The 67,554-nt window shown below is 38.0% G+C and overlaps 13 protein-coding genes, 2 non-coding genes and 2 pseudogenes across 20 annotated transcripts in view; 7 read left to right on the top strand and 10 right to left on the bottom strand.

Annotated features, from left to right (window-relative positions):
* The window catches only part of LOC137730323 (GDSL esterase/lipase At5g45910-like), a 2,060-nt gene extending 1,626 nt beyond the window's left edge, over positions 1-434 (top strand). Inside the window, exon 5 of the mRNA XM_068469392.1 lies at positions 5-434. Coding sequence (XP_068325493.1) covers positions 5-210 — 206 coding nt within the window. The 3' untranslated portion in view covers positions 211-434. The remainder of the gene's footprint in view (positions 1-4) is intronic.
* Positions 435-1,475: 1,041 nt separating this feature from the next.
* Positions 1,476-1,548, bottom strand: TRNAA-AGC (transfer RNA alanine (anticodon AGC)). Its single transcript has one exon. It is a non-coding gene; the product is annotated as a tRNA-Ala (tRNA).
* A 1,502-nt stretch (positions 1,549-3,050) lies between these two features.
* On the bottom strand, positions 3,051-4,868 carry LOC137730134 (phospholipase A1-IIgamma-like). The gene is made up of 2 exons (XM_068469196.1): positions 4,176-4,868; positions 3,051-4,040 (listed from the first exon to the last, which is right to left on the bottom strand). The coding sequence occupies exons 1-2, from the start codon at positions 4,851-4,853 to the stop codon at positions 3,426-3,428; spliced, it is 1,293 nt and encodes a 430-aa protein (XP_068325297.1). The 5' UTR covers positions 4,854-4,868; the 3' UTR covers positions 3,051-3,425.
* An 8,451-nt stretch (positions 4,869-13,319) lies between these two features.
* LOC137729210 (protein INCREASED PETAL GROWTH ANISOTROPY 1-like) lies at positions 13,320-17,408 on the top strand. Its single transcript, XM_068468072.1, has 6 exons — positions 13,320-14,585; positions 14,829-14,960; positions 15,124-15,305; positions 15,398-15,509; positions 16,801-16,935; positions 17,029-17,408. Exons 1-6 carry the CDS (start codon positions 13,455-13,457, stop codon positions 17,155-17,157), a joined length of 1,821 nt encoding a protein of 606 aa, XP_068324173.1. The 5' UTR covers positions 13,320-13,454; the 3' UTR covers positions 17,158-17,408.
* An 867-nt stretch (positions 17,409-18,275) lies between these two features.
* Positions 18,276-20,660, top strand: LOC137729494 (uncharacterized). 2 transcript variants are annotated; one of them, XM_068468456.1, is made up of 5 exons: positions 18,276-18,596; positions 18,864-18,940; positions 19,191-19,302; positions 19,948-20,118; positions 20,266-20,660. In XM_068468456.1, exons 1-4 carry the CDS (start codon positions 18,277-18,279, stop codon positions 20,075-20,077), a joined length of 639 nt encoding a protein of 212 aa, XP_068324557.1. In that variant the 5' UTR covers position 18,276; the 3' UTR covers positions 20,078-20,118; positions 20,266-20,660. The 2 variants fall into 2 exon arrangements, with proteins under 2 accessions (XP_068324557.1, XP_068324556.1); XM_068468455.1 differs by having other exon boundaries at positions 20,218-20,660.
* A 34-nt stretch (positions 20,661-20,694) lies between these two features.
* On the bottom strand, positions 20,695-25,213 carry LOC137729493 (protein trichome birefringence-like 38). Its single transcript, XM_068468454.1, has 5 exons — positions 24,740-25,213; positions 24,280-24,442; positions 22,043-22,218; positions 21,369-21,527; positions 20,695-21,276 (listed from the first exon to the last, which is right to left on the bottom strand). Exons 1-5 carry the CDS (start codon positions 25,033-25,035, stop codon positions 20,985-20,987), a joined length of 1,086 nt encoding a protein of 361 aa, XP_068324555.1. The 5' UTR covers positions 25,036-25,213; the 3' UTR covers positions 20,695-20,984.
* Positions 25,214-31,107: 5,894 nt separating this feature from the next.
* Positions 31,108-31,180, bottom strand: TRNAA-UGC (transfer RNA alanine (anticodon UGC)). Its single transcript has one exon. It is a non-coding gene; the product is annotated as a tRNA-Ala (tRNA).
* A 160-nt stretch (positions 31,181-31,340) lies between these two features.
* On the top strand, positions 31,341-32,730 carry LOC137729105 (large ribosomal subunit protein bL34c). Its single transcript, XM_068467933.1, has 2 exons — positions 31,341-31,663; positions 32,224-32,730. Exons 1-2 carry the CDS (start codon positions 31,462-31,464, stop codon positions 32,478-32,480), a joined length of 459 nt encoding a protein of 152 aa, XP_068324034.1. The 5' UTR covers positions 31,341-31,461; the 3' UTR covers positions 32,481-32,730.
* Positions 32,731-33,035: 305 nt separating this feature from the next.
* Positions 33,036-35,306, bottom strand: LOC137728536 (senescence-specific cysteine protease SAG12-like; annotated as a pseudogene).
* A 279-nt stretch (positions 35,307-35,585) lies between these two features.
* LOC137728535 (uncharacterized) lies at positions 35,586-35,915 on the top strand. The gene has a single exon (XM_068467295.1). The coding sequence runs from the start codon at positions 35,586-35,588 to the stop codon at positions 35,913-35,915; it is 330 nt and encodes a 109-aa protein (XP_068323396.1).
* Positions 35,916-40,755: 4,840 nt separating this feature from the next.
* LOC137727765 (uncharacterized) lies at positions 40,756-43,057 on the top strand. The gene is made up of 3 exons (XM_068466582.1): positions 40,756-40,824; positions 40,917-41,132; positions 42,929-43,057. Exons 1-3 carry the CDS (start codon positions 40,756-40,758, stop codon positions 43,055-43,057), a joined length of 414 nt encoding a protein of 137 aa, XP_068322683.1.
* A 569-nt stretch (positions 43,058-43,626) lies between these two features.
* LOC137729107 (nuclear pore complex protein NUP43) lies at positions 43,627-45,925 on the top strand. Its single transcript, XM_068467936.1, has 5 exons — positions 43,627-44,342; positions 44,639-44,708; positions 44,946-45,177; positions 45,326-45,399; positions 45,560-45,925. Exons 1-5 carry the CDS (start codon positions 43,720-43,722, stop codon positions 45,611-45,613), a joined length of 1,053 nt encoding a protein of 350 aa, XP_068324037.1. The 5' UTR covers positions 43,627-43,719; the 3' UTR covers positions 45,614-45,925.
* Positions 45,926-46,594: 669 nt separating this feature from the next.
* On the bottom strand, positions 46,595-48,162 carry LOC137730332 (senescence-specific cysteine protease SAG12-like). The gene is made up of 2 exons (XM_068469400.1): positions 47,451-48,162; positions 46,595-47,317 (listed from the first exon to the last, which is right to left on the bottom strand). Exons 1-2 carry the CDS (start codon positions 47,887-47,889, stop codon positions 46,722-46,724), a joined length of 1,035 nt encoding a protein of 344 aa, XP_068325501.1. The 5' UTR covers positions 47,890-48,162; the 3' UTR covers positions 46,595-46,721.
* A 3,275-nt stretch (positions 48,163-51,437) lies between these two features.
* LOC137727238 (senescence-specific cysteine protease SAG12-like) lies at positions 51,438-52,829 on the bottom strand. Its single transcript, XM_068466098.1, has 2 exons — positions 52,339-52,829; positions 51,438-52,205 (listed from the first exon to the last, which is right to left on the bottom strand). The coding sequence occupies exons 1-2, from the start codon at positions 52,775-52,777 to the stop codon at positions 51,610-51,612; spliced, it is 1,035 nt and encodes a 344-aa protein (XP_068322199.1). The 5' UTR covers positions 52,778-52,829; the 3' UTR covers positions 51,438-51,609.
* Positions 52,830-53,726: 897 nt separating this feature from the next.
* LOC137728534 (senescence-specific cysteine protease SAG39-like) lies at positions 53,727-64,316 on the bottom strand (annotated as a pseudogene).
* A 93-nt stretch (positions 64,317-64,409) lies between these two features.
* Positions 64,410-65,753, bottom strand: LOC137730214 (senescence-specific cysteine protease SAG12-like). Its single transcript, XM_068469282.1, has 2 exons — positions 65,263-65,753; positions 64,410-65,129 (listed from the first exon to the last, which is right to left on the bottom strand). Exons 1-2 carry the CDS (start codon positions 65,699-65,701, stop codon positions 64,534-64,536), a joined length of 1,035 nt encoding a protein of 344 aa, XP_068325383.1. The 5' UTR covers positions 65,702-65,753; the 3' UTR covers positions 64,410-64,533.
* A 1,497-nt stretch (positions 65,754-67,250) lies between these two features.
* LOC137729521 (uncharacterized protein YNL011C) overlaps positions 67,251-67,554 on the bottom strand; it is a 3,839-nt gene continuing 3,535 nt past the window's right edge. For all 5 annotated transcript variants that reach the window (XM_068468492.1, XM_068468490.1, XM_068468491.1 and 2 more), the window contains one exon: positions 67,251-67,527. The gene's annotated coding sequence lies outside the window, so the exon portion shown is untranslated. The remainder of the gene's footprint in view (positions 67,528-67,554) is intronic.

The following is a 67,554-nucleotide window of genomic DNA, read 5'->3' as shown; positions in this document are numbered from 1 at the left end:
GCAGGATTCAAAAGTGGGACTCTGAGGGCATGCTGTGGAGGAGGAGGACCATACAATTTCAATAATTCAGCAAGGTGTGGACACATAGGATCAACTGCCTGTAAAGATCCATCTTCCTATGTAAACTGGGATGGAATTCACTTAACAGAAGCTGCTTATCGCTACATTGCCAAGGGCTTGATCCATGGCCAGTTTACAACACCCATTTAGCTTATATATGATTAGTTACTTCGTCTTGATCGTGTACTTTGATAAATAAAAAACGAGACCCTTTTGTTTTTTTTTTTTTTTTTTTTTGGGAAACTCGAAATGTATTAACCAGGGCAAGTGATGTCAAAGAGGACAACGAAAGCCAGACAACAGGCAAACAACCAAATAACAGACAGGAAGTACAAGGGGGCAGAAAACCCAACACTCAAAGCCAAGCTCTAAGTGTCCCCCTTGCACCCCCCAACACAAAATTAAGACGAACAAGGTAAATCATCATTATTCAATGTACATAATTGGTCGTTGCTTAATTACCTTTATCGTATAATTATTTATATTTTGGGAGACAAGGGTTTTGAAGTTGATTCTCTTCTAACATCAAACACAAGACTATATCCATGGCCATTTACCGCGCACCCCTAGGCTCTATGCGTCCAGTAGATGTGATCACTTCCCCGAATCACCATGCTTATAGATATGATCATTTACTTCATTTTCATCATATGATTATTATTATTTTAATGAACTGAAAAGAAATGCGAGGTTCGAACTTGAAATCTCTTTTAACGTTAAAACATCCATACTAACAAAAATAAAATAAGCTTGATCCATGGCCGTTTACCAGCCCCTCTAACTTATACAATGGTTAATTATTGCGTTAGACAAATTACAAATGGTACATTGATTGATTTGTCTATAATACAATTGGCCTAATATAAAATCAAAGTCAATAAGTATCAACCATATGTCATGCTTTTGCTTTGAGTCGTCAAATCACCAATTTAAATGGTTAACCCCTCCCTTTGGTGATGGTCTTGGGTGTAGGTGGCAGAGGTGGTGAGTTATAGGTTGGTTTGAGGAGGGTGGGGTTATTACATGGTTTTATGTCTAGAGTCTGCATGAACACGTGGTCCGAAAGTCAGATTCTAAAATTTCTCCTCACTTTGTAATAAGAATCAAATAACATTATTGTGACGAGCGTTGTCGACACGAGACAATTCAATGACAGCCTATGTTCTCGTGTTAGTAGCAGTAAACAAAGCAACATTAGTCTAGCTAATTACTAGAGTACAACTAGTTCAATATTCTGTAAAATCCATTTCTTTCAGAGACTGAACCACAAAGACATGTTTCTCGTGATGGTCCGATTTTCGTTTCCGGGTTTGCTTACCACAAAAACTATGGTTGACTTTGAAACTTTCTTGTTTTGGTGGTGAGAAAAAAAAAAAAAAAAAAAAAAAAAAAAAAAGGAGAAAAACAGAGTTAAATGGAGATGCGGGGTATCGATCCCCATACCTCTCGCATGCTAAGCGAGCGCTCTACCATCTGAGCTACATCCCCGTTGAATTCCAATTCCTCCAGTTGTTTAAAAACTAAAAAAAAGGAAAGAACTATATTACCCAAGACGAATGCTGAAGAGAAGTAGATTTTGAAGGAATTATCTGTTCAATCTAATTTGATCATGCTAAAAGTTTTGAAATTTCCATTCCAATTTCGTCTTTTAATTTTTTTTTGTTGTTTTTACAGACTGACAATTAAATAAAGGTAAATTACATTTTACCCCCTCAGGTTTGTATTTAATTACAACTTCATACAACATCTTATTTTAATATTATACATTCTATTAAAATATCTGTTAGTTTAACTGTTAAGTGATGATGTGGCATATATAGAGAAGATTAGGGTTTTTAGCTTGAATCACAGATATAGAGGGGGAAGCTTTGGGTTGGGGAAGTTGAAATTAGGGTTTTTACGAGCTTGAATTGCAGAGAGAGAAGATTGAATTGTAGAGAATTGGGTGTGATTTCGAGGGTTTTGGATTAGAGGACAAAGGTGCATATGTGGTTTTGGGGGTGAAGGCGGGGGGACGGATGGAAAGGGAAGGAATTAGGGTGCATATGTGGTTTTGGTGGTGAAGGGAGGGGGACGGACTGAGGGAGAACAGACAGAGGGGGAAGTTGAGGTTTTGGTGGTGAAGACATGGGACGAACGAAGGGGACGAACGGAGGGGAATGATTTAAGGTGTGGATGGATGGGTGGTGGGGCCCAATGTGCTATTTTTATTATTATTTTTTTTTTTTTTTGATCCACATAAGCAGTGATGTGAATCCATGTGTGTGCTATGTCATCACTTAACGATTGAGTTAACGGATTTTCTAACGGAACGTATGATATTAAAATTAAATGATAGTAAATGTATGAAATTGAAATGTTTTAAAGATGTTATATGAGGTTGTAATTTTGTCCATAATTGAAGGGGTAAAATGTAATTTACCCTTGAATAAATTAACATAAATAGTGAGATGCAAGCAGTGTATTAAAATACTTGTCTCGGGGCGCGCCTAGGAGGCCTCAGAGGCTGGGCAGGTGGGTTGCCGCCTTAGTTTTGCAAGAATGGGCGGAATGTGTCGCTGGAGTGCCCTTTAGGGTGTTAGAGGCGTTTTTTTACCTTATTTTTGGCCTTTTTTCGAAAAAAAAAAGAAAAAAAAAAAGTACCCAAACTAACTCCCTTGTACCTCTTCCTTCCGTCATCGTCTCTTTGTGTTTTTTCCCGATTTCACAAACCCTCTCAATTTCTCAATTTCTCAATTTCGAACCTAGCACACTGAGCCGTCGTCTTGGTTCCACTAGTGCCAGACTTTTCTTCAACATCATCACCACTGGTAGAATTTCCAGTCTTTGTTATTGCTTGATAGTCACAACCCACGTAAGAAGCTAAGCTCTTGATACCACTTGTTGTAAACTAAACCAAAAAACAATCGAGCAATAAAACAAAATACAACGATTTCAGAGTTTCTCAAATATATGAGTATCTCTCTAACAACAGAAGCTTTATTGATTACCAACAAATATAAGAGAACTCACAAACACAAAGTGTTCTTAAGTATACAAACTTATGCCTCTCACAACTTTCATACAAAACTCTATCCCACATCCATCTATTTATACTAATAGATGTCATAGGTTTACACAAAGTCCCTAGAATATAGGAAACCAAATCCTATACTAAAACCAAATCTCAAACCAACTAGGAAACGCAAATCCAAATATCTTGCATCCAAGATATCTTAATCCTTGTTTGATTCTTATTTTAGTTTAGGCATGTTGATTTAATGCCAAATCCAACATATATATCATGTGACAGTGCAACCGAGACACACACAGAACTGATATCTTCTAAATATAAATCCACTCAAGAAATCAAGAATCTAAAGTAATCAGAATTGATCATCATCATCCTCATGGTCCTTGAGCACCCAAGAACCATCTTCCAGTTGAGTCATACACTTGTTCTCCTCACAACGCCACGACGCCGGTATAAGATACTCCTCCTTCAAAGCATCAACACTTTTATTTATCAGTGCTATGTCACGCTTGACTTCCAACTTGAACCCTCCTTTACTCCCTTGGGTTCCCGCAACTCCATGCAAGTACCCTTCCATGTTATGCCAACTCGCTACTCCTCCAGGACTCTTCAAGTACTTGGATTTTTGCGTGTCGATTTTCAACTCTTCTCCCACGTCGGAGTACCCCAATAAAATTGGGTAGTTAGGGACAACATCTAAAGCGTTACGAATGCGCAAGGCTCGAAGATCTTTGTAGCCAGAGAAGACCTTCTCAAAGTTCGAGTTTCCAACTCGAGGGCTGGCGAACACAATGGCTGTAACTGGGCAGGCTTTGTTTGGCATGTCCTTTGGCCTGTTTAGTCCATTGGCAACAATGTCAATTGCACTTAGTGTGGCAACTGCTGCACCCAAACTATGCCCTGTTATGGTGATACTAATTTCCTCATCCTTGTATTGCTCTATTAGTCTCATAACTTCTTCAATGACCTAGATACATAAAACCCAGTAGTCATAATAACATTAAAAATTAAAAATTATCTCATTTACGTGTAATATTCTCTTACCAAGCTTGGCATTCATGTTATGTTACGGACTGTTAATTCAAATTGAATGTGATCTTACCTGGTGTCTAGCACTAGTTTTGTTGAAGGGCGAGCGTGAATCATCTGAAGTATATACGGAGTACCAACCTTGGTGCACCTTTGGATCACCTTCCTCACCAAGTATGTTTGACGCAGAAACCAAATTAAATTGCAAGTCATTAACCCACTCCAAGGACTGCACAGTGCCTCTCCAAGCAATCACAATGTCTCTCCTGCCCAACACAGCCTTCCCTTCATCTGTAGCCACAGCAATATACGCCATCCAGTTTGATTCCTTGCACCAAGACTCCCTTGACAAAGACTTAATGAGGAAGGCCTCAGGGATTGGAATCTGCGACGTCGCGTACAGAAACTTAGTCACATTATACTTAAAAGGGTTGCCTTTCTCTAAACCAACTTTGGAGAAGAAGTTTTTTCTGGCATATCTGCTGCTTCCGGCATACTTTGATGTCTTCTCTGAGTTGAAGGCATCATAAGTAGCTTGAGCCATTTCTCCGTAGTGGATTATGTATCGACGGAGATCAATGTTTAGAGGATCCAATAGCCCATCCCATTTGTTTTCGCCGCTTAGGTGCTTCCATTTTTTGGCTATGCTATGATTGCTATCCATCTTTTTCTTCACACCAAGCATCCTTGTGGGGAGGATGAGCCTTATTGCCTTCTTTATATAAACTCCTCGAAAAAATCTAGAAAGCATTTAGAAGGATATATGTTCGATGCATCACGTTGATGACTTTTCGTACTTAGTACAGACACTGTAAAACACATGGGTTGACTAGAAGAAAGCTAACATTTGTGATTGATGCCTGCAAATAGAAGTTTTGAAATGTTGGAAAAGTTGAAATGTTAGGGTTTGATCGGTGTTCGCTCGAGATTGGTGGTGGTTTCATAGCAGTCCAAACAAAAGTGATATTAAATTCAAGCCAAGAATAGGAAATTTTGAAGTAAATGTTATTCTGTTGTTGGAAGCAATGTCATTGCAACCCTTAGACATTAGGTATATGCCAAATCTGATAAAATTTTAATATTCTTGGATTGGAAGTCAGTAGAATCACTTCAGAGATTGGTGGTTGGAAAACTTTTAAGTTCAAATTTTGGTTTTCCTAGTTTTCCAACCATCTTTTGTCAATGTCTGGGATTTAATAGATTTAGATTTTGGTTTACTTGACAAGAAAGAGATTGTCAATTTTTTTATTTTTTTTTATTTTTGTTACAAAAGAGTGCTTATCCTTTATTGGGTTACATAAACATAAAGAAATTAGATGATGACTTTTTCTTTTGCTCAAAGGAAAGCATGCATATTTGTGAAGAGTATGACGCCGGCAAGTTGAAGAAGGCAAAATCTTGTACATTTGTACATACATTTTTGGATGATATGAACTAAAGAAATAACCAACTGTCCACTTGCCTTGACTCTTCCCACTCAACAAAATGTCCCCGCACTAGTACAAAAACATATTTGCACGATAAAAACTTGCGCGATGGAGCAAATTACGTTGCGCAAGGACATTTTGCGCAACGTTGATAACTAAGCGTTACGCAAGGACATTTTGTGCGACGGAACTTTGCGTGACGAAGCATTGTAACATCCCACATCGCCCAGGGGAGTGGATCATGTAAGCCTTATATGTATATTCTCATCTCTACCTAGCACGAGGCATTTTGGGAGCTCACTAGCTTCGGGTTTTGTAGGAACTTTGAAGTTATGCGAGTACGGGGCGAGAGCATTCCCAAGATGGGTGACCTACTAGGAAGTTCTCGTGTGAGTTCCCAGAAACAAAACCGTGAAGGCGTGGTCGGTGCCCAAAGCGGACAATATCGTGCTACAGTGGAGTTGAGCCCAGAATGTGGTAAGGGCCCGGGCCGGGATGTGACAAGCATTCCGTTGCGCAAAATTGTTTAGCCAACAAAAGTGTACCTTCATCGCGCAATATTGGGACAAAAGCGGTAAAAACCTTGGTTTGGCCCCAGAAAATTGCGCGACAGACTAAATGCGTGTCACGCAAAGGGTTTTTGCGCAACGGACAAATGTGTCATGCAAACACCCTTTGCGCAACGTGGTTGGTCCGTCGCATAATTTTCTAAAAAAAAATCATTGCAATTGGAGTTAAAATAACGATTGAATTAGTTCATTGTATTCATATAGAGTCAAGGAGTATAGTTGTAAAAAAATCATCAAAATCGGAGTTAAAATAACCGTTAAATCATGATTTTTTGTTTATATTCATCGAAAAGTTTTGTCCCCTTACTTGATCTCTGAATGTTTGTTTTTTACGAATTTTGGCCTATGCAATCTCGAAGTATATACAAACAAGTTTGACTATTGGATCGTTGAAACTAGTTTCATAGAATGCGTAACGCATTAAAACAATAGATTCACTAACATTTAGAGTTTATCTATACTTTCATTAAGTATAACATAAGATTTTGTGGTATCCACTAGTGTAAATATTTTAAATTGAAGATCGAGTTCATTCATTGTATTCATATTTTATGTTGATAATCTAACTGAGGAATATGTGACTGGCTATGAGGATGTGACACAAATTCTGCTTAAGGTGGGTTATATACGTGCAATTTTCTATTTACTATTGAGGTTGAATGTCTTTTTCGACAACATTTGACCCTTGCTAACGATAGTTTGTTTTGTAATGTGAGACGGGTGCCTCCTCTTCCAGATCGACCACATGATAAGTCATCGCCCTGAAGAAGGAAGTGGAAACCCTAAATGATAAGATTGCGTCCCAGGAAGCGGCCCGGGATGCTCGGGAAGCCCAGATTGCAACCTAATTTTCAGCCTAGGACTAGAAGATGAGCATGATCTTATGGGCCTTACAGATGTCCGGCCTCCAAATCTCGATGCCAACACCTGATCTTACTCCACCTTTGACCTCCCAACCACTTCACCCAGCTGATACCCTGTAGCCTGATGCATCAAACCCAGACGACTACTTGTTGTAGTTTTTTTCTTTTATGTTTGGACAGCCTGTATGTACATTTTCATATATTTTATAATTAAATACTTTTTCTTGGTTTATTAATTATTGTTTATAATTTAATTAAAATTAAATAAAAAATATTTTGTCAAAAAAAAAAAAAGAAAAAAAAGGTTTTGCGCAATGACGAAAATACTTATGTCACACAAAAACTTTTGCGCAACGTAGGTATGTCATTGTGCAAAGGTCTTTCTGCGACGCAATATTGTCGTGGCGCAAAAGGTCTTTGCGCGACGCAGGTATTGTCGTCGCTCAAAGACCTTTTGCCCAACGCAGGTATTGTTGTTGCTCAAAGACCTTTTGCCCGATGCAGGTATTGTCGTCGTGCAAAGACCTTGCACGACCCATGTGTTGTCGTCGCGCAAAGATCTTTTGAGCGATGCAGGTTATGCCTTTGTCGCTTAAACCCTGTCTTCATGACCTTTGTGCAACGGTTTGCGAGTGACAAAATTTTCGTTGGGCTAATTTTCTTGCAACATTTTTGGACTTTGCATGACGAACCATGTTTCGTCACGCAAACTGTTATTTGTACTATTGCCGTAGAAAAGATAGTGAAATCAGCAAGGGTAACAGTTATGAACTATTATTGAGGCTTGGAGCAAAATTATGTACTAGGCCCATCGGACCTTTTATATGCACACAAGGTTGAAATTCCAAGCACCATAGTTGGCTCATTTATTTCCTTTTGATCATGTTTTTCTCAACGTTCAGGGATTAATCAATCATGGGTTTTTATTATTTTTATCTGAATGATATCCTAATCCAATCACAAGGAAAGGGAGTTGAATTTAGGTGAGAAAAGCAACACGCTAGTCCAGCCAACTTAAATGAACTCATGTCTATAATCATGGCTTGTCAATTTCATCACTTAAAGTAAGTTTTTTTTCACATTAGGCATATTGTACAACATGAGAAAATATTCTACAGCACGGATACATCATCATAGTACATCATTATGTGTCAATGATATACTATCATGTGTAAGTTTTCTCCACATAAAATTATATCATTAGCATAGGACATCACAATAACGATATATCTGTGCAAGTTGTTCTCCGATCTTCTGTTTTTTAAGAGTGAAATAACCTAACTTTCAAACCATCTACAAAGTATAGGTCACTGAAATCCAATTTTACCAATTTCCTTCAAGATAGAAATAGCGGTAATATTCTCTCTTTCAGCTGTCACTTGTTTTGCTGCACACCCCATGGCACTCTACTGCAATGCACTTCGGACTAAGTTCGGACAACACAGTAGTCCTTTTAACTTTTTTCATATTTTTTGGGAGGTGATACCAATAAACTCAAATCTTACAGGGGATATTATTCTCCAACATATATACAGACATACATGCATGTTCCCTGAGAAATGGTCAAGCCCCACCACCATGGTCCTATCCCGTCAGATTCCGTGACTAGCCTCTCCAGCTTCACGAGACTTGTTCCCCTCTGGACAAATTAGTGATCAGAAAATAATCCCGTACATATTCACCTGAATCATCACCTCCCTCTTTCACAAATGCGTGATTCCTCCTTGGCATTTAGGGTTTCATTAGGGTTTTATCTCATCTCTTACAGAAGACTTGGCGTAGTTGTTGTAAGGTTCTCATGTTTCAAAAAATTCGAAGTTTCTCTCTCTTCTGATTTACTTGGTTTTTGACATTGAACTCAAAATCTGATGGTGGTCACTCACCAACTCTTGCTTAATGCATTCAATTGAACCAGAGACAAAGCATGAAGCAAGCAACTATGTGCGTCATTTTACAACGGCTCCAAATGTGTATGTCTGTATATAGGTGCTTCTATATACATTTGCTTCACTGTACCAGATAACACACCGATTAAATGTCACATGGAGGTCATGTCAATGCATGCCATGTAAATGGTCATGGGCACCAACTTCTTTTACTGAGTTTATATCTTAAATGATAGATGCGTTTCTACTAGGTCTGATTATCGCTCGGATTGAAAATACATGTGTCAAATTTTAATGCAAAAAGTTTTAAAAATGCATGTCATTTTCAATTTTGGAATCAAAGTTTTAAAAACTCATGCCGAATTCGGTCTTTTCGGCATCGGATTATTTCAAAATTTCAAATTATGGGGTTGTATGACTTCATAATGTAAAGTACTATAGTTTTTAAATTCTCATTTTTCATATGTAATATATTCAACAAAGTTGTAATTGAAATAAAGAGTTACATATTTGAGTACATTGTATTACAAATTCAAAGTCAATAAGTTCATTTTTTTCGTAATAAAATAAATACATAATTAAGTATATGTAATAGAGATATTCAAGTCTTTGAATTTCGGTTTTGATTCAAAATACTAAATACACTCCAATTCCTGTATAATATTCTTTTTGGGTTATTTTGGATTTCGGAATTTCAGTTTCAAATTTGAATCGAATTGAATATTTGAAATATTTCTACTCAAAATCGATCAGAAACGGATATTCCTATCCAACTTGCATCCATAATCTCTGCACACATTAGCTACAGTCTTACTTATTAAAATTAAATGAGGTACAAAGTAAGCTTATATTTGTGTTATTACCTAATTTTCTTTTTATTTAATTTTGATTCAGTGTTACTTAGTATTACGGTCTAGTTGTATTATTCTTCACTTGTAAGTGAGAGGTCTATGGTTTAATTCTCGCCATAGGCGAATTTGAACCACATTATTGTTAACTCATTGTAAGTTTAATTTATTTCCCTACTTTATTAGTGTATATAATATCGTTTATTAAAAAAAAAATTAATTCAAAAATTAAAAATAAACACAGTTACAAGAATGAGGAGAAATCTTTTTCTTTTTTTTTCTTCTCATTAAATAAGAGAATGACATGACATGTACTTGGTGAACAATATTGGACGTAAGATTAAGAAGTGGTGGCGTAATGGATATTGTAGTTGTACTAAATAATACATTCAGGCAATGGTCCTGGCTAATTATTAGGTTTAGACTGTTTAGTGGACTGATGAAGGCCCAAAAAGATGTATATATCGTGCTTCGTTGGCCTTGGGGTTACACGTTCTGTGGTATGCAGGACACTGCTGCATATTAACCTTTGATATATATATATATATATATATATATATATATATATATATATATATAGGGAGCCTTAAGAAGGGATTCCTAGTTTTTTATAAATAAAAAAAGGATTAGTTGTGGGGTTCACATCACTTCGAATTTTAATGATTCGAACTGTTTATGTTTTAGGTTGTACCTCATAGATCATTCTTACAAAATATTAGCCAAATTGAAAATATTTAAGACATCTAATTGTGTTCAAAGAAATGAGTGAATACTTTGTTATACAAGAAACAATGAAATTTGATCTTGATAATTAAATAAGCAAATGGTTTCGGATTGAATTGAATTTTTGTAAGGATGATCTATAAATCGAGACTTACAAAATAGACAATTCGGATCATTGAAATTCGATATAGAGTGAGCTCCATACCTAATTTTTTTTTCTTTTTTCTTTTTTTTTTTCAAAAAATGAATTCCTTTGCATAAATGACCTGTATATATCTATCTATATATGCATGCATGACGTTGGAGAGGACCACTTTCGATCACGTTGGTATTTACTCCTGCTGGGGCTAGGGTTTGCTTGTTACATTACTTTCATTTCGTTTTCATTTCTGATTTCCTGCAAAAAAAAAAAAAAAAAAAACAGCTCCTCACAGTTACTTTTTGCTAATTCGTGGTACAATAGTTTTGTAAATTCAAATTGTTCTATGATATCTAACAATCTGTTGGTGTGCCACCCCATTATATAAATACTTAGAGAAACTTTGGTATAATTGTTTGATTAGAGATCAAGTTTGAGTGTGACTATTGAAGTTGGATCGATGCAACCACCAAATTGCTAGAGGTTTTGTTTTGCGAGCATAATCTGACTGTCTTGAACAAGTTTTTCTCTACATTGTCTTCAAGAAAAGACATGGGAGACTTAAAGTTAACAGAAGACTTGACACAAGTGAAGTAACGTTCTATTGTTCATACAGCGCCGACCCACTTAGTTAAATAAGGTTTTGTTGTATTTCTTAAAGACTAGATACACTTTGTTGTGTTAAAATTTCAGATTGCTGTTATTTTCTTAACAATGTACATTATTATGAGTATTCCAATCTAAATTCTGAATAATTATCCCCCAATATATTTATATTTGAAGTCCCTTAATAAGCTGATTATGAAAAGTCTCGCTCACAATGTAAATTGAACGGAAAAAAAATGCTAGAGAGATAAAATTTGTAAATGAAATTTTGTAAACCAAATGACATAAAAGTTAATGATTAGATTAGTACTTAAGCGTTGATAAACGTGTTCATTCCTATTGATAACACATCGATCATTAGTTTACAAATCTGTATATAAATTAAGTCACCTTAGTATTTTCCGAACGAAAATGGCTAAGCAAGGAGATTGAGAGGGGTACTGAGAACCTTATGTACATTCTAAACTTCTAATGCCAACCTCACAGCAGCTGTAACAGCCTCAAACCCACTCCCCTCTCCCTCTCAAACGTAATCACTGTTGAAATCTAAGCAAGAAATTACAGTGACTTTACCTTATCCAGGAGGATCCTCTCCGGAACCTGGAATCCTCAAATCATGTCCGTTCATCGTATATCGTACGGTTAGTTTTTGTCAAGTACTATTCATATTTAATTTAAAATAATTTATAATCTCACGATGTACGATAAACGAATACGATTTGAGAACTCACAAAGAGGATTCTGATTCTTACATTATATGGTCTACTCCTATGCAGTTGCAGTCAATTTTTTTGCCCCAAAGCTCAAGTCACTATTGCAACACAAGCAAATTTAAAAGTGCCAAAAAAAAAAAAACGATTCCCCAGATTTGTTTTCCCCCACTCCACTCACGTTCCCTCACTGCAATGCAACATTCTGAGCCTTAGATTTTTTATTTTGAGCCCTTGGTTTACCAAAATATAAAGTATATATAAAAGGATTTGTATATAATTGGGAATTCATGTTTAATTTACACAGTAGCTTTGATAATAATATACTTGCATATAGATTAGCGAAGTTAAACCCTTGTCTGATGAACCTCCAAATTTTATCTGTGATCTTCTTTTTGTCAAACTGTGTACACATTCATTTGATGGCTGGTGAATTATTTTGTATTGAACTAAAATCTTATATTTTGTTTGGTGGAGTTGTATGCATTGAACTACAACAACAATAACAACAATTTCGTTTGAGATTCATATCTTAGGGATTTGACGTGAAGATCAAAGTGCTGGTTATCGACTATCTGATGCACTCCCTCTCTTTCTTTATCCGAAGTTGAGAAGGGCATTGTAAGATAAACTTACACAAATATAGTTTATCTAAAGACAAATATTGTACAATATATTATGACGTATAAGTTCTCTCGAAAAAAAATTAAATTCTTTAAATTACATTTGAACTCAATTACAATTTCGTAAGTCCCAAGCATCACACAACTGTATAAATTTTGCCAAAGAACCAAAAAAAACTTACAAAAAACCGAGATAACAAAGTAGTGGTATCTTATACCAACTATAAATTTTACAATGTTTTAAGAACATAATCCGATACACTGAAAAATCAATCCATATTCCATACCAACCTAGCAAAGCTAAAACATGTATCCACAGTAACAAGTAAGTTAGACCTTCTCCAAATGCCTGCATTGACTTCTCGTGGAAAACAAAGCAGTTGAGTCAAGACACAAAACTCAAACGCAAGGGAAATACCGCGAGATTATGGCGAGAAACACCGTACAAAGCCGACCGTTAGAAGCACCTTTCTACTCTAGTTTCCAAAATCTTCCCACCCTTTCCATCTCACCGTCTCTGAACTAAAACACCAACCCCAGTCCCACGCGCCATTTCCCCAAACGCCCTCGCAAACTCATACGATGTTTTAGAATTTCCCCACCAAATCCCTCCCCGCGCGTGGGCTCCCTTTTTTTAACTTAATTATTTTTTACTTTCGTCAAAAATAATTTGGATCCGAGAAAAGAAGACCGTTCCTCGTTAACGGCGCCTTCTGCTTTCCCTCTTTTTAATTAATTTTTACTTTAACCCTTTTTCCTTTTTATTTAAAATATAAATTTTGGGTCGCGAACTTCAAGTTGGAGGGAGAGACAAGGACGTCCGTGTAAGTAACTCCTTCACTGTATACAGGATTTTGCAAGGCTAATCACAGACCCCAAATCCCAGAGAGAGAAACACCGCACTCTTAGAGAGGGAGGAGAGAAATCGGAGTGTTGAGTGAGAGAGGTGGGTTTTGCAATGGTGGCTGGGAAGGTGAGGGTGGCAATGGGGCTACAAAAATCACCTGCGAATCCAAAACCGGAAACTCCATCGAAGTCGCCGTCGCCGTCGCTGAGCTCCGGGAAGACAGCGCAGAAGGGGGCGGTATTCTCGCGCTCCTTCGGCGCCTACTTCCCGCGCTCGTCTGCGCAGGTGCAGCCTAAGCCGCCGGACGTGACGGAGCTTCTCCGCCTGGTGGAGGAGCTCCGGGAGCGCGAGTCGAGGCTGAAAACGGAGCTCCTCGAGCACAAGCTCCTGAGAGAGTCGGTCGCCATCCTCCCTGTCTTGGAGAACGAGATCATCAGCAAGGACGAAGAGATTGACAGAGCGTCGAAGCGGGTGGAGGAGCTGGCGGCGGAGAACGAGCGGCTGAGAAATCAGGTGGCCGAAGTGACGTCAGCGTTGGAAGAAGAGAGGCGGGAGAAAGAAGAGAAATTGAAGCTATTGGAGGGTGAAATTTCGGAGCTGAAGAAAACGGCGTCGGATCGTGTGATTGGTTTTGAAAACGACGAGCTTTCGTCGTCGCAGAGATTTCAGGGACTGATGGAGGTCACCGGAAGGTCGAATCTGATCAGAAATCTGAAGAGGGGAGTGAAATGCGCCGACATTCCGACAAATCCGGAGAATCAGAAGCTCGACGGCTCCGAGTCGAAGAGGGAAGAGCCGGAATCGGAGAGGCCGAGGCTGTCGAGGTGTAACTCGGAGGAGTTAGCCGAGTCGGCTCTGGCTACCATCAGATCTCGCATCCCAAGGGTTCCTAAACCGCCGCCGAGGCCGTCCACATCCAACGGTCAAAACAAGGCCTCAACAGAACAGGGGAATGCAGTTCCACCACCGCCTCCGCCGCCGCCAAGTCAGACAAAATCCACACTCCCACCGCCACCGCCTCCGTCTAAGGCGGCTCCACCTCCGCCTCCTCCGCCACCGAGAGGTTTAAGGCCAGCGACGGCGAAGGTGAAGCGAGTGCCGGAGGTTGTGGAGTTCTACCACTCTCTGATGCGAAGAGACTCACGGAGGGAGTCCGGCAGCGGAGTCTCGGACGCAACGGGTACCGCCAATGCCCGCGACATGATCGGCGAGATCGAGAACCGGTCAGCTCACCTGCTTGCTGTAAGTTCCGGTAGCTTGTGTTTTTATCTAAATTACGACTTTGCCACTGGCCTTTTGGCAGTGTCAGTGATAGGTGGCCCTACTATTTGCCCTTTCCTTTGGATTTTGTTGTTTGCTTGATAGATAAGACAATTCGTAAATTCCAATTGCTTTGGTTTAAATGCCAAAAAAGGTGTAATTTTTGTGATGTTTAGGGGCAAATCTTTATCGCTTGTGAAATTGATGTGTTTTTTGTATTTGCAGATAAAAACGGACGTAGAAACTCAGGGAGATTTCATAAGGTTTTTGATAAAAGAAATCGAAAACGCAGCGTTTACAGACATCAACGATGTGGTGCCTTTTGTGAAGTGGCTGGATGATGAGCTCTCGTACTTGGTAACATTTTATTTTCCATTTCGTAAATCTGTTATTACTTGAATTAACCGAGTATCGGGGTTGCAGACGTGAGTTAGACCAGTTTGTAAAGGCAATATCTGCCGCATTCCCGTGCATTAGAGTAGTTAAGAATACCGTATTGACATTGATTTTGTTTATTTAGGTGGATGAAAGAGCGGTGCTGAAGCACTTTGACTGGCCGGAGCAGAAGGCGGATGCTCTGCGCGAAGCGGCATTCGGGTTTTGCGATCTCAAGAAGCTTGAATCCGAGGCCTCGTCGTTCCCTGATCATTCTCGCCAGCCCTGCGGTCCAACCCTCAAGAAGATGCAGGCTTTGCTGGAAAAGTAAGTAGATTTCTTCATCTTTTAGTATTGTCCTTGGAAATTATAGGCAATTTTAGTGTAATGTGCTTAAAGTGTTGGAATAATTTGAACAGATTGGAGCATGGGGTTTACAATCTCTCGCGGGTGAGAGAATCCGCCACTAAAAGATACAAAGTTTTCCAAATTCCTACAAATTGGATGCTCGATTCTGAATTTGTAAGCCAGGTAATTCATTGTTCCAATATTTCATACCGTATGCCAATTTTGTGAGAACTTACATGCATCAGGATGACACTTTAGCGATATCCCAAGTTAATTACGCATTATCACATGAACAATTTAAAATACGTAACGACGCATGATTGATATGAGATACCGTTACAATACTATTTCTAGTTTCTAGTAGGCTTTTTTTGTCGTGTTTTTTGTTCGATTCGAAAATAGCATCCCGACTCCGTCGAAGTTTCTCTCCAGTCTCATCTACACTCTTTAGTGACTCACATACTTGTAGATCTTGGAGATAATTGACTAACTGAAGAATCTTTTGACACGGTCTACGATGCAATCTAAGCTCAGGGCTTAGGGGTGACAAGATGTACCCAGTTTTTAGTGTACTGAGTACACGATATGATACATTAAATGTTATAATATAAGTAGTTGAGTATTTGGGAAAAAAAAAATTCAATTATTTGTATTATAACATTTGGAGTACCGGACCGTATTCTCTCCACACTAAATTAAATAAGACCTAAATTTTTCAATATTTTGTATCCCATGCCTGCATGCATGTGAACATGTGAACTCCCCACCATATGTTTGTCTTCTTCACTTTTTATTTCGCAGTGTTTGGTAGGAGTAAAGAACTCCCCACCATATGTTTGTCTTCTTCACTTTTTATTCCGGAGTGTTTGGTAGGAGTAAAGAAGTCAAGTGTTGACTTCATAGGAGTAAACAAGGAAATGAATTATTAAGACTCCCACATTTTCAACATTATAATATGTTTTGTCTCGATACTGCCCCTCAACGTGCTTGGATTCTCGCCATTGAATAGAATTGGAGAGAGATGCTACAGGGATTCTCTTTAAAGTGGGACTTTTTGTGGATTATTTGCTATCTAACGTTAATTTTCGTGCTAACATTATAAAACATTGGCATAGAAATTGACGTTAAACTGTGATGTGAGAGATAATCCATGGAGAGTCCCTGTAGCAGCTTATGCGTTTTCTGCTTTTGCATACTATTGTTAATTTTTGTCCCTTGATTCTCCATTGGTTTTATTCAATTCAAAAAGCTAGAAATAGAGAGGGATACGCAGAAGGAGAAAGCATGAGTGCGAAAATCATTTCTCTTCCAAGAATACGCCACATAAGTGTTATGTTAGCAGAAAAGAATACAAACATATGGAACTGAATTATTGTTTGATTGCATTGCAACCCGAAAAAAGAATGTGATTGATAGTACCAGCAAATGTTTGTTAGTTTTGTATAATGCTGACTATGGTGGTACATGATCGCAGATCAAGTTGGCATCGGTAAAATTGGCAATGAAGTACATGAAGAGAGTCTCTGCCGAGCTCGAAATAGTCGGCGGTGGTCCCGAAGAAGAAGAGCTGATAGTTCAAGGCGTTCGATTTGCCTTCCGCGTACATCAGGTAACTAAAAAAACACTCACTTCAACAGCATCGATCCTTTTACTGTGTTCTGTATTTCGCATTCTTACAATGTGTTGTGATTTTTTGCTGCAGTTTGCCGGAGGATTCGATGCAGAAACGATGAGAGCGTTTCAGGTGTTGAGAGACAAGGTGAGATCGTGCCATGTACAATGCCAGAACCAGCAGCAGCAGAAAATCGTATGCCGGTCTACACCGTGCTAAATCTGTAGCAAGCTCAGCTTCAGAAATTGCTCCGAGAGTTTTTTGTTGTAAAGATGAACTTCTATATGGTATTATTATTGCATTTATGTATTTATATTATTATTAGTATTATTACTCATGACCTGCTCGGCTAGATTGGGTATCGGTTTAATATGTTCCAGAAAGTTCACTAACATGTATAATAGCTTGTAATACAAGGTAGTCATGCTACAACTTCGTCATCCTCAAATAAGATCGACTTATTCTTTTCATTTCAATTCTTTGAGATCTTGTCGTATTAATTCATTATGGTTTGGTTCGGTTTAGTTTAAATAGTATTTTAGACGGATCTTACTCGTGTTGAACTGAGTCTGGTATGATGGGTTGTACACATGCAGCTACAATTTGGTAAACAATACAAATTTGGGTTTATAGACAAGTTGACTGGTTATTACAAAATATGTAGTTGAAAACCTTTAATCTAGACATGCTTAATATCGATAAATAAAACATTTCTGAAATAAAAATTCACTTTGATTTTTATGTTTTGCATCTTTCAGGACTCAGTAGCCGTAGCAGTGACCACATTTAATGTCATGGCATATATTTCAATAGCTCTGACTCGTTCATACCAAGTCGGATGTCTACTCCGTGTAAAATTCCTTTTAAATGAAAGTTAATCTCTATAATTACAGTTATCAGCTGACAACGTTAGTTATGTCTTCATGCGTTGTCAGATAACTAGATAATAGTCCGCATGTCTCGAGTTCGGTGTCCACTGAACACAGAGTTCGGAGTGTTTTAATTTGGTATGGAGTAGGATTCTCTCTTCTCTTTTTTTTCTCTTTCCTCATCTCCTCTCATATTCATTTTTTATAAAGAATGAAAAGAGGAGAAGAAAGAGATGAAAATAGAAGGAAAGATAATCCTAATTCAGAGCGTCTATATAAATTTAACGTTGAGTATCCTCGGAACAGAAATGAAAAAAAAGAGGAAAAAAAAGTGTACTTACGATCCTTCCATTATTGGATAACCCGTCCAGATTATAAAAAAAATATAAAAAAATATAAAAACTCAAAAAATTAAAATTAAATTAAAAAAAAAAGGCCGGCTTTTACCCATTGAGAGGTGGTGCGAATCATGTCGGGGCAACAAATACAAAATTCAATTTTTTTCTGGGCTGAAAAAATGACGGCCTGCTTCTTCCTAAATCTGCCACTCTCTTCTTCTTCATCTACTGCGTTTGCTTCTCACAGTAACTACCAATCACCATCTTCCTTCCCTCCACTTCTCACTCTAATCCCAACCCAATTCTCCCATCTTCGAACCCCTCGATTCTCTCGCCAAATCAGAGCCGCATCAGCTGCCATGGAAGCCACCCAGCAGGGCGAGACCACCGCCTCGGCGTCGCCCATGAAGCTCTTGTTCGTGGAGATGGGCGTCGGCTACGACCAACACGGGTCAGCTTCCTTTTGATCATTTGACTCTCTCATCTCTCTTTGCCTTGATTGATGATTGCCCATTTGACACTTTTATGCGTTCAAGTATCAAAATTTGAGCTTTTTCTGATTTGGTAATTTTGAAGTGTAAAAATTCGAGCTTTTGTCAGTTTGGAAAGGTAAATTTGGAGCTGGTTTGGTAAACTTGAAGTATCAAAATTTGATTTTTTTTGTTAAAGAAAGTGGTCTGGTGATTTGAAGCTTGATGAAATTGTGTTGGTGTAACAGGCAGGACGTTACGTCTGCGGCAATGCGGGCTTGCAGAGATGCCATCACTTCCAATTCAATCCCTGCGTTTCGAAGAGGTATCATCATATGTCTTTCTGAAAATTAGGAAGAAGAAAACTAAGTTGTTAGCCTACTCCACCGTGAATTTCGGTTACTACATGCGTTGCTGTTTAATTTTCTGTTTTGATAAATTGGATTTGTTGTAGTAGGACTCCTTATGTGATGATGTGCTTGATGACACTATCTCATGGTGGATGATTATAGTCGTATTTGGAGGATTGTAATGGAGTTTGTTTCATTAGTAGTCATGAAGTTCAATTGCTGCAGGGTCAATTCCTGGTGTGACATTTGAGCAGATGAAGCTAGAGATCAAGCTGGGGGTGCCTCGTGTACTCCAACCATCGCTGGATGTCGAGAAGGTCAAATCAGTCTTTCCTTAGTGAGTATCTGCACTTTTTGAGTCTAAATCAATGAATTTTCATTACCTGAAACATATAAAATTCAACTTAACCAAGTTGTACTACTAATTTGTGCACTTCGAAGTTTGAGTGATAGCTTTCATGGGTAATCAAAGAGCATTTCCTGTCTTTACAATTGTGCCTGTTTGTGCAATATAATGACGGATTCTCTTAGTGGTTATAATCATATTGCATTAAGACCATTGCTGGTACTAATCCATGTTCGAAAGCTTTTCAGTCTATCTGAAATCTTTCTAGCGGGATTATTCCCCTACAATGGAGGAAAGATTCTCTATGTTATCCAACTTCTGTTTCCAGTTTGAATTGTGCTTAGCTTACATACTGAAGATTAAGGGATATATCCAACTATTTGCTCGTTGATTGTAATCTTGACTTGGTTTAGTCAAGGCATGTACATTGATGCTTAAGAAAAAATATTGAATTAGCAGTAACTAGTAAGTGACTTTAGTCTTCGCTGAGCTTGAAAACCAATTTATTCGGTTTATCCTCTCTAGATTTTCAAATCTTATCTTATACAGTGTAATGCAATCACATTGAAACCACAATCCACAAGTTCGAATCTGACATTACTTTTGCCTTGTATCCGGCTTAAAACTTGATTGCAGTGGAGAAATTGTGAAAGTTGAAGTTGTGGATGGTGGACTGATATGCTCAAGTGGCGTGTTGGTGGAAGAAATGGGAGATAAGACTGACGACTGTTACATAGTGAATGCAGCAGTTTACATTGGTTACTAGCTTCTTTTTTCCTCCAAATCCCCCACCGGAGTGTTCTTAAGGTTTGTTCACTTTTGCTTTCTTGCCCGTACTGGTATTTTGTTTATCCCATAGTTGAAGTTAACATAAGAATTGTTATCAAATGATTTGTCCTTTTGAAGTGGACTTGCTCAAGTTCGTTATCTTGAACCGATACCGAACCCTTCTAGGAGAGTCATGGCTGGTGCATCAGTGTCTTCGCCTGTGAGAGGAAGAGCAATATCCGTCAACATATCTTTGATTTTTCTGTACCAAGAGCTCTCTTCCTGTCATTTTTGTGGCTGATGATTATATAGCGAATCCCCGAATGCTTGGTCTTGTATGCTTATTAATAATTGGAATTGAAGATATATGATGCTACCGACGATTTCTTCACAAAATCCTAAGTTTGTGTTCATATTTGCTTGTCATCTAGTTTATTTGTTTATCTCTGATCTCCATTGGAACATAGTGAACGTTCTTGAAATCACTTTAGCTTTCGGGTTGAATTGCAAACCGAAATAATGTGTTTCTGTTGTTGTTGTTTCAGTATAGTACCTTCACAAATTCAAGAGCTTTTAAGAAATTATATTGAGCACAATGCTGGAAAATTCCACATGTACATTTCTTCAATTTGACCACACTTACACTCTCATTCGGATTTGAATCTATTCTTTGTCTATCTATGAACTCGAAACCATTCTTCTGGTTCAGTAAAACAATCAATTTACAACTGATTCTGCCACTTATTGTCGTTTACCAATCGATGTGAATTTGAAATAAAGGAAACTAGAAGAAAATGATTTCCGCACCGTCTTTTTCTCCCTCTTGAAGGAGAAAACGTGAGTGCAGGAATCATCTCCCAAACTAAAATTGGTTGCTACTGTAGCTCAGTGTTGATCTTCACAATTCACATGATGAGAGTTGCGTATAGGAGTTGGTTCCAGGTATCAGGCAACCCTGGCAAGCACCAATGGCTGCAGTCGTTGCCTGAATGATCGCCGCTGTAAGTCGAGGGATGAGCATCCTTCCTCAACTGCGAGAGCATTGTAATGTCGAGCAAGTAAACCGGGTTCTTAATCGTGCTCAGCACCTTATAGACAACAGCAGTGGATGGAGGTGCCCCTGCTGGGTAGGTTGATCCCGATAGCGGTTCAAGTTCTCCTAAGCAATTCTTCTTCGGCGAATTCCATTCTTGTCCCCTGGTAATTCAACACAATAACGACGTTGTTAATTACGATTAAAGTGACATAATCACTGTTAATTATATCTGCAAGTCTCAGTTTTTCCTTACTGGTAATGTGTCGGAGAAATGCCCTGAAAGAAGACTTTGGTTCTTGAAGTATCAACATTTGAGTCAACCCATTTAGCCCATGTGGAAAGCCCCTTATAAAATGCTGTCAAACGATCCATATCTTTGTACAGTTCTGTCCCATCCCGAAAATAATCAAATCTGCACAATACAAGCATCAAATGCAATACTCAGAAAAACAAAAGTTCTGCTAATCTTAGTTGCTCATCCGTAGGGAGCTGTGAGCTGTTGATGCATTGTGGGGCTTGCTTACAATGTATATACGGCTCACATCCATTCACAATGCATTACCCACTCGTGTGGGTGTGATGAGTCATTGATGCATTTTGCTTATAGTGCATAAGCGGCTCATGGTCATAGACGATGCTTAACTCACTTGAGTATTTCCTGTGAGTCTGTGAGGTGTTTAATGCATTGTAGGGCTCAAAATGCATGAACAACTCACATTCAGCAACAATGCATTGCCCACATGCTCGGATTCAGTGAGTTGTTATTGCATTGTGGGAAAATCAGAGTTCATCAATCAATAATAGTCACTCAGAATCCATTCATTGATTCCCACTATGTATAAACGACCCACAGTCACTCAATATTCATTAATGATTAACAGTCACTCGCGTGAGTGAGGGAAAAAAAAGTAATGAGTTGAAACGTACGGTTGAGAATTGCCGGTGTGGGTCCACCAATGCCAAGAGTTGAAGATCAGGACGTCCATCCCTTTCCATGCATCTCCGGCGTTGATGGAGTTTAGGTTTAGCACACGGCCAACTTCTTCTCTGACTATATCTACAAGGTACGGTGTCCGGAACATAAACAAAGTCACTCCATAGTCCTGCACAAAATAACACAATTATAAAACCATTCATTTAACTAATTAAGAGCTCGTTTGGAATGACTTTAAAAATGGTTGAATGCAATTATGTTGAAAATGTTTTTGAAACAACTCCTTAATAAAGATGTAAGTGAATCCTGAAAAAAAAAAAAACAAAGTGCTTTTTGGAAGAAGCACCAAGAAGCACTTTAAATACTTTTTAGAACCCAAAAACATTTTCGCTGAATCGCTTTCAATCATTTTAAAAACACTTCTAAAAAAGTCATATTACTACAAGAAGCCACCCACATGCATAATTTTGATAATGGATAGTATTTCAACAAGGGACAATTATAATTTGACCGAAAAAAAAGAGGAACAATTATAAATTGATTTATTGAAACCCCATTGCAGAAAGATCATTGAAGAAAGCGGTCCATTACAGGTTGGCTGGTTGCTCATCACAGCATGGAAAGCTCATGGCTTTTAAAGATCTACGTGGAAAATAAATAATAATGTAGAAGAACATGAAAAAAAAATACAGATAATATGATGCAAATTGAAGTCCTCCTACAATTTTTTTTTTGGGTAGAGAAGCCTCCTATTGAAAGGGTATGAAACTATGTTAAGTACTTAGTGAGCTATCAAATTCAAACAAAACGTGCCCGGAGTTATATCCTTAGTTAGGTTCTACGGTTTTCTATATGCTTTTTCATTGAGGTAGTTATCTTCAAACTTTTGTTTTCTTCCTTTACACTTACTCCCTTTGATTCTCGTTTAAATTGCTTGATTCAAATATTAAAAAGAAAAAAAAAAGCGTGCGTGAAGAGAAAATGGCTGTACGAAAACTATTTCTTTTTCTTTTTATTTACCTAGTCTTAAACCAAGGGGAAAAAATACATGAAACATATATGTTTCTAACCCAGAGGACAATAAAGAGGGAAAAGAAAAATGGAGGAGAAAGTTTGTCTTTTAACTATTTTTTCTCTTCCCTACCCAACCCCACAACAATCGTTTATTGGTTTCACCTATAGTTTGCTCAGATGAGAAAGTTTGTTTTTAACTTTTTTTCCTCTTCCCTACCCAAACCCCACGACAATCTTTTGTTGGTTGGTTTCACCTATAGTTTGTTCAGCACATCTGATTTGCTGCCCACAACTCACGGTATATCGATCACAAACTGTTAAACGTTCTAGCTTTTTCAACGACAATACGTGATTGACTTATGATTGCAAGTTTACACAATTAAACAACTCAACATGGTAGAAAAAAAAAACAATACTTGACTACTAAAAGATGAGTAGGAACTTCTATTAAAAAAATTTCAGAATTGTTTGTTGTCAATCTATAAAACTTCGTGTTTATAATTAGAACCGTTCATATTATAAATTACCCTATAAAATCGCATCTGAAAAAAATCAATTAAAACTAAGATCGTTTAGTCATCAAGCTGTTTAAAAACAAATGAACATAATTGGTAAAAACATTACGAACCGTCTATATATTTGCTACAATAGATTGACTAAACGACATTAGTTTTAATTTTTTTTTTTTTTTGTAGAAATGATCTTTACAGTGTGATTCATAGTATAAACGGTTTTGATCATATGCACAAAACTCTATGCTTAAAACACTAAGAGTTTTGAGTAGGAGTTCCTACTCATCTTTGAGTAGTCAATTATTATTCAGAAAAAAATGGATAAGGATCCTCTTCGGATTCTCTTTATGGGGATGCTAAGGATCTTCACATCCTAATTGTTCATTGTATAATCAGTTTTCTTCATGTGCTATTTAGTTTAATTTTAAATAAAAAAATCAAATAATTTCTAACCGTACATGATTAAGATATGGAAATCCTAATTTGTGTCCGGATACAATCCAAATCCCCAAAAAAAACGAGTAAACCAGTGGAAAACAGCAGAGTGTGGGGAACCAACCTGCCAAAAACAATAAAAAAAGGGGAAAAAAGCAGAACATGTTGGAAAAAGAGAAAGACACGGACATGCACAGAGATAGAGAGAGAAATTGGAAAGAGCAGAGAGAGGGAGAGAGGGAGAGAGTGCGTGTGAAAAATCTCTCCACCTCAAAGTTCACAGAATAGCCTTTTCTGAAGGTGGTCTTGGCATTTGGCACCGACGCATGTATCATACAAGACAACGATTCCCACATGTTCAGACTCAGTGAGTCGCCCACAAACATTATCTTCTTTCCGCTCCACCTCCTCAGAAAATCCACCCCATCAAACCTGTTTCAATAATAATTAAACAACTAATATTATTGTTTGAGCCACGTTGTTAACGCTAATCTACTAATATTCATTCTAAAAACATAATTTGAGACACGTGTTTAGAGAATTATTGTTGGTTAGCACCACAAAAACGTCATCATGCAGTCTCTCTCCTTTATCTATTTCAGTACGGAGGAGGGTTGTACAAGTGCTAATAACAATTCTCGATTATCTTATAGCGATAATTTAACGAAAATGGTATGGAACGAACACCATGCATGGAGAATTTATGATACAGGAAGGGTTAATATGTACCTGGGCAAGTCACAGGAGGCGGGCTTCCAGGCATACTTGAGGAACTGCGTATCAGGTCTGCCATACTTGATGCAATCAAACTCGGGATCTATGAAGGGACAGGTGGCAGAATCATAAAGGGGGTAAGAAGCATCAAAAACCCAATTGCCTTCGAACAAATTGCAGCGGCTCACTTGCTTCCTGTGGACTCTCAAGCTGCTGCCATGGCTGTGCCCTACTGACTCTGCTTCTTCTGAGAAGAAGACCAGAACTTGAAGAGCTACAAGGCACAGCGGAGCTTGGAGCTTGAAACCCATTTGAGATTTTGAGAGAAAAACGAAGTGTGGGATGCGAGTTTTTATAGTAAATAATTTGGAATTTTAGGAAGGAGAGGTTTGGCTTCGGCGGTTCACATGTCTAGAGTTAGAGCCTGAGGATATCAAATATTGAAGTTGATTGATATTGTTTATGCAAAAGTATTTTACTATAGTGAGAGACGGAATTTGGACTAAGTCACACAAACACAATGCATATTGAATTCAACACAAATATTATATTTTATTACAAATATTATACATCATGGTTATCTATGTAAGTCACACTAAAATACTAATACAAACCATTAAATTGTAGTATTAGACGTATTACAACAACAATTAAATCTTATTTCATTAAGTGGGGTCGTCTATATGAATTTCTAGAATGCCATTGCAGACGGTTTTGTGTCAAGTCTTCCGTTAGTTCTAAGTACTTCATATCTTTTCTTATAATCTCTTTCAAAATCTTCTTAGATCTTCATCTACCTCTTTTGCCTTAAACCTTCGTCTCATAATCACATCTTCTAACTAAAATATTTTTATGTCTTTGGTTCACGTGTACAAACCATAGTTAAAACTGATTAATTAGTTTCTTTGTCTTTTGTCTTAGATGAGCTGGAAAAGTTTGGAAGGGTTTGGAAATAGTGGGAAGTTGGAAGGTGGAATGGGTTGAAAATGGGAGAGGCTTGTAATGGGGGAACTATTAGGAAAAAGAAAAGTTTCTTTAACATTCGATCGGCGATTGGTATGCATGGTCACGGGTTGTCTTCTGTCCTCTGTGCTGGCTGCTGTGCGTGGTCTCAAGATTGAAATTTTGACATCACATGGTTAAATCATGTGTTGCTCTATTAAATATGTTATTTTATTTTTTTAGCTTTTTAATCAAAATGATCTTTAAAATTTACATAACTCTTTATTTTGGTTCCTGAAATTTGAAATAAATAGAAGTAGTTCTTGAGTTTGTCCACCATCAATCATTTTGGTCATTCCATGAAAAATCTTTATTAAATAAGGCTAAAATAACAAAATACCCTCAATTTTTATCAAATCATTTGGCTTGTTAAAATTGAGAGTATTATTGTCATTTTGGTCTTTATTTAATATAATTTTTCATGGAATGATCAAAATGATTGATGGTGGACAAACTCAGGGATCACATCTATTTATTTCAAAGATCATTTTAGCTAAAAAACCTTTTTTTTGTCAACTTACATGCATGTTTAGAGGATTTTCGGACAATCGACCGTATATTTTTCCGTTAGTACGTCTTTCGTCATGTGATAGATATTAATATTAGTAAAGCGATGTATACTCGATTATATGACAAAAATTTTCGCGCAGTAGAGGATGCTTATATTTCCAATTATACAAGACAAATAATTTTCACATATCTATTTACTCCTTCTGCAGGTCATTTGTTAATTCTTGTTCCTTGATTAGAAATGAAGAATGGTGCGAAGGTGATAAAATTTGATCAAAAAGTAAATTTTAGAACGTGGAATTGATTGGAAGTAATATTACTGTGTTTATTTATCAGGGCAAAATCAAATGATAAAATTAGAGGAGGAAATGAAGGGATTAATCAAATTAATCTTGCAATAAATTATTACGAGTGGTTTAGTGGTTGGCAACAAATTTTAGACCGGTATTCTATAGGCACGTCCTAAATTCGATTGTTAGCGTTTGTGAATCACACGATGATGTCCAGAAAGAAGCTCAAATGCCTCTACAGCCTTCCCAACATCAGGTGATCCCTTTATTTTTTATTTTTTTTTTTAAATACAAAATTTAACCATGCAATTGTAAAGGCATGATGAGCATACTTAACAAATAACACCATGCATGTGCAACTAAGTTTCTTTTTATCATATAATGATTTATGTGAGAAACTAAAGTAATTCCGTGGGCAAGGAAAAGAGCGTGGGGAGAGAAATGTGGAAAATTTTATGATACTAATTTATTTTCTTTCCATCAAATACAACTAAGAGCATGATTCAAAGATTGTTAATTTTTTACATCTCCAGCCAAGTTTAAATTTTACATTTGGCTTGGGATGCACAAGTTGGCGACCGTTGAAAGAGTTGAAGACTTGTTATATGTACCAATATTTTGGCTAAATTTTGACCTGACTCCTTTTTAACATATATATTTTTTTGGTTCTTGGAGACGAATTTTGCATAAATTCAGACTGAACGTAGTTTACAACTCCTGGCTAGAGATGGCTTAAAATACTTGGATGAATTTCATGAGCATAAGAGGAATATTCAAAATTGAAACACCCAAAGGGAGGGAAACAAAAGGGTGGGTTCCACAGGCTGTTAAGTCCTTGCCCTTAGCATTAGGTAAGCCATATCACTCCAGTATATTGATTTATCTGTTTTGGACTTTTCATAAAGGCTTTTTAGCTAAAATGATTCTTGAAATTTGCATAACTCCTCACTTTGGTCCTTGAGATTTCAAATCAATAGAAGTGGTTTGAGATTGTCCACCATCCATCATTTTGGTCATTCCGTTAAAAACTCTATTAAGTGTCCCGAAGCTCTTGGCCGAAAGTTTGGGCAATTTTCAAAGCTTCGTAACTCAATCATTTTTTAACCAAATTCGACCCATAATATATCAAAATGAAGATAAGAAAGTGTAGAATAAGATTATACCATTTGAAAGCCCAATGGTTGCCTGAGATGGTCGAAAAATAGCCTCAAAGTTGACTGGTCCAAGGGAAAACTGGAAAACTCGCTGGAAACTGGGCAAACTTTAAACGTTCGTAACTTCTTCAATACTCAACGAAATTAAGTCATTCAAAAAAGAAAATCATAATTCTTGACGAGACAAAGAGAATGGTAGTTTTCTAGCGGCTAACTCACCGTGGTTTGGCCAGAAAATGGCTCGAAAGTGGCTAACTCAAGCCAAGACAGCCACCTTTGAGCCATTTTCTGGCCAAACCAAGGAGATTTAGCTGCTGAAAAAGATACCATTCTCTTCGTCTCGTTGAGAAGTATGATTTTTGGTTTTGAATCACTTGATTACGTTGAGTATTGAAGAAGTTATGAACGTTTAAAGTTTGCTCAGTTTCCAACGAGTTGTCCAGTTTTCCCTCGGACCAGTCAACTTTGAGGTTATTTTCCAACCATCTTCGGCAACTATTGGGCTTCCAAATAGGTATAATCTTATTCTACACTTTCCTATCTTCATTTTGATATATTATGGATCGAATTTGGTTAAAAAACAATTGAGTTACGAAGCTTTGAACATTGCCCAAACTTCCGGCCAAGAGCTTCCGACACTTAACGGAGTTTTTAAGCGAATGACCAAAATGATGGATGGTGGACAATCTCAATGGCCACTTCTATTGATTTGAAATCTCAAGGACCAAAGTGATGATTTATGCAAATCTCAATGACTATTTTGGCTAAAAAGCCTAAAACTTTGTCCTCAAGCCCCACATATAGAAAACAGTTAAAAAATAAAATATATCAGGTAGCTCTTGGTATTCAAGCCCACCACTACACTTAGGTTGGTCCCATGATCTCCAATTCAGAGTTCGTTTATAAATGTTTTTAAACTGGTTGAATGTGCTTTTGATTTAAAAATAAATGGTTTTGGAATCAATTTTTAGTAAAAATGCAAGTGAATCATGAAAAAACACTTTAAGTGTTTTTAAACCCCAAAAAAATGTTCGCTAAAGCGCTTTGAATCATTTCAAAAACACTTCCAAAATGAGTTCTTAAATTCTCATGCCATGACATATAGTAGGTAGATAGTCTATTGTGGATTCTGTTTCAGAAGGTGCTTGCAAAAGCTCTCTCCAAAACCCTCCATTAAAAAGAGGGAGGAGGATTATCTCCCCTTCCATCCCCTTCTATTTGAACGGTTACAGTTTAGCCACGTCAACATCTTATATTGATTTTTTTTATAGAGACAATAAGCCAAAAAATAATATGTGAGAGGAAGGAAGGGAAGGGGATGGGAATAGGAGGGAAGAGAATCCTACTCCTAAAAAGAGTGCTTCAAAAGCTAAATTCTTCATCCATGGAATCTCATCACTCAAATAAACCACCTCTAATTCTTCATCCAGAAGAAATTTCTTCGGGTCTATCTGTTTCGTTTTCTCCGATTGTACCTTATTTTTGCGTCCTATTCTATGACTCGAGGGATTTATTTTTGTCTTAAACGACAACCCTGTCGTGTTTCAAGTTGATTGGAATCTTCATTTTTAAATAATGTGAGTATGATAGACTTGGTCTTGGTGATGTCTTGGTCCCTTCAACAATCGTTAACATTATGCTGAATAAGTGTTAGGAGAAAAGAAATGGCGCTCTCATACGAGTAGTGGATCAGAATTGGTTGCCATGGGAAGCTGAAAGAGCTCTCTATGGTGGTACTTCTTTATTGAGAAAGTTGAAGTTGAAATGAAAAGAAAGTCTTGATATGATTAGGAAATGGATTTTCTAAACCTCCATGGTCAGTGCTGGCCTAGTACCTTCAATCTCACTCTACAAAAACAGGTCTCCAATCACATATTTAATGTATGGTGGGGGCTTTGTGTCTCTCAGTCTCACCTTTGATTTGTCTGTGTCTTAAGGCTCTTAACTAAGAAGTTCTCATCTAAAAATGGTGAACCCCTCAACCACCTTGGCAAGTAGCAACCTTTACATGATCGCATGCCACTTGGAAGGAGGATTGTTATCCATACTCTCTTATAATTAAGAAAGCTCGAAGAGTTGCTGACACATGAATTTTTCACTTGAAAATTCGGAGAGTGATCTTTGCACTCCTTTTTTTTTATGTTGCAGTCTTTATTGTTTTCAACTGTAAAATTGAATGAATTAAGGAGAAACGAAGAGACGCAAATAATGAGAGAAATGCATAAAGACAAATTGAAAGTGTGAGAATCATTACCTTAAAATTTATGTTACCGCTTGAGCTCATTTTAACACAATAAAGAAGGAACGTTACAAGCAAATCTCACGTAACATTTTGCTAGAGAGAGAGAGAGAGAGAGAGAGAGAGAGAGAGAGAGAGTGGATTCATAGTTGGCTTGCACAACTTGTATTAGGGGACCCCTACCAGTAGCAGCCTTTCATGACTAAGGTGTTGCTTGCAAATCTGCCTACTACATGGTTAACAATTTAACACATTCTTTCGTTTATAAATTGTGATCATTAGTTAGACAAGTGGATCCAAGATCCTCCTTGTTATTTTGAATGGTTTCATTATTCAGAGATATAAGAAGATACGTACATAAAACCAATTAATTTTTAGATTACGAGATATACATTGTATTATAATATTAGTGATTAAATAAAACATCGTGTGACAATGTAATAGACTCGCATTTATTTTTGTGGCCCGAAAATGACGATGATATCATTGATTGGACTTATGTGCTAATGTAGTAAATAGTGGGTGAGAACTAATACAGAAAGGATTAAACTGTGCCCAACATAGAAGGTGGTTTTTGGGTTGGCAACAAGTTGGTTTTGCCCATTCCAATGTGGAATTTGGAGCCTGCATTTGGAAACCACACCTACCATTTTTTTGTATAAAAAAATGGAATCTTAATGTTGACTGACCTCTCTCTGAGTGTCTTAAACTAAAGCAAATAATTGAGTGCCAAATATCACATGCTTATGAAACCCTAATCTCGTAATTGTCAAATATACACAGCTCATCTAAGTTTTCCCTTGAGCAAGAAAGGTCTCCTTTCTTTAATAAGCCTTATACACATTTGTCAATTTAGTAGTTATTACCTACTGATTATGTTGTCACATCCAATTCTTTTTTGGAGATTTTGGGATTCAAATATAATAGAACATTTTTTCTTCTTAAAAAAGAAGATTAGCTGGTTTCATCACGACAATTCATTTTTTAAGGTCGGAAAGATTTACAGAGATATTTTAGCTTTTCTATGGCCATCATTATGTGATTTAGTTACAAGTAAGCTGTTTGAAACTCAAAAATAACGAATTGGATACTAATTTTTCTTTTCACGTAAATATTGTTGTATATAAAAATAAAAATAAATTCACAATCATCTACCGTTTCAACTTGACAGAAAAAAATTTAAAAAGATGGAGATGCAGGGGATCGAACCCTGTACCTCCCGCATGCAAAGCGGGCGCTCTACCATTTGAGCTACATCCCCAATTGATTAGTGCACCGAAATAATTCTATAATAACGCACTACATTCGGCAGGCTATGTACGCAAGGGTAATGGGCCGGTCCAGCCCAGTGCGTTTGAAGTATGGATAATCCGGTCGGACTCGAAAGGGTCCAAACCAATTCCACAGACACTGGATTGGATAAGGCGAAGGCACAAAAACCTCATCTTCTTCCTCCTCTTTAGCGACAACAAAACGCAGAAAGAAAGAAGAAAGCAGAGCAACAACACCTGAAGACGAAAGAAGACGAAGGCAAAAGGAAGAATGGCTTCAATTTCAGCAATGGCATGGTCGCCCTGCCTTTCCAGTCGAGCCTCCACACCCTGTGCTTCTCTCACGTTCCTCACCGGCTCAACTGCAAGGAAGAGCTCCGTGTCTCTCAGCGGTGGCGCTGCCCCGCGCTCCCCGTTGCTTCACTGCTCCTTCATCTCTTCCTCCTCCATCGCTTCCGCTTCCGCGTTCTCGGGTAAGTTTTCTTCTTTTATTACCGTTACTCTGGGATTCTCTGAGAAAACTTGAAGCTTGAATTGTTGTTTTTGTTTTCTGGGTGATTTGGAAAATGGGCGTCTGCTCCTTTTTGCTGAAGATTGTGAAGTACTGCATTCTTGTTCAAATTTGAATCTAAGTTCAGATGGGGGTTTTTTGTTGTTGAATTTCATAAGCTGATCGGTTGTATATTCACATTCCATTGCTTGCTTGAATTCTGTTCATTTTTTAGTTTGCTTAGGTACTCTAGCTTCATGAAAAGTAACTTTCTTGGTTACAATTTGATTAGTTTTAGCAAATTAAGTACTTCGATTGCTGATCAAAAGATGCCTTACAGCATAGTGAATTAGATATAGAAGTGGTTAGAGACTTGGTAGGTGCTGTTTAGATGAATGTGTGAGTTCTTCGTTGGTCACCCGATGCTAATACTTCCGCAAAACTGAAGCAAGCTGGCGCCTTTATTTGGTTTCTGCTGAAGAGCTTGCCAAAGGATATTTTTTCAGGCCTTGAATTGATGAGAACTTGATTTTTAATTTGAAGGTTTATCTTTGGGGTTGGATTTGAGCTCTACTGTTGGGGTTGGAAGAAGAAGAGGCTCTGGCTTGGTGGTAAGGGCAGGGAAGGCTGCCCTGTGTCTAACCAAGAGAAGTAGGTCCAGGAAATCCTTGGCTCGAACTCATGGCTTCCGTAGACGCATGAGAACCACTGGTGGGAGAGCAATGATGAAGCGCCGACGTGCTAAGGGGCGGAAGGTCCTCTGCACGAAGAGCAATCCCAATAGTGGAAAACGGGCCTGATTGCGTCTTTTCATATTCAGTTTATTAGGTAAGTGCAATGGCATGTAAGGTAATGATGTCCAATAGCTTATTCTTGTGAACAAAGGCAGAATTTCAAACTTATTTCTCATGATACCTTTTGTATTGTTTCATTTGGAAAGGCTAATTTTTTTTTTGGTTTGAATCAGAACCCATTTTGCATATCCATTTTGTTCTGTTAGCTTTGTTGTAAGAACTCATTTTCGGCTATCCATATCACTAAATTTATCAATACCAAATGAAATGTATAGATTATCCTGTTTTCAATAATGTTTTATAAGATCCCGAAAGTTTATTGAATGGTATGGATTAGCTACTACAAGGAATTTTCTTGGCTATAGGCGAAGCCTGGTAGTTTTGTCTTGTTAGGTGAAGTCGAGATGATCTCTTAACCCCTTGATTATATCCATAGTTTAGATAGTTTGATAAGAAGAATCCATAGCCAGCCGACAAAGATACAATGGCATGTTTCTGCAAATTTTCATATAGCCATTCTCACTTCACCCCACCTCCCATCCCATCTTGAGCAACCAATAGTTGGTGCCATCTTTATTCACTCCTTACCCGATGGTTGCAAATGCGTGGTTCAGTTCCGTCCCACAATCATTGGAGAAAATCCCACCTTAGGAAACTGAAAGGCTCGTCATGGAGACACAGCCTTCAATAGGTCGTTTTCACTGTGGAAGGCACGTTCCATAACCAGTTATCTGGGAAGCATGCTCGTTTTGTCACATGCTCTGTTTTGCTATATGTATTCAAAGGCATAATCCAGCAAACTGCCGATGCAGCTGTGGTTATTAATTTAGCCTAAGCAGGGTAGGAAAATTCATTGTTGAATATAAAGGTAAAATAATGTAATTTCATAGATCATACTTTAAGTACAAAATACAGGCATTTTCACAGCCTACGGGTTTGTCTGTAGTACTTATAATCGGATAGGAAGCTTTCGTAGCAAGGCCACAAACAGCACCTGGGACATCAGCGTTTCTAAGAATCTTCATGTAGCCAATCTCACCCCACATATCGGACCATGATTTCTTGATTAACCAATAGGGGATGCCATCTTCAGTTGTCCCATACCCAATGATGGTAACAGCGAGGCTCATTTCTGTCCCACAATCATCACCGGTGAACACCCCGCTTGAATAATGCTGAAATTCTTCTGATATATTGATGGAAACGGAGACTGGTTGCTTGGACACAGCCTTGAGTAGATCGGTTTCACTGTTGGGAGGTACCTCTGCATAACTAGTTATCCAGGCAGCAGCCTCATTTGCCTTGGTCATATCACATGTACTGGCACTGCCATCTAAACTCTGGTATGGGTAATTTTCTTCACTGGTGATTCCTCCGTTTTGTTGAATGTATGCAAAGGCATTAACTGCCCGACCACCTTGGCAGCCATTGTTATCTGTATCACAGCAAGTTGTTGCTCAGACAGTGAGATCAATTTGCCAGTTTTGATTTGGGTAATCCCTTCGACTGCTGCCACTGCGGAAAATGCCCAGGAACAAACTGCATGTATTCGAACAAACGGATATGAATTAATTTCCGTAGGAATGAATGCACGAAGAAAGTAATTAATGTAATACATACATATGTACAAGGAAGCTTAGCCCTATGTTAATATGGTGGTTGGTGCTCTTACCACATTGCCCATGATCTTTTACTGGAGTAACAGCTCCATTCTCCCCCCAGTCAATGCTTGGGGGAACATCCGTTAGGCTTAGGTTTTCGTATGTAAATGATGCATCTGCATATCAGGTTGATTCAGTGGGTATCCAGTATAATACATGAGGAATTCGTCATTGGTCATATCCGAAAATCGGTTGATGCATAGGCTGTAAGTCTTGTTCCCTTCACTGTTGAATTTCTCGACAAACTCCACATTGTTTTTGAATATGTGGAAACGCCTTTCCTTCTCCGCGCTGTCCTGGTAAACGCGTCCATGCTTTTTCATCCACCGCTCATGTTTTGCAGCAATGGAAGCTTGGTACAATGTGCTGGACGTGGCTTCAGATGCCAAGGTCCCCAAGGTGATGGGTATGGTAACAATCAAAAGGTTTCTTTCGAAAACCCTTGCTCGCAAAGAACCACCGGTGATGAGAGGGCGCTCTGTGTCGACAATGGCTTTGCTTCGAGTAGTGATTGGCAAGCTGGATGTGAAGAAGCAAGCATGATATTACCGGTTTATATAGAAGACGTTCAGGATGTCCTGGATGTGCACTTTGTTGAAATCGTTAGGATGGGAATTTGGAAGGGAGCCAAATTTCCAGGCACATTCCACAAGTTGATGACTCAGTAATCTTCATCAATCAGTCTAGCCCGAATGCTACGCTTGTTTTGTTTTTGCCGAGGAGTTTGTGCACAAAGAAGTTCGAACGATTTATGGTGGAACCTAACTTTTTTTTATGGTATTAGAGCAGGTTGTTTCACGTATGAAGTTAAACAGCTACACGTGTTTCACATCATCTCGTTGTGTTAGGCTTGTAAATTCACCACACATGAAGGAGCGTGTTAAGAATGAGTCATACATTGATGGAAGGAGGGACCTTGCATGGGTTTATAAGAAGTTGAACTACTTCTCATATTGCCAATTAATTTTACGATAGAAGATGACTACTAGTCAATGGTGTGTTTGCTGGAGTCTTTGCCCTTTGGTCTTTAGTTGCCATTAATGGTGCTGATGACTACAAGTCCTTCGTCCATGTGCTGGAGTCTTTGCCCTTTGGCATTTAGTTGCCATTAACGGTGCTGATGACGACAAATTTACCATTTTGTATTAGTGAACTCCATATAATCCACCATCTATCTTAAGAAATCACATACTAAGATTAAAATCTCTATTATTATTCATAATTTCTGGTTTCTTCTTACAATGTCTTCTTCAAGGATGTTGTGGGAAATTGATGAGTAAGAGAAATAATTGTTTAAGCAAGGGGAACAAATGTTCAATCTCTAGGTGGACGAAAATGAGATGGACGAGGTACGGATTTATTGGACGATTATTTTGTTCGTAACAGTGCATTCCCTGATACGTACTTTAGACGTCATTTTAGAATGGAATGACATTTGTTCAACAAAATCATGATTGCTGTTTGCGACCATGATTCTTACTTTGTGCAAAATAATGATGTTTTTGGTGTTATGGGTCTCTTTCCTGAGCAAAATATTACTGCTACTTTGTGGATGCTTGTATATGGAGTATCTGTAGACCAAGTGGCTGAGATAGCGAGGATGGAGAAATCAACCATTATCGAGTCCTTGATGAGGTTTTGCTTCGCAATCGAATCTCTCTACACCATAGAGTACCTATGGAGACCTACTGAGATGGACTTGCAAAGGCTTCTGAAGAAGGGCGAGATGCGAGGTTTTTCTAGGATGATTGGAAGCATCGACTGTATGCAGTGGACCTGAAAAAACTATCCAAGTGCATGGCAAGGAGCTTATGGGAACAGAAAATGACCAAAAAGTATCATTTTGGAGGCGGTGGCATCATTTGATACATGGATTTGACACGCTTTTTTTGGTGTTCCGAGAGCTCAAAATGACCTCAATGTCCTTACCCAATCCCCAATGTTCAACGATGTCCTGCAAGGAAAAGCATCAAGAGTCACGTATTGGGTCAACGGACATAAGTACCACGGGCCATACTACCTAGTCAACGAACACAACGTAACATCTTTCAATAATTTTCCAATTCGTATCTGCATCATTAGTCATTTCGTTGGAAACCAATTGGATTGAAACTTTGAGAGAAAGATTGGAATGCGGTTGAAAGTATTTGAGAAAATATGAAAATGCGATGCAAGGTAGAAGTTAATGAGAAGGTAATTATGTAAAATCATTTTTTTAATTAATTTTTAACATTTTTATTTTTTTTATTAACTTAATTAATTTCTAACGTTGGATTAAAAAAAATTTGAAATACAACCCTCCAGATTGTGCCATGTGGCACAACGGTAACATTTCATAATTTTTAAATGTGAATTCTTTTTTTTTTTTAATTTTTAAAGGCAAATAACGTGGACCGTTGATCTCAAATCCAACAGTTGATATTGCGGAAGGTTTCAAATTTTTTTTACTGTTGGAAATCCAACAGTCTAGAAAAAGTAACCGTTGAAATCCAACGGATGAGAACGTGCCACGTGGTCACCAACGGTAACTTTTTTGCCCTCTGCACCGCGGGCCCCAGCGCCTGAAAAGTTGTCGGGGAGTGCCCCCATGTGCGTGTGTTATGCATGCGCCTGACGCAAAATTAATTAAATCGTGGCTGACATCACCCTGAAGTTAGCGTGGCATCACCTGGCCCTCAGGCTCTCGGGCCACCAATTTGAGCTGGGCCTCTCACTCGGGCCTCCCTGCCCAATCGCCCGCATGGGCTGGAGCAAGGAACCGAGGCTATTGGGTCATCAAAGTCGCCGATCCATCAGGCTGCAGCTTTCGCTGGAGCTGCTTTGAGAGAGTTTCAGCGCAAAGAGGGGAGAGAGCTGGTTGACAATTAAGGTTGGGTAAACTTTGTATTTATATGAGGGGTGAAGTACTGTAGAATAGCATTATTAAATGAAAATAAAAATATTTTGACAGCAAAAGGAGAAGAAAACTGAAAAATAAAATAAAATCAGCTCCCAAAGTTGAAAAACATATAACAAGTCTTTGGTGTCAAAATTTTTATAGTTTGACACCAATGAATGGTGTTATAAAGGTTAAAGCCACCCATGATTGGTGTTACAAAAGTTTAAGACAACAAATTTTGACAATGGTGACAGTCCAATTTACAAAGCCACTTATGAAGAAGGGTGTCCTCAAAACGGTGCCCTATAGCACATTTTCTAGTAGTGTTCTCGGTATGTTGGTGGTTCAGTTTGCATGCTTGCCCCATTGAAAGCTTGAGAACCGTTATGTGTGTACAAGAGAAGAGAAGGCTAATTTCCTATCATAGCACCAGGTCTTCAAGTGCCGGTTAGATCAAGGCTCTATATAAACGGTATTAGGGTTCATGTTCTTTTTGCACTGTCATTAATGATAAACGTAATCTAGGCTTTGGTTGATTCGATTTCTAGAAATGGCTTACATTTACCAGTTTTGATTTGTGTAATCCCTTCCATAGCTCCCACTGCAGTACTTACCTCGTTTTTGTACTTACCATCTAAAAGGGATATCATTTTTTTTCTTCACTTTTTTGCAATGCACATATTCGGCTTTTTTAACAAATGATAGCGTTAGTTGATTAAATTGTTAGTAGTTAGAGGGAGGAGATTGGTGGGGGGTTGAAATTGCACTAGAGTGCATAAACATGATTTTTTTTTTTGCCATTGCAATAAAGCGCCATCTGCCATGTGTTTATTCTTTAGAGTGATGTAAGTTGTGGACGATAACTACGCAAACGGAAGGAGATTAAGCAGTTAATGTATGTCTCACAATTCATTAACTATTAAACTAACAGTCATCCACACACGTATGAGAACAAATGTTGTTAGTAACATCTCGTGGATAGTTAAAACCTTGAGGTTTTATGGTCTTAAGAAACTAGTAAAATGTTAATTTACCTCGATTTATGTTGACTATTGAGCATGTGCATTATTTAACATATGCTGTTTTTAGGATTCGAACTCTTATCTCTCTTTAGTATAGTTTAATAGTAAGGTGCTACGAGATTTTTTACTACGGCAATAATGTTAATATACATCAGAATGTGTATAGACATAATTATTTTTTGTTATTACGATAAAACGTCATATATACTAGTATTACGATTTTAATCCTCCCATCATTCAAAAAAATAAAAATAAAAATAAAAATCATATTCAACTTTTATAAATGACGAGATTAAGGAAGTTGTATTCAAGTAGGACTATGTGAGACTTTAAAGGAGTTTGAAAATTCATGGGTATTCAATTAAGATTTTAGTTGAATCAGTGAAATGTAGGTTGTATTCAATTTAGATTTACAAAGATTCATTCAAAGTCTGGTGGTATTCAATCCATATTTCTAAAGTGACTTTCTAAATCTAAGAGTATTCAAAAACTTTCTAAATCTAAGAGTATTCAAAAAGTCAGGGAATTTATTGGAATCAATAAATGGATTGATTTTGATGTACTCTAGAATGTGAGGTATAAATATCAAAGGCCCTTACAAATCAAGCACCCTCCTCCATATTTCAACCTGATTCCTCCTTCAAAGCCGACTGCAGAAAACGAAAGCTACTTCAAAAACCTTTCTCCGGGTAATACTGATACACACAATATGATATGTGTTTTTCTGAAATGATTCATTCTGAATATGAAAATTTTGATTACATAATTTTTTTTTATTTCTGTGATTTTATAGTTTGCATGACAAGGACTCAACAATTTTATCAATCATGTCTCGGAATACAGGTTTTACATGATTTTTCATCTAATTTGTTATATTTTAACAATGATTCATAACCCTTTTGAAATAATGTGTGTTTGCTTAAAAATTAATGCCAGTGCTAGCTTCCTCTAATTTCGAAAGGGAAGATTTACCTCAAGGAAGGGGAAAACAACCAATGGTCCTCCATAGAAAGCAATACTTTGTTGGAACTAATGGTTGATGCTGCCAAGCGAGGATGGCGTGATGCTAATGGTTCATTTAGCAAGCAATTAGTAGAAACGAGGATACTTCTTGTCCTTAACGAAAAACTTGGGTGCAACAAGAATTATAGTCAATATACGAGTCGGCTGAGATGGATGAAGCAACGATATCAACATATTTCTGAATTTTTGCATTTTGGGTCGGATCCTATCTCAAAATGATTTTCGGCTAGTGATGAAGTATGGGAAAATTATTTCAAGGTATAAAATAATTATTATTTTTGGAAAAGTTTCATTTTCCTATATTTTTGGTGCTACTAACATACTCTATTTTTTTCCCAGTCCCACACAAACCAGAGGTACCATCGCACATATACATTTCCAAACTACAATGATTTGATAATTGTATTTGGCAATGGAGTCGCTGTCGGGAACAACTCGGTTGGATTGGGTGAAGACACTGATGCTAGAACATATCAAGGGGGAGAAAATACCAGTACCAGAATAGAAGACTGTTAATGATGGCAATACTGACATAAATGTGCAGAGTAAAGCTGGGAAAGATGACTACACTTCATTTTTCTTGGACACAAATTTGGAGCCTGCTATAACAAAACTCCCTCAACGAAAGAGAGCCAGAATAGATAATGAAGCAAATAGTACCTCAGGTGAGACCATCACTCCAGCAACTCTACTTGAAAAAGTTTATGTTGGTATGAATTCAATTGAGGTAATTGCTAATGGAGTTCGAGGAATGCAAAGCCTAATGGAGAAAAGAGAGAGAGAGAGGGATATAGAAAAGAAAAACAATGTGGGATGCTATCAAGGAGACGCCAAACTTGGATAATTATGATCGTTACAAAGCGGTCGCTTTGATCTATAAGTTGGGTGTGAAAAATGCATTCTTAAAAATGTCATCAGAAGAGCGCTATGAGTGGATATAGTACAACATGATTTGAGGGTTATTTGATAATATGTTCAATATTTTTGAGAATGTTAGGCTTGAACATTTATAAATGTTGTAATTCTGAATCAATGCATGGCTTTAATTTGAAGATATGCTGATTGTTACCTTTTAATATTTTATTCATGCATTTCTCTTAGGTGGTTCTCTGCATATAATGCCTCAAAATATGAATGGGGGTAATGAAATAATCCAGGAAGACATGTTGGAGAAGGAAGACATTGATGAGGAAATGGGTGATGAAGAAATTGAGGAAGATAAATAAGAAAGTGAAATGGAGGACGAAGAATTAGAGCAAGAATACTACGAGACCATTAAGTTAATGTTTATGGCAATCCAAGCTATACTTCAAGTGCTAAATGCATTATCGGCTCTCATACGTGGTGAAAATGTTGAACGTCCGCTAACTCGACGACCAATTAATAGAAGTGGACACAATTACATACATAAGGTACTAAATAAAGATCCACTAAATAAAGATCCTGAGGAATTTCGAAAGTTATATAGAATGTATCCATATGTGTTTCTAAAGCTATGCAGTATTATAAGAGAGAAGACACAATTGCAAGATACCAGATTCATCTGTGTTGAAGAAATGCTTGCAACATTTTTAATCATTGTCGGTGAAAATGCTCAATATCGTCTAACTCGCGAGACATTTGAAAGATCACATTTTGCAACAAGCAAAAATTTTGTCAGAGTGCTGAAGGCCTTGAACACAATAGCTCCTGATCTGATGGTCAAACCAGCACCCACAGTCCCAACTAAAATAAGAGAAAGCACAAGGTTTTACCTTTACTTTAAGGTGAGTGATATATATGTTATATTGTTCTTGTTCATTTTATTGTTGTCGTTGTAAAAATATACACCATATAAATGATCTTATATTTATTGTAGGATTGTGTTGGAGCAATTGATGGCACACATATACCAGCAATGGTAAAAGGATGTGAAGTCAGCAGTTATCGTGATCGTCATGGGAAAATATCCCAAAATGTATTGGCTACTTGTAACTTTGATTTGGAATTCATATACATTCTTAGTGGATGGGAAGGTTCAGCTCATGATTCCAAAGTGTTGTCTGATGCTTTATCAAGGAAAAATGGACTTAAAGTGTCGCACAGTACATATTTTCATTTCTTAAGCCTCTATTTGTTATACTATTAGATTTTAAGGAAAACTAATGAAGGGTTTGAAAAGTTTTAATTTTAATAAAAAATCATGTTATAAGTTTTGTTTAATGATTAGTACAAAACCCGTATTAAAGCAGTCCAACTAAAAATAACCCAACTATAATAAATTATAATTTGTCGATTTTACCCCTAACTTTTTTTGGTTGAGTTCCAGATTTTCATCGTTAATAGAGTTCATCATTATTTTGCAGACCTTCTTCTCTTTCTTTGAAACAAAAATATAGATACTCATGCTATTTAATTTATATTTTGTATTATTTCGTTGAAATGTGATCGTCGTTATTATTCATAATGGATTTGAGGTAATGTTTTTCAATTTTTCTTCGTCAATGGAGTTCATCGTTTATTTCTCTAGAAAATAAATTTGAGATCTACATGCTATTCAATAATAACGACAAGTCACTGTTTCTGGATTTTAAGTAACATTGTTTCTAGAATCTAAGTCACTGTTTCCAGAGACTTTTTCCAGAGACAGTGTTAGTTTTTCCAGAGACAGTGTTTTTCCAGAGACAATGTTAGTTTTTCCAGAGACAGTGTTAGTTTTCCAGAGACAGTGTTAATTTTTCCAGAGACAATGTTAGTTTTTGCAGAGGCAGTGTTAGTTTTTCCAGAAACAGTTACGAATTCAAAACATGGTCGCATTGTTTTCTAAAAAAGTGGCAAAAAATCATACTATTTCCTAGAAATGTTTAACATTAACAGTGTTATGAAAGTTGAACGCCATGGTTGAAGTCACTTTTCTCTCTCTTTCTCGTCTACTTTTTCTATTTTCTTTTTCTTTTCCAGATTTTGTAATTGGAGAAGGTGGTTCTATCACAGGTAGAGATATATTTTTGTTTCTAGTTTTATGGAGAAATGGGTGCAAGGAATTGGAATTTTTGGTTTTTTTCCTGTTCCATGGAAAATGGATTCAGTTTGAGTGTCCTCCTCCTTGATTCAATTGCACAGCTATTTTCCTGTTCGTTTCTTTTTAATTGTACTTTTGGAGATTGGATTCAATAATTTGGGATTTTTTCTTCTCAAAGTCTGGTTATTCTCCAAATTTGAATCTAATTTGGACAAGGAAATTCAAAAACTGATATATGCACCAAGAATGAAGGAAGAAAAACCTAGAAAATGAAACGTTGATCAACGCTCTACTTGGAGTTGACGTGAGTTTTCTCCTTCATTAGAACAAACAAGTTTCAGACCTACGCCTCCTTGTTGGGGTAATTTTGGAAACTTATTTTTGTTTCTGTTGGGCTTTGTAATTCAGCCCATGTAGAATTGGAGACCTCTGTCTTTATGGTTAATTTTGAGGTGTTTTTGGTTAAAGAAAACTATAGGGTGGTTTTTTATTAAAATAATCTTGGTCTAAGCCCTTTTCATTAAAACTTCCTAGATTTTATTGATATGTTACGTGTTCATCCAAGTAAGTTTTTCTTGGTCGATTGTGGATTTGCAAATCGTCGTCAGTTTTTAGCTCCATTTCGAGGTGTTCGCTATCACCTTCAAGATTTTGCCGGTCAAGGTCGTGACCTTGAAAATTCACTTGAGTTGTTTAATCTTCACCATGCTTCCTTGAGAAATGTGGTCAAGAGAATATTTGGTATATTCAAATCACGATTCACAATTTTTAAGTCTGCACCTCCATTTCCATACAAGACACAAGCAAAAGTAGTGTTAGCTTGTGCAGGATTACACAACTTTCTTCGTAAGGAGTGTCGTTCCGATGAGTTTCATGTTGAAGATAAAGAACCTTCATCCCCGTCATTGCTAGCAGAAGATGAAGAACTTTATGAAACCCAAGAGCAGGCAAGAGAAAATGCTAATGCATGGAGACTTAATATAGCTTCAAATATGTAGACAGATGCTATGAACAACAGGAATCAAAGATGAGAAATGACGATGATTTATCTACTTTGATATATTGGAAACTATATTTTCTTCATCAGTTCTTTTCCTATAAAGTTTATAGTCTTTGGTTGTTGGCGAATCTAGACTTCTTGAGTATTGCTTATGGTAATTGGTTTTGGCAAACCCAGATGATTTTTTGCTTGGTTTGGATAGTTAGAGCTCAAAAGAAAAAGAAAAAAAAAATGAATAATTTGAGAGGCAAAAGTTTAGCCGAAAAACAATTATTGTCCAATGAATCCATTGGACCCGATAAAAATTCATTAAACTTCATAACAAAATTCATATCAAATCTTTTTACGTGGATACAATTCATTGGATTCTATGTGAATCAATCAAAATCTAAGAAATTCATGAGAGATAATAATTACAATAAACTCTCTTAAATTTCTAATTGAATACACCATCATAATATCAAATTATTATTGTACACCCACTTGGGGTGGCTGCTGCAACTCCTTAAACGTTCACTTCTACTTGACCGACAAAAAAAAAAAAAAAAAAAACGTTCACTTCTAAATCTGTCGTCCTGCTGATTTTCCCAAATCTCTCGTCCTATCTGAAATTCCTGTCTTTCCCTAAACCCTAAAGGGCCTAACCCTAAACATTAAACAATGCCGATCTCAGAGCCTCCGCAGATCCACCGACTCCCACAATCCAAGTACATAGACTCAGTCCGGTGGCTCCCGCCTCTCTCCGCCTTGGACCGCCTCGCCGTTATTGCAGTTTTCGACTCCGATTCCGACTCTTCCTCCGTAGAGACCCACTCTTTCACTCCGAACCCAGCAACGCTAACCCCGCAATCTCAATGGGTCTCGCCCTTCCGAATTTCCTCCCTCAAAACCTCCCAATCCCACCACAAACCTCTCGTCGCGGCCGCGACATTTTCCGGCTCCCTACACATCTTGTACGGCGATTCAATGGACCCTGCGTATTTCCAATCGGAGCTTTCGGTGCCCGAAAAGGAGTTACACGAAGGACCCATTTCTTGTGTGGATGTTATGGATGGTGGGTCGGAGTGTGTAAGTGTTGGGGAAGATGGGAGGGTCAATTTGGTAAGTTTAGGGGACTCTGAGTTGAGCTACCGGCGAGTTTTCGACAGCAGCGGCTTGGTTTCGTTTACCGCGGCGAAATGGGCATCTCCGAGTGAGTTTGCTACTGGTGGATATGGGTTTAGCCTCCAGTGGTGGGATCAGAGGAAGCGCGGCGGAGCGGTTTCTCAATTTAAGGGTGGCTGGTGAGCATTTTTGGGCTTAAACTTTCATTTATCTTTTGTCTCATTTGCTCTATTGATTATGCTAGATTGGATTTGTATGGTGGACATTGAGTTATAATATATTGACATCTATCTTGTTTTAAGAATTTACTCATGTTTAATGATATCTGCAATTAGCTCGGTAAGTCCTTTATTAAACGTAATGTAGTTATATTTTGAGTTGAGTAAGTAAGGAATTCTTCAGAAAGATTCGGTTTTGTTCTTCTCTGGTGCCGGATGTAGGTTGATTAAGCTTTTGCTTGTTGGAAATGTTGCAGGTCTCAACCGTCAACTCCAGGGATTGTACATTCAATTGATATCCATCCTTCGAGAAAGCACACTTGTTTGGTAATTTTCCATTTGTTTTTTGTCTTGGATGCCTTTTTGAAATCGATAATGCCTTCTCCTGTTGAATATTAGGGATATTGCGTGCAATGAGAATGCATCTAATGTGTTAAATGTTGCTTACACAATGATGTGCTGTGTATATATCCATTGCTGGCTTCTATTTTACTTAAGTCTTATGTTGTTACAGAGCCAAAAGAATAACCTCATGTTGTCTTTACGATTTTCTCGTACTTACAGGCTGGAGGTTCTTTAGGGACTGTATTTGCGTGGGATCTTAGGTGGCCACAGCAGCCAATCCTTCTTTCTGGGGTTGGGGCAGGTGAAGCAACCCATTCACCATGCGAAAGTGAGGTTTGGGAGGTTCAGTACGACCACTATGCAAAGTCTTCGAATGTGGGAAATGTTTCTTCACGTATCTTACCTACTATGATATGTTCAGAAGATGGTATCCTTGCTGTTGTTGAACAAGGTATGGTCCTTTGTGCTAAATTGTTGGATGGCAACCTGTCATGGCTGATAGCTTCTTTATTTTCGAACAAACTGACCATTTGTAAAACAATATATTCTTGAAACTTGATATGGGACTTAATAGTTTCAAATTGCCCAAATCTGTTTAGGTGAGGAACCCATCGAGCTCCTGGCAGAACCTTGTGCAATCAACAGCTTTGACATAGACCGGCAATATCCTTCTGTAAGTAGAATTTTACCAATTTCTCTCTGTTCTCGGTGAATACATGAATTTGGATGGTTTTATGACGTTTTTAATGTATTTAATCTGTTAATAAAAGAAAACATGCTCGAAGAAGTGTAAAAAGTTACGTTGCTTACCAGTTCCACATTTTGCTGCACAGGATGTTATATGTAGTCTGGAGTGGGAATCTATAGCCATCTTGACAAGGCCATGACATCCACAAATTGACATGTTCAGAGTTAAATGTGAAATCGAAGCTCGCCAATTTTCTGTAATTGAGAAATGAATCTCTGCGTGAAAAGATGTACAAACCAAGTTACGGATGATGTTTAAAAGCCTGTTTTGTTTTGGTTGCTGAAATTAGTCATCCTCCATGTTCGTAGATCGACTCAGTGTCCCTCCTCCGTACTGTACCGTTACGTGGAAATGAAAATGAAAGCTTATTAAAAATTGTGTCCATTAAAAAGCTAAAGAAACTGGTTATTGTGCATTATTTGTTGGAAGAGTTGTATGGTTCAAATTTCGTGTTTGCTTGGAAACCTTTTCTTTTTGCTTCTTTTGATACAAAGGCACAGGCGAACCCGTTGGGGATATATCCTCATGAGTCTACAACACTCTTCATGTGGTTGAGTCTACAACACTCTTCATGTGGTTAGGATATAACGGAAACTCTATATCCCCGGTTGTAGGTAAGAATAGACAAATAATAAAAGATGATTCGCTCCTACACTATTCGAGATGACTAATTTCTCATTAGACTACAGCGATATATCCTTGCAACGAGGATCCTAACAGTCGGAGTAAGCGGGAAAGTATTCCTGAAATCAATACGGTCAAATTTTATACATGAGTAACGTAATTGCAGCAAGATAGTGGGAAACATGAAGTACTAGTTGGTACCGTCTTTATTCACTCCTTACGCGATGGTTGCAGATGCGTGGTTCAGTTCTGTCCCACGATCACTGGAGAAAATCCCACCTTAGGAAACTGAAAGGCTCGTCACGAAGACACGGCCTTCAATAGGTCGTTTTCACTGTGGAAGGCACGTTCCATAACAAATTATCTGGGAAGCATGCTCTGTTTTGCTATATGTATTCAAAGGCATAATCCAGCAAACTGCCGTTGCAGCTGTGGTTATTAATTTAGCCTAAGCAGGGTAGGAAAATTCATTGTTGAATATAAAGGTAAAATAGTGTAATTTCATAGAACCTACTTTTTGCAAGTACAAAATACAGGCATTTTCACAGCCCATGGGTTTTGTCTGCAGTACTTATAACCTATAGGCAAAGTGGAGAAGCTCACTCCACCCTTTCATTAATACATTACATAGTCGGATAGCAAGGTCTTATAGCGAGGCCACAAACACCACCTGGGGCATCAGCGTTTCTAAGAATCTTCATGTAGCCACTCTCACCCCACTTATCGGACCATGAATTCTTGATTAACCAATAGGGGGTGCCATCTTCAGCTGTCCCATACCCAATGATGGTAACAGCGTGGTTCAATTCTGTCCCACAATCATCGCCCGTGAACACCCCGCCTGAATAATGCTGAAAGGCTGGTGAGGCATGGATGGAAACGGAGACTGGTTGCATGGACACAGTCTTGAGTAGATCGGTTTCACTGTTGGGAGGTACCTCTGCATAACTAGTGATCTGGGCAGCAGCCTCATTTTCCTTGTTCATATCACATGTTCCGACACTGCCATCTAAACTCTGGTATGGGTAATTTTCTTCAACGGTGATTCCTCCGTTTCGTTGAATGTATGCAAGGGCATTAACTGCCCGACCACCTTGGCAGCCATTGTTATCTGTATCACAGTTCACAAGTTGTTGCTCGGACAGTGAGGTCAATTTGCCAGTTTTGATTTGGGTAATCCCTTCGACTGCTGCCACTGCGGCAAATGCCCAGCAACAACCTGCATGTATTCGAACAAACGGATATGAATTAATTTCCGTAGGAATGAATGCACGAAGAAAGTAATTAATGCAATACATACATATGTACAAGGAAGCTTAGCCCTATGTTAATATGGAGGTTGGTGCTCTTACCACAGCTCCCTTGAAATTTTACTGGAGTAACTGCTCTCCTCTCCCTCCAGTCAATGCTTTGGGGAACATCAGCTGGGCTTAGGTTTTCGTATGTAAAAGATGCAGCTGCGGATGAGGTTGATTCAGTGGGCTGCTTGTATCCAGTATAATGCCTGAGGAATTCATCATAGGTCATATCCGAAAATCGGTTGATGCATAGGCTGTAAGTCATGTTCCCTTCACTGTTGAATTTCTCGACAAACTCCACATTGTTTTTGAAAATCTGGAAACGCCTTTCCTTCTCCGCGCTGTCCTGGTAAACGCGTCCATGCTTTTTCATCCACTGCTCATGTTTTGTAGCAATGGAAGCTTGGTACAATGTGCGAGACGTGGCTTCAGATGCCAAGGTCCCCAAGGTGATGAGTATGGTAACAATCAAAAGGTTTCTTTCAAAAGCCATTGCGGTGATGAGAGGGCGCTCTGTGTCGACAATGGCTTTGTTTCAAGTAGTGATTGGCAAGCTGGATGTGAAGAAGCAAGCATGATAACTGGTTTATATAGAAAACGTTCAACACGTCCTGGATGTGCATTTTACGTCTTACCCGGTGAGTCGAGGGATTTCTTTTTGTCATAGATAGCAACCCTGTCGTGTTTCAAATTGATTGGAATCTGATACAAGTAGTGGATGAGAACTAGCTGCCATTGGAAGCTGAAAGAGCTACCTGTGGTGGGTTCCTAGCTTGAGAAATTTGAAGATGAAATGAAAGCGAAGCTGAAAGAGCTATCTGTGGTGGATGGAGGCAGATCCTCTGCCTTTCTGTTTGTGTGGTTATGGTTAAGTCACGTCAACATTTTATATTACTATTCATTTTTGTCTTATTATTTTTATAAAAAAACAATATAAAATGTTGACGTGGCTTAACTATGACCACACAAAACAGGAGGGCACGAGAAGTGGGAGGGCAGAGAATCTGCCTCCGTGGTGGATTCCTAGGTTGAGAAAGTTGAAGATGAAATGAAAGAAAATGTCTTGGCATGATTAGGAAATGGATTTTCTAAACCTTCATGGTGATTGCTGGACTAGTACCATTAATCTCACTCTACAAAAACATGTCTCCAATCACATATTTTGACACGCTCCAACCCGATATCCCTAAATATCAGGGTAAGCATGATGTAAGAAGTAGACTTGGAGAAAACAATTTGAAACCATTAATATGCATTGGAATAACAAAGGTTATGTATTTTAATTACTTAGAAATTTGTTAAGTTATTTTGGGAGTTGTAAGGGTGTCGTAGAAATTTAAAGTCTATTAATTTGTAAACGCTTATAAATATTGTACTAGAAAGCCTTGAATGGCAGACTTGAATGACTTCAAATTGTATTTGGCTTGTGCATTTGAAGAGAGTGATTTCTCCTTCTAAAATCAAGCATTTGGCTTGGTCGTGTGAGAGAATCCACGATTAGCGACGTGAGTGAGCTCCGTTGCCCCGGTTGACAAATCTTAGGTTATCATTCCTCGTCTCTCTGAGACTCCCTTGGCTTTTCCTGCGTCAAGTGGTATCAGAGCGGGTGTTCGGATTTTTATCTGAAATCCTAGTGGTAGCACTGCACACATCATCTATGTTCGTCCTCAAAACCAACTTAGTTCCCATGACTTTTATCTAGAGAGTCATACATCACTGGAAAGTTGTGGAAGTCTAGTTTCCAACGCAACAAACCGTGCATCAAACCGAATTTTGTGTGTGTAGATATCGGCCAAACACCACAGAGCATCAGTGTTGTCACGAAAACAAAATCAGTTCTCTTGCGGGTCAATTTTTTATTTGGTTAAGCATTTCTCGACCTTCATACCATATTGAAAGCCCTTACTGTCTATTTTCTAAATTCTCAAGCAATTCCTTAATCCGTTATTTCTACAAAACAATATATTCAATTTACTAAAGCATGTTGCTGCCTCCAGTAAATGAGGTTAGATGGGTTCTAGAAACGGCTGTCTTTGATTTTTCAGGTGACGATTTTCTAGATCTCAATCTTCCTCCAAAATTTGATCGTTGTCTAGATTGTTCATGTGAGATTTGTTGTGCATGTAATGAGGTTGAAAAACGTTCCAACATGGAGTTTGGCGCGAAGGGGGAACATACAGAAAGCAGTGATGTAATCGATGACTTTGGCAAATGGGATTCTGCCCTGGTTTATGATCAATACGAAGGCGATGAAGATGTGATTGAAGAGTTCCTGGACAACTATATAATGAAGTAAAAGATTTTTATATCCGTAGTATTCATGATCCTTTTTGGAAAACATCTGAAAGATTGAGGATAAAAATAAAATAAAAAATAAAAAATAAAAAAAAAAAGGAAGTCAATTGAAACTCGAGGACGAGTTTTTTCGAGAAGAGGAGAATGATGCAGGAATTAGACTTGGAGAAAACAATTTGAAACCATTAATATGCATTGGAATAACAAAGGTTTTGTATTTTAATTACTTATGAATTTGTTAAGTTATTTTGGGAGTTGTAAGGGTGTCATAGAAACTTAAAATCTATTAATTTGTAAACGCTTATAAATATTATATTAGAAAACCTTGAACGATATACATGAATGGATTAAAATTGTATTTGCCTTGTGCATTTGAAGAGAGTGATTTCTCTTTCTAAAATCAAGCATTTGGCTTGGTCGTATGAGAGAATCCACGATTAACGATGTGAGCGAGCTCCGTTGCCCTGGTTGAGCGAATCTGAGGTTATCATCCCTCATCTCTGTCACATCCCGGCCTTGGCCCCTACCACATCCTGAGCTCGACTCCACCGTAGCACGATATTGTCCGCTTTGGGCCCCGACCACGCCCTCACGGTTTTGTTTCTTACGAGAACTTCTTAGTAGGTCACCCATCCTGAGATTGCTCTCACACAAACTCGCTTAACTTCGGAGTTCCGATGGAATCCGAAGCTAGTGAGCTCCCAAAAGGCCTCGTGCTGGTAGAGATTGGCACGTACATATAAGGCATAGAGGATCCACTCACCTGGGCGATGTGGTATCTTACAATCCACCCCCCTTAGGGGCCCGACGTCCTCATCGGCACGCTTCCGGCCAAGGATTGACTCTGATACCAAATTGTCACATCCCGACCTGGGCCCCCACCACATCCCGGGCTTAACTCCACCGTAGCACGATATTGCCCATTTTGGGCCCCGACCATGCCTTCATGGTTTCGTTTCTGGGAACTCACACGAGAACTTCCCAGTTGGTCACCCATCCTAGGATTGCTCTTGCGCGAACTCGCTTAACTTCAAAATTCCGATGGAATTCGAAGCTAGAGATGGGATGTACATATCCACTCTCTTGGGCGATGTGGGATCTTACAATCTCCCTGAGACTCCATTGGCTTTTCCTGCGTCAAAGCACGTGCTAGTCGACACCCAAGGGTGACAAAGCAAATTTAAACATGCATACAATTAAAATATGTAATTAGAAAGAAATATATCAACTCAGAATCGTGTTCAGAGCATACAACTAATCAAGAATAATATGAAAGAATTATTATAAAAAGGTACGAACAAAGGAACGAGTCTTACCCTGAGAAGACTCGAAGATACCTAAGTGGACATGCCCTGACGTCGGGATCTTGTGCCTCGATTCTAACTTTTGAGGGGGCACAAAATCAAAAAAGTGAATGGATGAAAGTTTATAATAATAGTACTAATAATAAGAAAATCATTTTCTTTATGAACATACTAATCCCCTGTTTTGAAAACATATATAATACTACATAATAAGTTTTCTGAAAACTCTAGCATGCCATGAAAACATTCATAAAACAAGTACATGTAAAATAATGCTCAATAATGGTGCTAACGCCGCCCAAAGGTAAATCCATATATATCATCGATACTGTACTCACTAGGGGAAGCATGCTCGTTTTGTCACTTGCTCTGTTTTGGTATATGTATTCAAAGGCATAATCCAGCAAACTGCCGTTGCAGCTGTGGTTATTAATTTAGCCTAAGCAGGGTAGGAAAATTCATTGATGAATGTAAAGGTAAAATAGTGTAATTTCATAGAACCTACTTTTTGCAAGTACAAAATACAGGCATTTTCACAGCCTACGGGTTTTGTCTGCAGTACTTATAACCTATAGGCAAAGTGGAGAAGCTCACTCCACCCTTTCATTAATACATTACATAGTCGGATAGCAAGGTCTTATAGCGAGGCCACAAACACCACCTGGGGCCTCAGCGTTTCTAAGAATCTTCATGTAGCCACTCTCACCCCACGTATCGGACCATGAATTCTTGATTAACCAATAGGGGGTGCCATCTTCAGCTGTCCCATACCCAATGATGGTAACAGCGTGGTTCAATTCTGTCCCACAATCATCACCAGTGAACACCCCGCGCGAATAATGCTGAAAGGCTGGTGAGGCATGGATGGAAACGGAGACTGGTTGCATGGACACAGTCTTGAGTAGATCGGTTTCACTGTTGGGAGGCACCTCTGCATAACTAGTGATCTGGGCAGCAGCCTCATTTTCCTTGTTCATATCACATGTTCCGACACTGCCATCTAAACTCTGGTATGGGTAATTTTCTTCACCTGTGATTCCTCCGTTTCGTTGAATGTATGCAAGGGCATTAACTGCCCGACCACCTTGGCAGCCATTGTTATCTGTATCACAGTCCACAAGTTGTTGCTCGGACAGTGAGATCAATTTGCCAGTTTTGATTTGGGTAATCCCTTCGACTGCTGCCACTGCGGCAAATGCCCAGCAACAACCTGCATTTATTCGAACAAACGGATATGAATTAATTTCCGTAGGAATGAATGCACGAAGAAAGTAATTAATGCAATACATACATATGTACAAGGAAGCTTAGCCCTATGTTAATATGGAGGTTGGTGCTCTTACCACAGCTCCCTTGAAATTTTACTGGAGTAACTGCTCTCTTCTCCCTCCAGTCAATGCTTTGGGGAACATCAGCTGGGCTTAGGTTTTCGTATGTAAAAGATGCAGCTGCGGATGAGGTTGATTCAGTGGGCTGCTTGTATCCAGTATAATGCCTGAGGAATTCATCATAGGTCATATCCGAAAATCGGTTGATGCATAGGCTGTAAGTCATGTTCCCTTCACTGTTGAATTTCTCGACAAACTCCACATTGTTTTTGAAAATCTGGAAACGCCTTTCCTTCTCTGTGCTGTCCTGGTAAACGCGTCCATGCTTTTTCATCCACTGCACATGTTTTGCAGCAATGGAAGCTTGGTACAATGTGCGGGACGTGGCTTCAGATGCCAAGGTCCCCAAGGTGATGAGTATGGTAACAATCAAAAGGTTTCTTTCAAAAGCCATTGCGGTGATGAGAGGGCCGCTCTGTGTCGACTATGGCTTTGTTTCAAGTAGTGATTGGCAAGCTGGATGTGAAGAAGCAAGCATGATATTACCGGTTTATATAGAAGACGTTCGGGATGTCCTGCATGTGCACTTTGTTGAAATTGTTAGGATGGGAATTTAGAAGGGAGCCAAATTTCCTGGCACATTCCACAGGTTGATGACTCAAGTCACGGTAAACTTCATCAATCAATCTAGCCCAAATGCTACGCTTGTTTTGTTTTCACCGAGGAGTTTGTGCACAAAGAAGTTCGAACGATCCATTGATGAATCAAGGGTCTGATGACTACAAGTCCTTGGTCTATTGCTGAAGTCTTTGCCCCTTGGCCCTTAGTTTCCGTTAATGGTGCTGATGACCACAAATTTACCAATCTGCAGCAGTGAACCTCATACCGTGTTCATACGGAATTGGGGTGAGGTTCATGAAATTTGAACGTAAAACTCCAGTATTTGATGATGATTTTTTGAATTCAAGTACTAGCAATGGTAAGTCAATGCAGTGGCCCTCCAACTCAGAGTTGCTCGACTGGCATTCAAAGTGTTCTTCACGTAATTGTCTTTTCAAAACTAATTCTCTTGAGGTTGCAGATCTTCTGAATTAATTTTATGCTCAGCTAATTGATAAAAATTGCTCTAATGTGTATCAAGTTTCAACTTCATCAAGTGGAAGAACTATCTAAAATTTTAGGTCTAGAGAATCGAGATATTTTGAGATAAAACTTCGCACACCTAAATGAAAAGAAAATTAGATTCACACACTTAATTATATTCTTTTCAAAACAACTTGACGCCGTCTTCAGTTATGCTAATCAGATACAAAATACAAGCCCTTTTTATCAACGGAGCTTTCTCAATATTAAGAAGAAAATTAGATTTACGCACTTAATTGTAGTCTTTGAAGCAGAGACGATCAATCTATAATTGGGTAGGAAGCCGTTGTAGCAAGGCCACAAAGATCATCAGGAGGCCAGCATCTCTGAGAATTCACATGTAGCCATTTTGGTCCCAGCTCTCACCCCATTCATTCTTGAATATCCTGTACTCGGTGCCATCTGTAGTATGTGGCGAAGTCAGGAATTAGCAGGGGGAGAGGCGTATTTAAAAGTGCAAAGTTCAAAAATAGGGAAACAACCAAGTCCATTTAGTAATATCGTCCATAATTTATCAATACTAACAAGTTACATTAAAAACCCTTTTCAATGAAGACATCACTGCCAATATCTCCCGTTTTCATTTGAAAATATAGCAATAACGGCAAAATGCAGCATCTCTTGCTATATTTTACTCCAACTACTCATAAGTATCAAATCGACTATGTTGGCTTTCACTTGGAATGGAACAGAAAGTAGCTGCAAGTAGACCTGGCATTCGTGTCGTGTTTTTCGTGTTCGTGTCGTTTTCGTATCATACCCGATAGCTTAACAGGTCGTGTTGTGTAATACCCGTTAAAGTAAATGGGTAATATGACCCAACCCGAAATCAACCTGTTAATATTTTCAGGTAATATGACTCGACCCGTTACCCGTTAAGAAAAATATATTTTAAATCAATAAAAATGAAAATGAAAAACATAATTTGACCTAAAAAAATGCAAACCATAATACTAAATTAGTATATACATACTAAATTTCATAGTTGACCCCTTAATGATAATGAAAGTTGTAAAGCTTTTCATTACGAGTGATTACATTTTTCACACTTCTACAATAATTATTATTAATTTTATTACTTTTTCACTCAAATATAACATTGTTCATGAGATTTGGAGGGTTTTAAAAATCTAAACGACCATGTAACCTTGCCAATGAAACTCAAAGCTTACATGTTATTCCTGTTACAAAATCGTCAATTTTCATAAATCTTCATGACATAAGATTTTGTGGTATCCAAATTGACGATCAAATTAATTCACTGTATTCATATAGGATCAAGGAGTGTAGCTGTAAAAAATCATCAAAATCAGAGTTAAAATAACCATTAAATCGTGATTTTTCATTTATAACCGTCGAAAAGTTTTGTCTCGTTACTTGATCTCTGAATGTTTGTTTTTGCAATTTTTGGCGTATGCAATCTCGAAGCATATATAAACAAGTTTGACAGTTGGATCATTGAAATTAGTTTCATAGGATGCGTATCCCATCAAAACGATACATTAACTAACACTTAGAGTTTATTTATACTTTCATTAAGTATAACATAAGATTTTGTGGTATCCGCTAGTGTAAATATTTTAAATTGAAGATCTAATTCATTCATGTATTCATATAAGGTCAAGGAGTGTCGCGGTAAAAAATCATCAAAATCAGAGTTAAAATAACTGTTAAATCATGATTTTTCGTTTATAACCATCGAAAAGTTTTGTCTCATTACTTAATCTCTGAATGTTTGTTTCTTGCAATTTTTGGTGTATGCGATCTCGAAGCATATATAAACAAGTTTGATAGTTGGATCGTTGAAATTAGTTTTGTAGGATGCGTATTCCATCAAAACGATAGGTTCACTAACGCTTAAGAGTTTATTTATACTTTCATCAAGTATAACATAAGATTTTATGGTATCCACTAGTGTAAATATTTTAAATTGAAGATCGAATTCATTCATTGTATTCATATAGGGTCAAGGAGTGTAGCTGTAAAAAATCATCAAAATCGGAGTTAAAATACTCGTTAAATTGTAATTTTTTGTTTATAATCGTCGAAAATTTTTGTCTCGTTACTTGATCTCTGAATGTTTTTTTTTTTGCAATATTTGGCGTATGCGATCTTGAAGCATATATAAACAAGTTTGACGGTTGGATCGTTAAAATTAGTTTTGTAGGATGTGTATCCCATCAAAATGATAGATTCACTAACACTTAAGAGTCTATTTATACTTTCATCAAGTATCCAATAATGTAAATATTTTAAATTGAAAATCGAATTCATTCATTGTATTCATATAGGGTCAAAGAGTGTAGCTATAAAAAATCATCAAAATCAGAGTTAAAATAACTGTTAAATCGTAATTTTTTGTTTATAACCGTCGAAAAGTTTTGTCTCGCTACTTGATTTCTGAATGCTTGTTTTTTTCAATTTTTGGCGTATGCGATCTCGAAGCATATATAAACAAGTTTGACGGTTGGATCGTTGAAATTAGTTTCGTAGGATGCGTATCCAATCAAAACGATAGATTCACTAAAATTTAAGAGTTTATTTATACTTTCATCAAGTTTAACATAAGATTTTGTGCGTAAATATTTTAAATTGAAGATCGAATTCATTCATTGTATTCATATAGGGTCAAGGAGTGTAGCTGTAAAAAATCATCAAAATCAGAGTTAAAATAACCGTTAAATCGTGATTTTCGTTTATAACCGTCGAAAAATTTTGTCTCGTTACTTGATTTCTGAATGTTTGTTTTTTGCAATTTTTGGCGTATGCAATCTCGAAGCATATATAAACAAGTTTGACGGTTAGATCATTGAAATTAGTTTCATAGGATGCGTATCACATCAAAACGATACATTAACTAACACTTAGAGTTTCTTTGGGTTAAATATTAGGTGGGAAATTAATTATTATAATTTTTTTATGTGTTTGGTATTTTTAAATTACTTGATATTTTTATTTTTAATGTGTTTTATGATTTTTAATCTCAATCTTTGCCTATAATATACTATAAAAAAAATTAAAAAAACTTAAAATTTAAAATTTATATAGAATAATAATTAATAAACAATATATACATATTCATTATATGTATTGCATTTTATAGTAAGTTTCTTTTAGTAGTTTAAAAAATTAAAATCATCAAAATAACATTTTTCTTATCGTGTCGAAACAGGTTACCCGCGTGTCACTCTCGTGTAAACTTGTTAAGGACCCGTTATTAACAGGTTATTATTGTGTGACCTGATAATAATCCGATTAGTTATCGTGTTGATCCGAAACCCGTTATTTTCGTATCATTTACGTGTCGTATTAACGGGTCATGTAAGAAATTGTCAGGTCTAGCTGCAAGGATGCTGTTGGTTGATTGAATGTTGCATACTGCAACCAATTTGGGCACACAGAAGGCAAAGAATTAGAAAAAGGGATTGTAAAACAAGGTTCTAAAAAACGCTAGCGCTAATCGGGCGGCGGGTTGGGATATCGTGCGTAGGCAGGATCTAGGAAAATTAGGCGGATTTAAGTAAATTTATATTCTATTATATAAATTAATTAAATTTAAACACTTTTTTTTTAACAAAATTATATTTAAACATTAAATAAAACGTTATTTTTTAAAGGGGGTTTTTGTGACAACCCGTTCCAAATTTTACGTTTTTATTTTATTTTAAAAGCGTGAATTTACGAAATTGCCCTAGAGGTAAGGACTTTGACTTCCGTTGACCATCGACTTGAAAGATATGAGACTTATTCTTTTAGCATATCCTCGTAGTACTCATTGGTACGAACTTATAGGCGAAAGCCGTTTGCGAGTCCGGATTATAACGGTATAGTTACGGACGTTCGAAATTGGTTATTCAAGGTTAGTGTTTATTTAAATTAAATCCCCACTTTGTGGGGGAATCCCAATCAGAAATGGAGGGAGAAAAGAAAAGAAAAGAAAAAAAAAAAAAAAAAAGGGAAATGGGTTTTCGTCCACCCGCACCCACCGCGGGTGCCCATATTCCAAGGCCGATTCCGGCCAACTCCGGTGGAGTTTTTCGATGCCACCACCACCATCTTGAAGCTCTCATTCCCCTCTACAAAACCCACCCAAGAACCACCTTGATTAACCATGGGATGTGGAAGTTTGAGGCCACGAAAGTTGACGAAAATCAATGGTGCTCCGGCCACCCTTCTCGATTTTCCGGCAAATCGGCAAAGCAATGGCCGATGCCACCACTTGGGCTTTGTAGCCCATCATCCCAGGAGCAAAACCCAACCAACCTTGACCCCGTTGGACCACCGTAGACGACGAATCGACGTCGGGAAGTTTTAGGCACCCGCCGGCTTCGTGGGCAAAATTGATCATCTTCCGTCCACTTTTGGACTTCGTGGCAGGTATGAAAGTTGCTCCACTCATTGAGATCTTCATTTCTGTGAAGTTTGAGAATTTTTGGAAATAGTTGGATTTTCCGGCGAGTCGGGGCGGCCGACCGCCACCCGCGGCGGCGCGTGGCCAGTGAGCCGCCAATGCTATTTTTAGGCTATGTCGAATGTTTTGAATTCAGTTTTGTCATTTGAATGACGTAGGTTGATCGTTGGAACCTAAATTCGTTATGATACGTTACTTGATAAAAATGTGAGTCGATGATCCGACCGTTGGATCGTCACCAAAATTGGATACATTATAATACGTAATATTTAAAGATGATTGGAATTTACGGATCTGGAATCCGACTTACGGATCTTCCTGAATTGAATTTGTAAGTTAGTAAAATAAATGTTCACGTCCACTTGTTTTAGGCAATTGGCGGAGATCTGACCGTTGGATCGTAATGAAATTTTAATATGTTATTCTAGAAACATATTGTGGATTGTTGGGAGTTGTGGATTGAAAATCTGATATGCGGATCTTCCGGGTCAAGTTATACAGGGTTGTAAACCCTACCGTCGATCTTTGATCGACGGTTGACTTGTGGTCAATGGGTATCAAATTATTTCAGAATGTCATTGAGATTGTGTTTTATGTGAATTGCGTATTCTACGGATAAGAGTTCTGAGATGTGATTTGATAATTGGCCACAGGGACCGATCATTCAGGACGCCTCGATGCGCGTGCTAGAGAAGTATAGCGTGGACTTCAGGTGAGTGGATCTTTTCCTTTTTATTGTGCATATTATTGAGAGTTCTATCGATACTTTTAAATTGATTAGGTATATTACCTTCATATAATTATTGTGAATGCTTGAAGTACCTATATGAACTACGAATGGCTTGATCCCTGTTTAGGGTACGTAGGCAGTCTAACGAGACGTTAGATGCAGCCATAAAATATTTGAGACAAAAGCCTTACTTGGAAAATTGAGTAATGCGAAGGAAATTGGTAAAGATAAGTTTTAGTTTTGTGAATTAGTTAGTTGAATTAGAGTTAATTGGGTTGTCATGGATAATTATCCCTGAAAATAAGTAGTTTGGGAGTAGGGCGTTACTGATTGTACACTTCACACCATATTGTTTATAATTGAAAATGCTACGACATGGTTGAGTAGTAGATTGCATCATGATATATCCATATGTATATTACTTGCATATAATTATTGGGAATGCTTTCAAGTGCAAAGGTGAACTCAGGACACCCAGGTAAGTTCAAGTGAGTTTATGGTACTAGTTGAATCGATTACGTTATAGCATGACTACAGTTATGAGTTAGGCAACTTCGATACTGTCGTACTGGTTGCCATGAGTTGCACATGTTATATTGAGATGCATTGAGAGCTCATAAACCTGCACCCCGGTGTTAGTGCTCCCGCCCGTGGCCAGGGCACAGTCCTTCACGTGATGTTCACCTCCCGCACCTTATGCTCACCTTGGATCCAAGGTAGGTGCACAGTCCTGTCATACAGACCACCTTAGGTGGTTCCGACTCGTAGGTGACCCGCGATTATTCGCCCAGTCTTCACGTGACCGTAGCACTCGAGCGTATTTATTTACACCCAGTCTTGTCGTACAGACCACCTTAGGTGGTTCCGACTCGTGTGCAGGTATACTTATTGAGCTATGGGCTAGCCAGGATTGATGAGATATGGATAAGTCGTACAGGTCACTATAGGTGACTCCGACTTATATGCTAGCCATGATTGATGAGATATGGATAAGTCGTACAGGTCACTATAGGTGACTCCGACTTATATGCTAGCCAGGATTGATGAGATATGGATAAGTCGTACAGGTCACTATAGGTGACTCCGACTTATATGCTAGCCAGGATTGATGAGATATGAATAAGTCGTACAAGTCACTATAGGTGACTCCGACTTATATGCTAGCCATGATTGATGAGATATGGATAAGTCGTACAGGTCACTATAGGTGACTCCGACTTATATGCTAGCCATGATTGATGAGATATGGATAAGTTGTACATGTCATGTTAGATGACTCTGACTGATATATCACTTTGTATTGATTTAATTCATTTGGCCTACTTATTAATGTATGGTGGATTGATGGCAAACCGTGGTTTTGGTCATTTCCGAGTATGGTTTGGATATATGTATATATGTTGTACTGTCTTATGGAAAACGATACAGGTTTTACATTTAGGGGCATTACTTTTAAAGAGGTAGTAACTTTGGGAAGCTTGATTTTATTGTTTACTCACACCTTCTGTTTGGTGCCTTCCAGGTTTTAGCTGCTGAGTTTGTATCGACAAGAATCTGTGGCGAATCTTAGTATTGATGAATATTTTTGAGGGTATGATTCTTACCCACATTACTGTACCTTACTTATGCTCTGACATCGCGCGTGAAATGGGTTCGCTCCCACTCGTAGCGCACTCTGGTATTTAGACACTTTTGGATTCAAATTCATTCACTTTTTATACACTATCACATTTTATGGCTTCGTCACCTTACAGGTGTCGGCCAGCACAGCTCGATTCAGGGTCCAAGTGGACTTTCTGGGTCGGGGTGTGTCAGTTTTGATACAGATGCCTAGGTTTTAAAATTTTGAGATTAAACATTTATACCTTTTATAATTTTGATTAAACATTTTCCTACAATTTAGGTGCCACATGGATTAGAAGTAGCCTTTTTTATAATTTAAATTACCCAACTTGCCATTATATAAATATACCTTTTAATTCCTAGATAATACATTGAAACTCCAAAAATCTTGTAGATAAATATTGTAGAATTTAATTCGAATAAAAAGTCTTTCAAAATACCCATGAATGCGACTTGCCATTATATTTAATATACCTTTTGGTTTTTTTTTGTTTTTGGTATGTATTTGGTACGTTTATATTTATTTAAAAAAAAACATATTTGGTACATATTTTGACACACCCCGACCGAGACCAGGGCATGCTGGCCGTCACGTGGAAGTGACGTAACCATGCCCTGGTCTCGGTCGGGGTGTGTCAATTTCGTATCAGAGCCTAACCCTAGCCGTGGTGTGCAGACGAGGACGTCGGGCCCCTAAGGGGGTGGATTGTGACATCCCACATCGCCCAGGGGAGTGATCCTTATATGTATATTCTCATCCTTACTTAGCACGAGACATTTTGGGAGCTCACTGGCTTCGGGTTCCATGGGAACTCCGAAGTTAAGCGAGAAGGGGGTTAGAGCAATTCCATGATGGGTGACCCACTGGGAAGTTGCTCGTGAGTTCCCAAAAACAAAACCGTAAGGGCGTGGTTGGGGCCCAAAGCGGACAATATCTTGCTACGGTGTTGGAGCGGATCCGGGAAGTGATTCGTCCCGGGCCGGGATGTGACATATTTCCTATTGATTAAACATATATTTCTCCTTAGTACATATTTGGTACGTTATTTTGTCACATCCCGTCGCATGCCTTGATTTTGGTCGGGATGTGTCATTTTTTATATCTTCTTGGTACGTATTTGGTTCATTCATATTTCTTTTTTGTATGTATTTGGTACATTTATATATTATTTTGGTACGTTTATATTTATTTAAAAAAACATATTTGGTAAGTTACTTTATATATCTTCTTGATACGTATTCAATACGTTTAAATATATTATATGAACGTACTAGCCTCAAGCCTCCGAAAATAGAGAATACGTCTAATTATCTCACATGATATCAATATAAAATAGTGAAAGCAACCACTAATTGAAATGGATAAGTCCATTCAAAATTCAAAAATGAGGATCACAGAATTCTAATGTGGGAGTAGAAACCATACATCTCAAATGTGGGAGAAGAAACTGGCTTCCTAAAAAAAAGGCCACATACAAAATATATCAACCTTAAAGGATAATAATTAACATTTTAAATTTAAAAAAAAAAACACAATAATTACATGTAATCTAAATAAATATAAAAATGCTGACATGGCTATTATTTAGGCGTCCTAATCAAATTTCAAAATAAAATCAATGTTTAATCTAAAGAGTATTAGAAAAGTGCAGGGGATTCTAATTTTCTTTTTTTTTTAAAAAGGCGAGAGTTTTAGGTACAAAATATAGGTGTGATTTTAAAAGAAATAAAAAGTGATAATTAAGAGAGGGGAAAATTTGATATTTAGGTTAAGAAAGAGAAAAATAAAGGGATATAAAAAGTAATAAATATAAGATGGGGACTATTTAAAAGAAATGTGCAGCGATTAAAAAGATGGTGGGACCATCTTAAATAAATCATGAAATTAAAAAAGTAATGTTATTCATAACATGTTTTTATACTATATTTCTATACCACCTTAAGTGGTATCTGATGTAGACAGCCGCATCATTTGAAAATTTTGCAAAACCCAAGGAAAAGAAGGAGAAAGACTCCTCGTATACCATAATCATCATTTAATTTACTAATTTTTCTTAATTATTAGTTTATTAAATAATGAGCTAAATTTAAAAATCTGATTAATTTAAATAATGTAGCTGTCCATTTCAAATGTTATATAAGATAGTATGAAAATGTGGTAGAAGTAACATTACTCGAATTAAAATGGTTGTTGAGACCTCATCTTCTTCCTCGGGCGCGATTGACTGTGCAAAAAAACTTTCAGATTCCCGCTTCTTCATATATGCCCACCTAGCCCCACCCCGCCCGGCCCAACCTCGCCCAGACTTGAATAGCTCTGCTTAATCCCTCCCTCCTAGTCTCGCCTAATGTGCTTTCCGATTAGGAAGGGGCTTCACGACTAGCAGGTTTTCTGACGGGAGCAGAGGGGCGAACCGTCGCTCGTGGGATTCACTTCCGCCTAGGGGAGGGGCTGCCGCCCCTCCCTGTCCCTCTGTAGCTTCGCCCGTAGCCAACAATGGTGACACCGTGGTTTGGGACTGTCCCGCAGCCTTGTACAGCGGTGAAGACCCCGCTTTTGTAAAATCTAAAGTCCAGCCAGGTGACAAGAATGCCAATTGAAACCGGTTGCATGGACACGGCCTTGATTAGATCGCCTTCGCGGTTGCGAGGGGCTAATTTGTAACCAGTTATACATGCACTGGAAGCGTGCCAATTTGAGTTGTTAGTGTGGCATATTCCCTCAGTAGCCTCGTAGGGGTAATTTGCTTCGCTTGCGATTCCTCGATTTTGCAGTATGTATTCAAAGGCAGTCACCGTGGTATCACCATGGCAGCCCTTGTTTTCGTAATCTCCGGAACAGTCCACAAGTTGTTGCTCGGATAGTGATCTCAACTAACCTGTTCTGATCCGGATAATCCCTTCCAAAGCAGCCACTGCAGAGGATGCCCAGCAACAGCCTACAATATATAACACAAAATATGAATGTCAATACATACTACAAGCCAAGGAATAGTGATGTGTTCTAGTGTACTTGATACATTGTCGATATGTTCAAACATCAGTAAGATGTGGACTAAATATCGATAGTATTCTAGTTTAAAAACGAATAAAAACATTTAAGATAGTAAAACAAAATAAAGCATTTAAAGTTGATCTCTTAGACTCTTACCACAGGGTCCTTGATTCTTTACGTGGTGACGACTCCATGCATCCTCCAGTCGATGCTAAGGGGAACATCAGGACCGCCTAAGCTCTCGTACCTAAAAGATACATCTGCGGATGATGTCTGTTCAGTGGGCTTTATGTATCCAGTATATTGTTGGACGAAATCTTCGTGGCTAAAATCGGCAAATTCATTGAGTCCTAACTTGTATGTGTTATTTTCATCACGGTTGAATTTCTCCACGTACTCGACGTTGCTCTTGAATATGGCGAAACGCCTTTCCTTTTCTTCACTGTCCATATAAACGCGTCCGTACTTTGCCATCCACAGATCATATTTTGCAGCAATTGAAGCTTCGTACAATGTTCGCGATGAGGCTTGAGATGCAAAAGTCCCCAAGATGATGAATATTGAAATAATCGCAAGGTTTTTCTCAAAAGTCAATGTTGACAAAGTACCGATGGAACTGAGGACTTTGTGATGACAACTGATGAGTCCATATTATACCATATATTATTTATTGATTATTTTGATGAGATTTTGATACTTTAAATTATATTTCTAATGTAGCACATTCGACTTCCTTTGGAGCAAAAAGTGATTAAACGGATGAATTTTGGAGTGATTCCAGTTGAAGGATGTTCGCGAGCCTTTCAAGATAATTGTATCAAAATTCCAAATTTTTCTATCGAGCCTTTTGACCGTGGCGAGGAAAAGAAGGCCCAGCGTGCAGCGCTACGTTTTTGGACGTTTTAGGCATTTTGGAAGTCAAGATGGCACATTTGGAGGAAGATTCCTTCTGAAGATTTGTTAGGGACGTCTCAAGCTTTCAAAAGAGACCTTTTGGTTTTCACTGTGGAAGGCACGTTCCATAACCGGTCATCTGGGAAGCATGCTCGTTTTGTCACTTGCTCTGTTTTGCTATATGTATTCAAAGGCATAATCCATCAAACTGCCGTTGCAGCTGTGGTTATTAATTTAGCCTAAGCAGGGTAGGAAAATTCATTGTTGAATATAAAGGTAAAATAGTGTAATTTCATAAACCATACTTTTAGCAAATACAAAATACAGGCATTTTCACAGCCTATGGTTTTTGTCTGTAGTACTTATAACCTATAGGCAAAGTGGAGAAGCTCAGTCCACCCCTTCATTAATACATTACTTAGTCGGATAGGTAGCTTTCGTAGCGAGGCTACAAACACCACCTGGGGCTTCAGCGTTTCTAAGAATCTTCATGTAGCCATTCTCACCCCACGTATCGGACCATGAATTCTTGATTAACCAATAGGGGGTGCCATCTTCAGCTGTCCCATACCCAATGATGGTAACAGCGTGGTTCAATTCTGTCCCACAATCATCGCCCGTGAACACCCCGCCTGAATAATGCTGAAAGGCTGGTGACGCATTGATGGCAACGGAGACTGGTTGCATGGACACAGCCTTGAGTAGATCGGTTTCACTGTTGGGACGTACCTCTGCATAACTAGTAATCTGGGCGGCAGCCTCATTTGCCTCATTCATGTCACATGTTCCGGCACTGCCATCTAAACTCTGGTATGGGTAATTTTCTTCACTGGCAATTCCTCCGTTTCGTTGAATGTATGCAAAGGCATTACCCATCCAACCACCTTGGCAGCCATTGTTATCTGTATCACAGTCCACAAGTTGTTGCTCAGACAGTGAGATCAATTTGCCAGTTTTGATTTGGGTAATCCCTTCGACTGCAGCCACTGCAGAAAATGCCCAGCAACAACCTGCATTTATTCGAACAAACGGATATGAATTAATTTCCATAGGAATGAATGCACGAAGAAAGTAATTAATGCAATACATACATATGTACAATGAAGCTTAGCCCTATGTTAATATGGTGGTTGGTGCTCTTACCACAGCGCCCTTGAAATTTTACTGGAGTAACTGCTCCATTCTCCCTCCAGTCAATGCTTTGGGGAACATCAGCCAGGCTCAGGTTTTCGTATGTGAAAGATGCAGCTGTGGATGAGGTTGATTCAGTGGGCTGCTTGTATCCAGTATAATCCCTGAGGAATTCTTCATAGGTCATATCCGAAAATCGGTTGATGTATAGGCTGTAAGTCATGTTCCCTTCACTGTTGAATTTCTCGACAAACTCCACATTGTTTTTGAAAATTTGGAAACGCCTTTCCTTCTCTGCGCTGTCCTGGTAAACGCGTCCATGCTTTTTCATCCACTGCTCATGTTTTTCAGCAATGGAAGCTTGGTACAATGTGCGGGACGTGGCTTCAGATGCCAAGGTCCCCAAGGTGACGAGTATGGTAATAATCAAAAGGTTTCTTTCAAAAGCCATTGCGGTGATGAGAGGGCGCTCTGTGTCGACAATGGCTTTGTTTCAAGTAGTGATTGGCAAGCTGGATGTGAAGAAGCAAGCATGATATTACCGGTTTATATAGAAGACGTTCGGGATGTCCTGCATGTGCACTTTGTTGAAATTGTTAGGATGGGAATTTAGAAGGGAGCCAAATTTCCTGGCACATTCCACGGGTTGATGACTCAAGTCACGGTAAACTTCATCAATCAATCTAGCCCGAACGCTACGCTTGTTTTGTTTTTGCAGAGGAGTTTGTGCACAAAGAAGTTCGAAGATCCATTGATGAATCAAGGGTCTGATGACTACAAGTCCTTGGTCTATTGCTGAAGTCTTTGCCCCTTGGCCTTTAGTTTCCGTTAATGGTGCTGATGACCACAAATTTACCAATCTGCAGCAGTGAACCTCATACTTTGTTCATGCGGAATTGGGGTGAGGTTCATGAAATTTGAACGTAAAACTCCAGTATTTGATGATGATTTTTCGAAATTCAAGTACTAACAATGGTAAGTCAATGCAGTGGCCCTCCAACTGAGAATTGCTCGACTGGCATTCAAAGTGTTCTTCACGTAATTAAGTGTCCTTTTCAAAACTAATTCTCTTGAGGTTGCAGATCTTCTGAATTAATTTTATGCTTGGCTAATTGATAAAACTTGCTCTAATGTATATCAAGTTTCAACTTCATCAAGTGCAAGAACTATCTAAAATTTTAAGTCTAGAGAATCGAGGTATTTTGAGATAAAACTCCGCACACCTAAATGAAAAGAAAATTAGATCCACACTAAGGAGGTGTATTCAATTGAGAATTTGAGAGACTTTAATGGATTCATAAATCTATGGATTTTTATGGAGTTTAATTGATTCAAAGAAATTCCATATAAAATTTTGATTTAATTCCCTCGAAATCTTATGGGAGATATGAGATTTTTGGATGCTTAAAATACACTACGAAATCTCTCCAATTCCCTCTAATTCCTTAACTTTCTCAAATTCTTTAAAATCAATTTCTAATTGAATACACCTGAAATGTTATAAACTTCTTTAAAATCCGAATTGAATATACTCAGATTTCTAAGGATTTTAATAAATTATCTTAAATTCTAATTGAATACACCTTGAATTTCAAATAATCACTTAAAATCTTGATTAAATACCCCTAGATTCATTAAAAGAATTAAAATCCCTCAAATTTCCAATTAAATACACTCCCTAATTATATTTGACAATTGACATGCCCCGATCCCGATGTCCGAAAATGAAAATGAAAATGGTTATTAAACATTGTGTCCATTAAAAAGCTGAAGAAACTGGTTATTATGCATTATTTGTTCGAAGAGTTGTATGGTTCAAATTTCGTATTTGCCTGGAAACCTTGTCTTTTTGCTTCTTTTGATACAGAGGCACAGGCGAACCCGTTGGGGATGTATCCTCACGAGTCTACAACACTCTTCATGTGGTTAGGATATTACGGAAACTCTATATCCCTGGTTGTAGGTAAGAATAGACAAATACTACAAGATGATTTGCTCCAACACAATTCGAGATGACTAATTTCGCATTAAACTACACCGACATTTGCGTACAAGAACCGTATATACACAAATCATTCAATACATAATCAAGTGTCCCAAGCATACCGAAAATTTTCAGTTCATGAATAATCTAAGTCAATTATGTACATCAGAAAACATCTTGTGAGAGGGGTCATTGTATCTGATTCTCTCTCCCTTCTTATAACACTACCAACTTCCCTCATATATCCTTGCAACGAGGATCGCCTAACAGTCGGAGTAAGTGCGAAAGTGTTCCTGAAATCAACAAGGTCAAATTTTTAA

The sequence above is a fragment of the Pyrus communis genome, chromosome 3 (genome assembly GCF_963583255.1).
Source record: "Pyrus communis chromosome 3, drPyrComm1.1, whole genome shotgun sequence".
Lineage (NCBI taxonomy): Eukaryota > Viridiplantae > Streptophyta > Magnoliopsida > Rosales > Rosaceae > Pyrus > Pyrus communis.
The sequence above is the reverse complement of the archived record's forward strand: the minus strand, read 5'-3'. Positions and strand labels throughout refer to the sequence as shown.

Bases quoted from the DNA above. Each gene is read 5' to 3' on its own strand.
- LOC137729105 (XM_068467933.1), top strand. From the start codon at position 31,462: ATGGCTTCAATTTCAGCAATGGCATGGTCGCCCTGCCTTTCCAGTCGA. The intron at 31,664-32,223 runs GTAAGTTTTCTT...TTTAATTTGAAG, and splicing joins TTCCGCTTCCGCGTTCTCGG to GTTTATCTTTGGGGTTGGAT.
- LOC137727238 (XM_068466098.1), bottom strand. From the start codon at position 52,777: ATGGCTTTTGAAAGAAACCTTTTGATTGTTACCATACTCATCACCTTG. The intron at 52,206-52,338 runs GTAAGAGCACCA...GAATAAATGCAG, and splicing joins AAAATTTCAAGGGAGCTGTG to GTTGTTGCTGGGCATTTGCC.
- LOC137728535 (XM_068467295.1), top strand. From the start codon at position 35,586: ATGATTGCTGTTTGCGACCATGATTCTTACTTTGTGCAAAATAATGAT.
- LOC137727765 (XM_068466582.1), top strand. From the start codon at position 40,756: ATGGTCAAACCAGCACCCACAGTCCCAACTAAAATAAGAGAAAGCACA. The intron at 40,825-40,916 runs GTGAGTGATATA...TATTTATTGTAG, and splicing joins GGTTTTACCTTTACTTTAAG to GATTGTGTTGGAGCAATTGA. The intron at 41,133-42,928 runs GTGTCGCACAGT...CGTTCCGATGAG, and splicing joins CAAGGAAAAATGGACTTAAA to TTTCATGTTGAAGATAAAGA.
- LOC137729210 (XM_068468072.1), top strand. From the start codon at position 13,455: ATGGTGGCTGGGAAGGTGAGGGTGGCAATGGGGCTACAAAAATCACCT. The intron at 14,961-15,123 runs GTAACATTTTAT...TTGTTTATTTAG, and splicing joins ATGATGAGCTCTCGTACTTG to GTGGATGAAAGAGCGGTGCT. The intron at 16,936-17,028 runs GTAACTAAAAAA...TTTTTGCTGCAG, and splicing joins TTGCCTTCCGCGTACATCAG to TTTGCCGGAGGATTCGATGC.
- LOC137730214 (XM_068469282.1), bottom strand. From the start codon at position 65,701: ATGGCTTTTGAAAGAAACCTTTTGATTATTACCATACTCGTCACCTTG. The intron at 65,130-65,262 runs GTAAGAGCACCA...GAATAAATGCAG, and splicing joins AAAATTTCAAGGGCGCTGTG to GTTGTTGCTGGGCATTTTCT.
- LOC137729494 (XM_068468456.1), top strand. From the start codon at position 18,277: ATGTCGGGGCAACAAATACAAAATTCAATTTTTTTCTGGGCTGAAAAA. The intron at 18,597-18,863 runs GTCAGCTTCCTT...TTGGTGTAACAG, and splicing joins GTCGGCTACGACCAACACGG to GCAGGACGTTACGTCTGCGG. The intron at 18,941-19,190 runs GTATCATCATAT...CAATTGCTGCAG, and splicing joins AATCCCTGCGTTTCGAAGAG to GGTCAATTCCTGGTGTGACA.
- LOC137730134 (XM_068469196.1), bottom strand. From the start codon at position 4,853: ATGCTTTCTAGATTTTTTCGAGGAGTTTATATAAAGAAGGCAATAAGG. The intron at 4,041-4,175 runs GTAAGATCACAT...TTATGTATCTAG, and splicing joins AAACTAGTGCTAGACACCAG to GTCATTGAAGAAGTTATGAG.
- LOC137730332 (XM_068469400.1), bottom strand. From the start codon at position 47,889: ATGGCTTTTGAAAGAAACCTTTTGATTGTTACCATACTCATCACCTTG. The intron at 47,318-47,450 runs GTAAGAGCACCA...GAATACATGCAG, and splicing joins AAAATTTCAAGGGAGCTGTG to GTTGTTGCTGGGCATTTGCC.
- LOC137729493 (XM_068468454.1), bottom strand. From the start codon at position 25,035: ATGGGTTTCAAGCTCCAAGCTCCGCTGTGCCTTGTAGCTCTTCAAGTT. The intron at 24,443-24,739 runs GTACATATTAAC...TTATTGAAACAG, and splicing joins GCCTCCTGTGACTTGCCCAG to GTTTGATGGGGTGGATTTTC. The intron at 22,219-24,279 runs GTGGAGAGATTT...TATTTTGTGCAG, and splicing joins GCTATTCTGTGAACTTTGAG to GACTATGGAGTGACTTTGTT.
- LOC137729107 (XM_068467936.1), top strand. From the start codon at position 43,720: ATGCCGATCTCAGAGCCTCCGCAGATCCACCGACTCCCACAATCCAAG. The intron at 45,178-45,325 runs GTATGGTCCTTT...AAATCTGTTTAG, and splicing joins CCTTGCTGTTGTTGAACAAG to GTGAGGAACCCATCGAGCTC. The intron at 45,400-45,559 runs GTAAGTAGAATT...TTTGCTGCACAG, and splicing joins TAGACCGGCAATATCCTTCT to GATGTTATATGTAGTCTGGA.